Raw genomic sequence first — 72,089 nt, 5'->3', positions numbered from 1 at the left:
CGAGGAGGGCCTATAAATAGGCGGGGCGAGGAGGGGAGGCCATGGACGCGTGGCCATGGCTCGGGTGCCGCCGCTCGCGTCCGGCCACGCTCTGGTGAGGCCAGCGATCACAGGGAGGCGCGGGAACACGACGAGGGAGGAGCGGATGAGCAACAGTAGAGCACAGGGTGGGAGGGGCCGACGGGCACAGAGAGAAGCTGCCGAACGCCATTAAAGCCTTGTCGGCTAAAGCTCGCTCGTGGGCGCGCGACGACGAGCACCGACGGAGAAGCGGACGGAGGGGGAAGTGGCTCCAGGAGGACGACGATGACGCGGGGAACACGGTAGACAGGCCCGTGCTCGCTGAGACGCTAAGCAGAGAAGGGGCCCAAGCAAGAAGATGCTCTGGACGCGGCCGGTGTGTGCCAAAGCGGTGGTCACCGCGTGCACTGGTGAGGGAGTCCTGGACTAAGGGGTCCTCGGGCGTCCGGCCTGTTATCCATGGGCCGGACTGATGGGCTGTGAAGACATGAAGGCCGAAGACTGCACTGTGTCTGGATTGGACTCTACTTGGCGTGGAAGGCAAGCTTGGCGACTGAAGATTCCTTCTTATGTAACCGACTCCATGTAAACCCTAGATCCCCTCGGTGTCTATTTAAACCAAAGGGGATAGTCCGAAAAGGACACCACATATACTCATTACCATACCCATATAGGCTAGACTTCTAGGGTTTAGCCATTACGATCTCGTGGTAGATCAACTCTTCTAATACTCATATTCATCAAGATAAATCAAGCAGGAAGTAGGGTATTAACTCCATAGAGAGGGCCCGAACCTGGGTAAACATCTTGTCCCCCGTCTCCTGTTACCGTTGACCCTTGACGCATAGTTCGGGACCCCCTACCCGAGATCCGCCGGTTTTGACACCGACAACTGGTGCCCACAGTGACACAAGCTAAGCCAAACGATGTCTAGGGTGGAGTCCTTCCTGGGGAGGTTGCAACCGCGGTGGTAGTTTGGTTAAAAGGGCTCTGGTTAAATGGTAAGCAACATCTGAAGTTTACTGTAGTAAACTTAGTCATGTACTGTTGATCAATAGGGAAGTGATTGGAGCCAGAGAGTTTGTCTGGGTGGTTTAGCTTAGGAAGGACTATAATCCTGTTAATTTTGAGATGATTTGGACCAAGATACACCATAGTTGCTTCACAACTGCATGTCCAAAATCAAGATTTGGATGATGCACTCCCCTGGAGCATCAACTTGAGCTCAGATTTGGCAAGGCTTCGGGATATGGACATAGTAAGATGCTGTAAAACTTTCATACCAAATGGACTTGCCAACATGCTACTTGTTTCACAAACATCTCCTCTGTCCTGAAACTTGAGAAAATTCCTCAACGCAAATGGATAATTGAAATGAGCCAAAACTTTGTGGAGATGGATCATATGGATAGGAGAAGGTCTGGAAAACATTTCAGCCAAATTGGAGCAAGATAAAATATACTTGCTTCACAAACTGAAAGTTTTGATAGAAACCAAGAATTGCTCCTGTGCTCACATAGTTCAATGAAAGGAACTGAATTTGGGTAGAGGCTAATGATTGGAGATACTTGGGATGATGGAAAAGTTTCATCCCATTTGGAAACTCTATGAAGGTACTTCCTTCACAAAGTTGTGTTCTGGTCAGGAAGTTTGAAAAATTGCACAAGGAGCTAGGATGAATGGATTGAGCTCATATTTGGCATTCATGGATTATTTAACAATGTTAATAACCCTGCCAAATTGCCGCTCAATTGGAATTAGGAACAAAGCACTTCCTTTGCAAAATTTCAGAGAAGGCAGAAACTTGCATTGAATCATGTGCTCCATTTTTGATCTGTGGAACATGAGATAAGGATGGAACTAGTGATTATATAGCAAGGGCAAGCCCCACAATTTATGTGGGAATTTTCTCTGCTATAAAAATGCTAGTTCCTTTAGAAAGTGGCATAGATGCAATATTCGCATTAAATAAGAAAAGGCAATTTTCCTTATTTAATTATGGCCAATATACTTGCCAGAGCTTGGATTAGGCATAAGCATCAACTCCACCAATTCTCATGAATTTAGGAGATGGCTAGCTATGCCTTTGGATTTTATTCCTCAGAAAGGCAAGAAAAGGAATAAATCCCAATTCAAAAATATTGCATGAGACTTAGCAATATTTTTGCACATCCAAGGATCAGAAAGATATGAGGATCTCTGGGAACAATTTGGAGGATCAATAGATCAAGGAAAATGATGGCTCCTTTGTAAGCACAAATGACATATCCAAATTCCAAAAATTTGGAATTAGGGTCTGTGAGGGTTGGGATGATGCAGATGAGGGCTTGCCCATTGGCAAATACATGAGCAAGGTTTTTGAAAGGTTGAAAATGACAAGAAATGTCAGAGTCATCCAGCAAACCCAAGAGAAAATTTTGAAACATGAGTGCCAGGAAGGAATAACAACACAAAAATTGATAACCCAATTTTGGGGCTGTTACAACTCTTCCCCCCCTTAAAAAGAATCTCGTCCTCGAGATTTCTAGGGTTACAACACAAATGAAAGAATAACCACTCCGGGAGAAAACCTCGGGGTTAATTTTAACGCTTTGGTCAAATTCAAACGAGATAGGGACACCGATAATTGGTACACCCGAGAAGGGATATGGCAAACCTGGATATATCCACCGCTAGGGGCACTTGAGATCAGACTCCCGAAAAATAGTGGATGCACCCAATGAACAGTGGTTTCACCTGCTGACACGTGGGTCCAGAGCCCACTTGCAGCCTCCTTCTTCTACCTCCGGTTTGCTGCTTCTTCTCCGTCGCTGCTCCGCGTGCGGCGTAGCGTAGCGCACGTCTGGCTCCTAGGGCGATGAGGACCCTAGTGCCGTAGTGCACGACGTGCACGGTTATGGTGCAGTGAGCACTAATGTCGCGGGCCAGCACCTTGTCGGCACTGCTCGCGGATTCGCCTCCTGGACACCGGTGATCGAGTGACAATAGGTTCTCCTGGACCTCGCTCACCGTACACCAGGGTTGGGCTATAAAAGACGGCAGCGCGACTCTCCTCCAGCACACCAACACAATGCCGCTCTACTACCTCTTTGGTTTGGACGAGATCGAGCCGAGCTCCTTCGGTGAAGAAATGTTCTTGGCAGCGCTGCGGTTGTTCCTCGCAGCGCTGCTGGGAACGCTCATCGGCTCGTCGATCCTCCCTACTGATACTCATCAGGAATGACCGGGCTAGGGAGAACGCGCGGCTAGGTGCGGGTGCTCGATATGCGGGAGAAGATGGTGCACTGCATGGTCCTCTGCCACGCTTGATCCTTCGTTGCTTTGCGCCGGCGGAGTAATCGCGGGTGGCGGTGGAGCGGGGTGGCGACTCGCCTGCACCACGCAAGGCATAGAAGATGGTGGGGATGGGGTCCAGGTGCAGGCGAGGTGGCTACGCCAGCTCGGCATCACACCGGGATACGAGGAAAAATTTCATGGATTGCTCCACAAAAGAGGGTGTTAAGGTAGAATCGGAGTTAAAATTTGTATCGGGGTAGATGTACTGGATCGAGGGAAATAAAGTTGGTAGTGTTCCCCTAGAAATGAAATCAGGAGAAAGAATTAGAGACGACGAATTTCCAGGCGGAAATGCCTCTGTGAGGTTCTGGATTTGAAAATCCGGCACACGGGGTATGCATAGATAGAAAGGAACATGTGATTTTGCATTCCCCCGAGTACTGCCCGAAGGTACTCATGTGTGAACCGGGTATGCGTGTTATATGCAGTAATCTAAACTAACAAACAGATAGAGGAAATAATCATGCAATGAAAAACACAACAGACAAATCATTCTAAGGTGTTTTAATGCTAGTGGGTATATATATAATCCTGGTATATATATACCTATGCCAGCGTGCATTTTATTAAAGACTCGGGATGAGTCAATGTTGTTTTTAGTGTATGTGCTCTACTAATTAAAAATCTTGTTAGCACACATTGCCAACCTTGTCAAGCATTTCTGCTTGACCGAGAGACAGGCAAAAACAAACACAACAATCAAAAGCAAGAAAGCATACATAAAACACATCATATGAGTTACAACAGTGCAAGCATACAACAAAGCACGAACGCACTACGTGCTGAATGAAACTACTCACTCCGGGATACATGGTTCTATCCTCATATCGGGGATGAACCGACAGACTGACCTACTTGTAGAAACAACTGGTTGCGCGGCTGAGATCAAGCTGAGGGCTTGCTTTGCTGGGGTTCTCCGGGTGGACGAAGACTGAGCCAATCTCCATCTTCATCATCCGAGATCACTATGGGTTGAGGTTCGGCTACTGGGGGTGTGGCTAAAATTAATCCAAGCATATGCTGCTGGTGGATCCGGAAAAGAGTCTTGTTGAGGGTGATGATGTTTGGCCGAGGCCACAACACAGGCTGAGAGGGTAGCATTGGCTCAGATAGCGTTGTGTGAACCACTTGAGATGCGAATTTACGAGCCTCACGATAAGCTTCCTTGACAACTCGCACCGCATCATTGTCCAAGGTTCTGAACTTGACAAGCATCCTTGAAATCATCATCCCCTAGGCAGTGATATATTGCACTAGGCGAGCGATTGCGGGATCATCTCCTTGGATAGAGGGAGAAGGCTGAATTCCTGACACTGTCGCCAGGGGGAAGAAGCAAAACTCCCTCCGATCTTCCACTTGCGAGAACTTGGTTCGGAGGTATAGCATCGCCTCCACAGCAGCGGCCTAAATGGCCATATCAGTGGTAGGCATGGCTCTACCCTTAAAAACCAACGGTTGGCCATATTGTAGTGACCAGACCTCAAACGGTCCAATCTCTGTGCTCCGGTGTCATCCCTAGATCAGTAATGCTGACACCACACAGTACTTGAAGGGTTTATAATAGAGTAGCAATCACACACTTATTACATCGAGTGTCTCAAAAGAGAACTTATTACAATAAATATGGCTTAAGGCCATCTAATAACGATAACAGCGGAAGGATTGGAAGATAAGTGAGTCCATCAACTCCAATGATATCACTGAGTATAGAACCATGACCTAAAACACCTTAATCATCGTCTAAAAAGTATGCAATATTAACGTTGCAGCCCGAAAACGGGTCAGCACATGGAATATGTTGGCAAGGTAACACATAGAGAGTAATGGAATGAAATAGCTATACCATATGAATATTTGGCTGGTGGAAAGCTCTATGGTTACAGTTTTGCGAAAAGCCAATTTTTCCCTACTGCAAAGGAATAAATTTATTTAACTATCATGGTGGTTGTTAAACATTGAGAATGGTTGACAACATTCTCAATCCCAATTAAACATCATTAAACAAACCCGCCAAACTTAATTTTATAGTAACATGTTGAGATTCACATGATAATCCAAGTACTAGATACTCAAGATGTCCATAATCGGGGACACGGCTAACCATGATTAGTTTATACACTCTGTAGAGGTTTGCGCACTTTTCCCCACAAGACTTGATCTCCTCCGTTGGATATCTCGCACTACATGGTGATTGAGAAATGGATGATCGAGACATAGTCTTTCAGAAGCGCTAGCACCTTACGATCGGGTAGACCGTACCACCTACATCCCCTACATCTGCTAGTCTACCACTGTAAGAGTTCGCACGACTTAGTCAACTATGCTAGAGCCCATAATAGCTTGTGGCTGCACACGGAAGTTTCTAGCATGAATAATCTCATGATCCCTTTGAGCCTGGGTGGCGGTCCAAAAGAAAATAGGCAATCCTGGAATACCCAGGTAGCTCAATCCACCCAGATGTGTATTTAAGTTGCCACCTTAGATAAACCATTGATTTAAAGAAATCTCACATCTGTCATGGATATCACTCACCCAATCCACGTCTACTAGCATAGCATAGCAATAGTAAGCAAACGTAGAAGTAACTCCCAAAGGTTTGATAATAAACAGGTAATAGGTTCTACCTCAACTACTTCCCAAACCCACAATTTAATTAGATCCTAGTCATGCAATGTGTGAGGATTGATCTAATGCAATAAAACTGGGTAGTAGGAGGTATGATCAAAGTGTTACTTGCCTTGCTGATGATCCGGGAAACCTAGTGATTCGAAGTAACAAGCGGTGCACTCCGGGTACTCTATCGCAAACAAACAAACATACAATAAGTACTCAACTAATGCACAGGCAAAACTCAAATAAGAGACTTAACCAGAAAGTTCAACTTAAGAACTCCGGTTGGCGAAAAGAATCAAATCGAACGAAGCAACGAAAGACAAACGGCAAAAGAAAAAGGCTTCGATTACTATTCTGGATCTAGGGCAAATTTTACAGAAATAAAAACTTGTTTAAGTTGGTTAAACAGAAAGAGGGTTTCGAGACGAAACTCCACGCGCTTGAATTGCCTGATTCCGATAAACGAGCGAAAAGTTATACTAAAACGAAAATCGGATCAGAAATTGCGATCAGAAAAATCGCGGATTTAATCCGAGAAAAAGGAAACGACGAACAGTTTAACGAACGAACGTTCGTTAACTGGATCTAAACGACGAACACGCTCATTAAAACGAATGAACGAGTGAATGCTCGCTAAATAGCCTAAACCAAAAAACCGGTCTAATAAAAAAACGGAAACTAAAAAAAACCGACGGAAAAACCGAACGTTTTTTCTAAAAAAACGGCGGCGGGGTCAACCTCGGGGTGCGGTCGGTGGCGGTGGCGGCGCGGCCGGCGGGGCAGCGGCGCGGGCGGCGCGGTGGCGGCGGCGGCTGCGGCGGCTAGGGTTAGGGCGCGGGGCAGGCTTCGGCGGCTGATGGGCTTCGGCGGCTCGGGTAGGGCGGCTTATAAAGGCCCCCCGGGCGGAGTCCCGCTCGGGTACGGCCCGGAGTCGGTTCGTGTTTTTTTTTAATTAATTCCGTGCAGAAAAACAAATAAAAGAAATACTAAACGGACTCCAAAAATCCTGAAATAAATTTTCCCCGGCTTCTAAAATCAAGCCGCACAGGATGAACATTTATTTGGGGCCTAAATGCAATTTTGAAAACGCGTATTTTTCCTAAATTCAAATAAAATAGCAAATAAAACCAAATAAAATCTTATTTGATTTTTTTATTAAATCCTCGATATTTCTTTATTTTGGGAAAGTCATTTTATTCCCTCTCTCATATTTTTGTAATAGAAATTATTGAAGATAAAATAAATAAAATCAAATGATCCTATTTTCAAAATTCGAGACAACTCAAATATGAAAATAACGAAATCCCCAACTCTCTCCGAGGGTCCTTGAGTTGCGAAAAATTTCTAGGATCAACCAAAATGCAATAAATATGATATGCAATGATGATCTAGTGTATAACATTGCAAATTGAAAATTTGGGATGTTACAAACCTACCCCCCTTAAGATGAATCTCGCCCTCGAGATTCGGGTTGGCTAGAAAATAGGTGAGGTGGTCCTACAGCAAATCTTCCTCTCGTTCCCAAGTGGCTTCATCCTCTCTGTGGTGGCTCCATTGAACTTTGCAAAACTTGATAACCTTGCTGCGGGTGACTCGACTGGCATACTCTAGAATCTTAACTGGTTTCTCCTCATAGGTCAAATTGTTATCCAACTGAATTGCTTCCAATGGCACTGTGTCTCTCAAGGGTATGTCAGCCATCTCCGCGTGGCATTTCTTCAACTGAGAAACGTGGAACACATCATGAACTCCTGACAATCCTTCGGGAAATTCCAACTTTTAGGACACTTCTCCCATACGTTCCAATACTCGGTATGGTCCTACAAATCGTGGCGCTAACTTTCCCTTAACACCAAAGCGCTTTATTCCTCGAAGTGGTGATACTCAAAGATAAACTCGTTCTCCGACTTTCTAACTGTCTCCTTGCGTTTAGAATCTGCATAACTCTTCTGCCTGGATTGAACTACCTTTAGCCTATCACGAATTAATTTCACTTTCTGTTCAGATTCCTTTATCAGATCCGGTCCAAACAACCGGCGATCTCCAACTTCATCCCAGGACAATGGGGTCCTGCACATCCTTCCGTACAAGGCTTCGAAAGGGGCCATCTTCAAACTGGATTGATAGCTGTTGTTGTAAGAGCATTATGCATACGGCAAATTCTCGTCCCAACTAGATCCGTAATCTAGCGCACAAGCTCTTAGCATATCCTCCAAGATCTGGTTGACTCTCTCAGTTTGTCCATCTGTCTGTGGGTGGAAAGCTATGCTAAACTCTAGTCTGGTTCCCAAAGTCTCATGCAACTGATTCCAGAACTTTGAAGTAAACTGGGTTCCTCTATCTAATACAATGCTCCTTGGAACTCCATGCAGACATACAATCCTGGTCATGTATATCTTTGCCAACTTCGCACTGGTATAGGTAGTCTTCACTGGAATGAAATGAGCTACCTTTGTCAAATGATCGACTACAACCCATATCGAGTCGTAGCCTGAACGTGTTCTGGGAAATCCTGTAATAAAATCCATGCCTAGCTTATCCCACTTCCATTCGGGTATCGGCAATGGTTGTAGCAATCCTGCTGGCTTCTGATGCTCTGCCTTCACTCTCTGACATACATCACAAACTGCTACGTACTCCGCAATATCCTCCTTCATTCTGGTCCACCAGAAAATATCCTTCAAATCCAAATACATCTTGGTATTTCCTGGGTGAATCGAATATGGTGAATCATGGGCCTCTTGCAGAATTAGCTTTCTAATCTCCGGATCATTTGGTACATAGACACGGTCTTCAAACCATAAGGTATCATGCTCGTCCTCACGAAATCCCTTAGCTTTTCCCTTGCTAATTTTCTCCTTAATAGAAGCAATCTCCTTGTCAGTCCTTTGGGCTTCTCTGATTTTATCCATCAATGTAGGCTGAATCTCCAATGCTGCTACAAAGCCTCTCGGGACTATTTCTAAACATAACTCTCGAAGATTTTCGGCTAACTCCCTTGGTAATTCTCCCATCATTAGGGTGTTGACATGCCTCTTATAGCTTAATGCGTCAGCTACTACATTAGCCTTTCCGGGGTGATAATGCAATTTCATATCATAATCCTTGATGAGCTCCAACCATCTCCTTTGCCTGAGATTCAACTCCTTCTGTGTGAAAATATACTTCCAACTCTTATGATCCGTATACACCTCGCAATGGTTTCCAATCTGAAAATGTCTCCAAGTCTTCAGTGCATGCACTACGGCTGCTAACTCCAAACCATGCATAGCATAATTCAACTCATGAGGCTTAAGCTGTCGTGAGGCATATGAAACAACTCTCCCTTCTTGCATAAGCACTGCTCCAAGTCCTCGACGTGAAGCGTCGCAATACACCTCATAATCCTTGGTCTGGTCTGGCAAAATCAACACTAGTGAAGTAACCAAACGTTTCTTCAACTCCTGAAAACTAGCCTCACATTCCTCCGTCCATATGAACATGGTATCCTTCTTCAACAACTCCGTCATAGGCTTCGCAATCTTTGAGAAATTCTCAATAAACCTCCGGTAGTATCCTGCGAGTCCAAGGAAACTCCGGATCTCTCCCACGGTGGTTGGTGCTTCCCACTTGGTCACGTATCAACTTTAGTGGGATCTACTCCTATACCTTCTCCGGATATAACGTGTCCAAGAAATCCAACTTCCTTCAACCAAAACTCACATTTGCTAAACTTGGCATATAATTGGTGTTCTCTGAGCTTTCCAAGAACCAAACACAAATGTTCCTTATGCTCCTCTTCATTCTTTGAGTAAACCAGGATATCATCAATGAACACTATGACGAACTTATCCAAGAACTCCATAAACACCTTGTTCATCATGTTCATAAAATATGCAGGTGCGTTAGTCAGACCAAATGACATAACGGTATACTCATACAGCCCATACCTGGTGGTAAAAGCCGTCTTGGGTATATCCTATTCCCGAATCTTCAACTGGTGGTATCCTGATCGCAGATCGATCTTGGAAAATACCTTAGCTCCTTGCAATCGATCAAACGGATCATTGATCATCGGTAGTGGGTACTTGTTCTTGATTGTTACTTCATTCAATCCTCGATAATCGACAACCATCCTTAACGATCCATCCTTCTTCTTCACTAGAAGTACTGGCGATCCCCAAGGTGAAGAACTTGGGCGAATATATCCTTTATCTAGTAACTCCTTAATTTGCTTCTTAATTTCCACCAAATCCTTTGCAGGCATCCTATATGGTCTCTTTGATATTGGCCTTGTGCTTGGCAATAGCTCAATCAAAAACTCAATATCTCTATCCGGTGGCATGCCTGGCAACTCTTCTGGAAATACTTCGGGAAAATCCTTTACTACTGGTACTTCCTCCTGCACAACTCCTGTTAAGAAATTTACTTGAGTCCTCTTTGGCACATGTCGGGATACATACTTGATCCTTCTCCCTTCTGGGGTGGTAAGCAAAATTGACTTACTAGCACATTCAATATTGCCTTCATACTTTGATAACCAATCCATGCCTAATATCACATCCAATCCTTGGGATTCCAAGACTATTAGGTCTGAGGGGAAAATATAGTTATCAATCCTTAATGGTAACCGATCACACCATAAACTAGCCATATATTCTGCTCCAGGCGAGGTTACTAACATGGGTGACCTAAGGGCTTGGGTTGGCAGTTTATACTTATCCACAAATCCCCTGGATATGTATGAATGTGATGCACCAGTATCGAAAAGAATGAGTGCAGTAAATGACTTAACCAAAAACTCACCGATTACTGCATCCGGCTGTTCTTCAACCTCCTCCACACTAACGTGGTTCACCTGTCCCCTGTTGAAAGGGTTCAGATTCTTCCTAGAGCTTCCATTGCTATTTCCATTTTGTAATTCAGGACATTCATTGGCATAATGTCCGGTCTTCTGGCACTTAAAGCAAGTGACTTGGCTCAGGTCTTTCTTGGCTGGGGTTGATGGGTTGGTGCGGTTCTGGCCATTGCTTCCTCCATTACCATTACCATTCCTGGGGCCATTTTGATTGTGCGAGCTACCTCCTCCATGGGTATGCTGAAAATTTCCTCCCAGTCTAGGGGTAAATTGTGGCTTCTGCTGAGCTCCTAAATTGTACTTTCCTTGTGCATACTTCCTCTTGCGATTTTCAATTTGCTGCTGCTTCCCTTCAATCATAAGAGCATGATCTACCAACTCCTGGTAGTTGTTGAAGGTTGCTACCATCAACTGCATGCTCAACTCATCATTCAGTCCTTCCAGAAACTTCTCCTGCTTAGCTGCATCCGTGGCAACGTCATCTAGGGCATAACGTGCTAATTTACTAAAGTCCTCCACATACTAGCCAACTGTCCGTCCTCCTTGGCGCAAGTTGCGAAACTCTCGCTTCTTCAAGGCCGTAGCTCCTGCTGAAACATGGGCAGTTCAAAAAGCTAGCTGAAACTGGTCCCATGTGACAGCGTCGACGGGAAAAGTGGCTGTGAAATTCTCCCACCATGATGCTGCGGGTCCTTCAAGCTGATGTGCGGCAAACTTCACCTTCTCCGCATCTGTGCATCCTGTTGTGGTCAACTCTCTAGCTGTCTTGCGGATCCAATCATCTGTTACTATCGGCTCGATGCTACTGGAAAACACCGGCGGATTCAGCCTAAGAAACGGGCTAAGTGATCAACAGGTGGTGGTGGTGGTGGGTTGTTGTTGTTGTTCCCCTGATTCTGATTTTGGACTAGCAACTGCATCAATGTGTTCTGCTGCTGGATCAACTGAGTGAGCTCCGGTGGAAAGGTAAATCCGGGGTCACGTCTCGGAGGCATCTGAGGGTTTAGAAAAGATGAGATTTAAGAATAGAGGGGGTCTAAAGAGAAAACACTACCCATATGCACATGAGGCAAAAGCAAACAATTCACTTCATTCAATCAAACAAGGGCATACAATCGATCTAACTATCTCAAAAGTGCTCGGACTACTGTATTTACATGGTGGACTACTACTACTGATGAGGTGGTCTACTAGAAATATTCTTCGGTTGCAGACTCCATGATATCTGCTCTGGCTTCATCAACATAGTCATCATCGCTATCATTTGGATCCGAGTCGGTGTCGTCGATGATGATGTAGTCTTCCGGGCGAATCTCCTTGGGTTCTTCGTCTTCATCTACTGGTGTAGGACCTCCCATAAATATCCCGATCTTCATTGTTAGGTCAGCATTCTTATCCACTAATACTTCAATTTCTTCTTCATAATCTTCACGTGTAGCCTTGAGTTCTTCCTCTAGTTCCTTGATTCTTGTCCTTGCCTTGTTCAGGTCTATCATGTCGACGCACATCTGGTTCTCCTAACGTCGAATGTGCTGGTTTAATTCCTGGATAAAAGCTGCAATTGATCTATCCTTTCTGGTGCTGATCATCTCCCAGTGCTCATCTCGGCGTCCACAAATCTGGTAGATAGTATCCTTGAGATCATTGCGGTAGACTTCTCCAATGCGTCCCATGGCGATGTGAGCTGCCATGCTCTTTCCTAGACTCCAAGTTGGTGCATCAAAAGAAAACTCTATGGGCTCAGTGACTGGCATGAACGTCCTTCCTGGAACTTGAACTTGAATCATCCAGTGCTCTTCTTCAGGTAAAGTGACATTGTAGGTTCCGGTGAAGCTTGGTACTCCTATGTTTAGGTATCTAGTGACTTCCTTCAAGTGACGTCCAAAGGGTGTATCTTCATCCGGTTGCGTGAACTTGTTCCTTGCATCCGCCATCCTAAAGAGTAGAAAAGATGAGAGGTCAGAAGAGAAGAGAGTGAGTAGTGATCTAGGTCTTTAGCTTAGTGGTCGTGTCCTACAGTCAGCGTGTGCTCTGATACCATCTTGTAGTGACTAGACCACAAACGGTCCAATCTCTGTGCTCCGGTGTCATCCCTGGATCAGTAATGCTGACACCACACAGTACTTGAAGGGTTTATAATAGAGTAGCAATCACACACTTATTACATAGAGTGTCTCAAAAGAGAACTTATTACAATAAATATGGCTTAAGGCCATCTAATAACGATAACAGTGGAAGGCTTGGAAGATAAGTGAGTCCATCAACTCCAACAACATCACTGAGTATAGAACCACGACCTAAAACTCCTTAATCGTTGTCTGAAAAGTCTGCAACATTAACGTTGCAGCCCGAAAACGGGCCAGTACATGGAATATGCTGGCAAGGTAACACATAGAGAGTAATGGAATGAAACAGCTATACTATATGCATATTTGGCTGGTGGAAAGCTCTATGGTTACAGTTTTGCAAAAAGCCAATTTTTCCCTACTGCAAAGGAATAAATTTATTTAACTATCATGGTGGTTGTTAAACATTGAGAATGGTTGACAACATTCTCAATCCCAATTAAACATCATTAAACAAACCCGTCAAACTTAATTTTATAGTAACATGTTGAGATTCACATGATAATCCAAGTACTAGATACTCAAGATGTCCATAACCGGGGACACGGCTAACCATGATTAGTTTATACACTCTGTAGAGGTTTGCGCACTTTTCCCCACAAGACTCGATCTCCTCCGTTGGATATCTCGCACTACATGGTGTTTGAGAAACGGATGACCGAGACATAGTCTTTCAGAAGCGCTAGCACCTTACGATTGGGTAGACCGTACCACCTACATCCCCTACATCTGCTAGTCTACCACTGTAAGAGTTTGCACGACTTAGTCAACTATGCTAGAGCCCATAATAGCTTGTGGATGCACACGGAAGTTTCTAGCATGAATAATCTCATGATCCCTTTGAGCCTAGGTGGCGGTCCAAAAGAAAACAGGCAATCCTGGAATACCCAGGTACCTCAATCCACCCAGATGTGTATTTAAGTTGACACCTTAGATAAACCATTGATTTAAAGAAATCTCACATCTGTCATGGATATCACTCACCCAATCCACGTCTACTAGCATAGCATAACAATAGTAAGCAAATGTAGAAGTAACTCCCAGAGGTTTGATAATAAACAGGTAATAGGTTCTACCTCAACTACTTCCCAAACCCACAATTTAATTAGATCCTAATCATGCAATGTGTGAGGATTGATCTAATGCAATAAAACTGGGTAGTAGGAGGTATGATCAAAGTGTTACTTGCCTTGCTGATGATCCGGAAAACCTAGTGATTCGAAGTAACAAGCGGCGCACTCCGGGTACTCTATCGCAAACAAACAAACATACAATAAGTACTCAACTAATGCATAGGTAAAACTCAAATAAGATACTTAATCAGAAAGTTCAACTTAAGAACTCCGGTTGGCAAAAAGAATCAAATCAAACGAAGCAACGAAAGACAAACGGCAAAAGAAAAAGGCTTCGATTACTATTCTGGATCTAGGGCAATTTTTACAGAAACAAAAACTTGTTTAAGTTGGTTAAACGGAAAGAGGGTTTCGAGACGAAACTCCAAGTGCTTGAATTGCCTGATTCCGATAAACGAGCGAAAAGTTATACTAAAACGAAAATCAGATCAGAAATCGCGATCAGAAAAATCGCGGATTTAATCCGAGAAAAAGGAAACGACGAACAGTTTAACGAACGAACGTTCGTTAACTGGATCTAAACGACGAACACGCTCGTTAAAACGAACAAACGAGCGAACGCTCGCTAAATAGCCTAAACTGAAAAAACCGATCTAATAAAAAACGGAAACTAAAAAAAACCGACGAAAAACCGAACGGTTTTTCTTAAAAAAACGGCGGCGGCATCAACCTCGGGGTGCGGTCGGTGGTGGCGGTGGCGGCGGCGGGGCAGCGGCGCGGGCAGCGCGGCAGCGGCGGCAGCGGCTATGGTTAGGGCGCGGGGCGGGCTGCGGCGGCTAATGGGCTTCGGCGGCTCGGGTCGGGCGGCTTATAAAGGCCTCCCGGGTGGAGTCCCGCTCGGGTACGGCCCGGAGTCGGTTCGTGTTTTTTTTTAAATTAATTCCATGCAGAAAAACAAATAAAAGAAATACTAAACGGACTCTAAAAATCCCGAAATAAATTTTCCCCGGCTTCTAAAATCAAGCCGCACAGGATGAACATTTATTTGGGCCTAAATGCAATTTTGAAAAACGCGCATTTTTCTAAATTCAAATAAAATAGCAAATAAAACCAAATAAAATATTATTTGATTTTTTTATTAAATCCTCAATATTTCTTTATTTTGGGAAAGTCATTTTATTCCCTCTCTCATATTTTTGTAATAGAAATTATTGAAGATAAAATAAATAAAATCAAATGATCCTATTTTCAAAATTCGAGACAACTCAAATATGAAAATAACGAAATCCCCAACTCTCTCCGAGGGTCCTTGAGTTGCGAAAAATTTCTAGGATGAACCAAAATGCAATAAATATGATATGCAATGATGATCTAGTGTATAACATTCGAAATTGAAAATTTGGGATGTTACACATATGTTGTGGGACCTGGGCTGATGTGCACCCTTGCATCATAGCAATGGAGGTGAGGAATGGGTGTTGACTGGAACACCAGGTAGTCAGGGCTAGTATTACAGCCAAACGCTTGGGTGAGCATCTCAACATGAAGGGGTGGAAAGCCAGCATGGTTGACAGCGCTTGTGCGGCTGTGGAACTTGGTAGTTTAGAGGGTGCTTGCCATGGCTGGAGTGTTACTAGCTAGGCTTCTTTGCAGGACATGGCTGAATGAGGAGTGAGCGATACGACTAGCGGAAAGGGGGCTTTTATAGGAAGCTATGCGGGACATGCCCGCATGGGGTGGCCCCTTTCCCTTAATGGCGAAAGGCAAGCGGTGCGGCCGACCAGAAAGGATATGGTTGCTACTTGCTCCATGGATAACTAGGCGGGGACGGCGGGGTGAGGACGTGTCGATCCTGACTACGCCACCTGTGGATTAATAGTGGCCATGCCGGATGCCAGGGATGAGTCAACTCCCTTAGGGTTATTATGGTTTAATGGTAGCGGCGATCTAATACTAGGATAACCTATGCCAGCCTGGCTGCTCTGATACCATGTCTTGTGGCACCCCGATCCTCATGGAGCAGGGGGCCTTCGCACATCAGCCCAGGATAACACCTGACGCACGACAGGTCCATAATACAGCATTCCAGGTACAAGAATATTCATCAAATACATGTATACTAGATTACATTATTGATGAATACAATTATCTGGCATAGCCCTAAGGCTATTTAAATGGCAACGGAAATCTATATAAATGGCGGCGGAAGTCTTGGTTTAACAACATAAAAACTCTGGCTGGGCTCCACAACTCACAGGACTGGCAAGGTTATGGCCTAACACGACGGGTCAAGTGAACACTTTGAGTATGACCTACAAAACTGGCATGACACGCCAGGTCAGTACATTGAATGTACTTGCAAGACAACCAAATACATAGCATCCAAACAAGCAGAAGACAAAGCACGAACCAAGCGCATTCACAACTATCTCATATCAATTACTGAACATGACATGTTAAAGATAATTAAGCCTGAACAACATCATAGCATCTACTAACAAAATACTATCATGGCGTATCAAACATGCTCCAAATATGGCAATAGCAAATCATAGCATATCATCAATCATGGCATAATCAATGCAAGCATGGCATGTCATCATGAAACTATGCTAAAAATAAACTACCGATCATATTCAATGCAGACATAACATGTTAACTCTATGCAACCATCTTCTGTTCTGACATGGTTCTTTAAATGCAAATAACAGCATATTACTCATGCAATGCAACCAGACTTGTGCACTGAGTCCCTCAGACTCTCTTACAAACGGGTTGCCTCGCAACCAAACGGTGATCTTTCTGGCGATCACAACCAGTCAAACAATGATCTTTCCGGCGATCACAACCATGACCAACACTTGGTCTCAAACAATGATCTTTTCGGTGATCACCACCACGACCAACACTTGGTCTCCAACACTCACCGAGACCTCGTCTCGTGATCATATCAAAACAACACCGTGGCTTCTCACGACTATCTCATAGTCCAAGTCACCACATTCTTGTTATCACATTGATTTACTTAATTATTTCAGGTTTATCTTCCATTTCAACAAAGACCTGATAGTGTGACCTACGACGAATTGTGTTGCTATCGATAGACTTTATATACACTCTGCAGAGGTAGAGCACTGTACCCACACCACAGAACCCATGGCCTCGTCATCCCATTCGGGTGGACCAACGACATTCTGACGAAACCGACCTACTGCCATGACACTCTCCCGGCCACTCCGACTCACTCCCCACTAGGCTAGTCCTGGGTGGCCCTGTGTCTACCAAAGACACAACGACCACTGTCGTGGTCAAAACGTCCCTCACGGGGACCGTTACAAAAAATCTCAACAACGGGCACTCAAGGTTATGTTCGCCTACCTGATCAGGGTAGCACACGCCCATAACCTTCCCTCTTTGGTGGCACTGGCGAGAGGCATGACAATAGATCACATTAAGTCCTTCCCATAAAGGCAAAATGTGGCTGCACTGAAAAAGTTCAATTTTGTGGCACTATGACTCGATCCCATCGATGACGGAGGAGGTTTGTTATTATTAAGTCAATTTATTAGCTTCTCCATCATCATGAACTTGGATGCAACAATGAACATGCCTCATACAAATGCTTTGATAAAATCCCGAACTACTCGAGTGAACAACTACAACATAAAGAACATGACAATACCAAGTACTAGCATATCCAAGGTGCATTACAATCATCATAGCTATCATAGTAGCCACTAAGAATCCAAAGGCACATGATATCCAAAGTAATACTCCAAAGCATACTACCATCATGAACATAATCACAATAGCCACTAAGAATCCAAAGGCAACATGTCATCCACATAATCATCAAAATATAAATCCTAGAACTCCAAGCAATATCGATAATAACACTCTAAGTAGCATGGTAAAAGATATCATGAGAACATAAGCATGCATGATAATCCTAATAGAATAACTGCAGACGAAATCGATAAGGAAGAACTATAACTACACATACACGATGTGAAAACAAAGTCAACATGCAAGTTCGGGACTCATGATAAGAGGTTGGCTTGCCTGGGGTCGACAAATACTCCGAGAAGAAGTGCGGAACGACCGCGGAAAGATTTGCTGCAAACAGTTCTCTCTCGGAGGGGCTGTTTACGTGCAAGTGCAAAAAGGTCATTTTCAGAATGTCAAAACATCATGAAACTGTTACCAACAGAATGGGCTCGACGAAACGAAGACGTGGGCTTTGGAATCACCTCATTTGGAGTTGCGAGCAAAAAGTTATGAGTGTTTTTCTGCTAGGACCTATCTATAAAGAAATCATCACAAACAGACCCCTGAGTGAGAAAAACAGGAAGTGCCTTCTCCGAAAATACGTTTTCCAGAAAGGAAAACGCATTTCGGTCTGAAGAAGACCAGAGTACACTTTCGTGTGCGGGAGACGTATTCACGGGAATACGCCTCCATTTATCCACGTCAGCACATGCGTGGGGTCAACGCTGGGACGCTGATGGGTGTGGGTCATGGGTCCCACCGCCCAGCTGGCGGGGAGAGGCCATCGTCTTCATCTCCTACCCGAGCCCGCCCGCGGAGGAGGACCGGGTTCGGCGCCGGCGAGGCCTGCTAGCGACTCCGGCCACCTAAGGCGGCGCCCGACCCACCATTGGACTCAGGGGGCCGGGGAGATCCCGTCTAGCTACGAGGCAGCCGCGGGGGAGAGCTTGGCAGAGCAGGATGTCAGCCGTGGTGGACGGCGGCCTTGGGCAGAGGTGGAACTCAGGGATACGGCGCTCCGGTTACGAGGCGAAGGGTTGGGGAGGTGCTACGATGGTGTTGTGGTCTTCCGGTGGTGGCGGAAGAAGGAGAGGGGCTCGGCCTCGCTCGGATTCGAGCAGAGGCCGTCAGCGGGGCTTCGGCCATGGGAGGGGCAGGAGAGCTCCTAGAGCTCGAGGGGCTGGCTAGTTGGGTCTCTGGGAGTGAGGGAGGGCTTGTGGTGTGCTCGGAGGCCGCGGGGAGGGCCTATAAATAGGCGGGGCGAGGAGGGGAGGCCATGGACTCGTGGTCATGGCTCGGGTGCCGCCGCTCACGTCCGGTCACGCTCTGGCGAGGCCAACGATCACGGGGAGGCGCGGGAACGCGACGAGGGAGGAGCGGACGAGCAACATTAGAGCACAGGGTAGGAGGGGCCGACGGGCACAGAGGAGAAGCAGTTGAACGCCATGAAAGCCTTGTCGGCTACAGCTCGTTCGTGGGCGCGCGGCGACGAGCATCGACGGAGAAGCGGACGGAGGGGGAAGTGGCTCTAGGAGGATGGCGACGACACGTGGAACACGGTAGACAGGCCCGTGCTCGCTGAGACGCTGAGCAGAGAAGGGGCCCGAGCAAGAAGACGCTCTGGACGCGGCCGGTGCGTGCCAAAGCGGTGGTCACGGCGTGCACTAGTGCCCATAGTGACACAAGCTAAGCCAAACGATGTCTGGGGTGGAGTCCTTCCTGGGGAGGTTGCAACTGCGGTGGTAGTTTGGTTAAAAGGGCTCTGGTTAAATGGTAAGCAACCTCTGAGGTTTGCTGCAGTAAACTTAGTCGTGTACTGCCGATCAACAGGGAAGTGATTGGAGCCAGAGAGTTTGTCTGGGGGGTTTAGCTTCGGAAGGGCTATAATCCTATTAATTTTGAGATGATTTGGACCAAGATACACCATAGTTGCTTCACAACTGCATATTTAGTCCAGAATCAAGATTTGGATTATGCACTCCCCTGGAGCATCAACTTGAGCTCAGATTAGGCAAGGCTTAGGGATATGGAAATAGTAAGATGTTGTAAAACTTTCATACCAAATGGACTTGCCAACATGGTACTTGTTTCACAAACATCTCTGTCCTGAAACTTGAGAAAATTCCTCAAGGCAAATGGCTAATTGAAATGTGGCAAAACTTTTTGGAGATGGATCATATGGATAGGAGAAGGTCTGGAAAAAGGTTCAGCTAAAATGGAACAAGATAAAATATACTTGCTTCACAAACTGGAAGTTTTGACAGAAACCAAGAATTGCTCCTGTGCTCACATAGTTCAATGAAAGGAACTGAACTTGGGTAGAGGCTAATGATTGGAGATACTTGGGATGATGGAAAAGTTTCATCCCATTTGGAAACTCCATGAAGGTACTTCCTTCACAAAATTGTGTTCTAGTCAGGAACTTTGAAAAATTGCACAGGGAGCTAGGATGAATGGATTGAGCTCATATTTGGCATCCATGGATTATTTAACAATGTTAATAACCCTGCCAAATTGCAGCACAATTGGAATTAGGAACAAAGCACTTCCTTTGCAAAATTTCAGAGAAGGCGAAAACTTGCATTGGCTCATGTGCTCCATTTTTGATTTGTGGAACATGAGATAAGGATGGAACTAGTGATTATATAGCAAGGGCAAGCCCACAATTTATGTGGGAATTTTCTCTGCTATAAAAATGGTAGTTCCTTTATAAAGTGTCATAGATGCAATATTGGCATTGAATAGGAAAAGGCAATTTTTCTTATTTAATTATGGCCAATATACTTGCCAGAGCTTGGATTAGGCATAAGCATCAACTCCACCAATTCTCATGAATTTAGGAGATGGCTAGCTATGCCTTTGGATTTTATTCCTCAGAAAGGCAAGAAAAGGAATAAATCACAATTCAAAAATATTGCATGAGACTTAGCAATATTTTTGCACATCCAAGGATCAGAAAGATATGAGGACCTCTGGGAACAATTGGGAGGATCAACAGATCAAGGAAAATGATGGCTCCTTTGTAAGCACAAAGGACATATCCAAATTCCAATAATTTGGAATTAGGGTTTGTGAGGGTTGGGATGATGCAGATGAGGGCTTGCCCACTGACAAATACATGAGCAAGGTTTTTGAAAGGTTGAAAATGACAAGAAATATCAGAGTCATCCAGCAAACTCAGGAGAAAATTTTGAAACATGAGTGCCAGGAAGGAATAACAACACAAAAATTGATAACCCAATTTTGGGGCTATTACAGTTGCTAAACCCAAGTGGCCAAGATCTATCTCGTGGGCCAGCTACCATGCACATCACCTCCCGTGGTCCTTGGTGCCTTGTTCTCGCATGAGCAAATCGAGAGTGGATGAGTCAGGGCACGCGACCCGGTGCCTCGCCGCCGCAGGAGCCGCGCGCCAGCTATCTTTCTTTTGAATTATTGCATGAGAAGACTGGGCATGACATCTGTGCTCGAGTACGTCCCTGCAGCGTCGATAAACCCAACGGCTGAGCTCTGTCTGGCGGGCCGGCCCCGTTCACGTCACCTCCTGGGGTCGTTGGTGTTTGGCCTTCTCATGAAATGTCCTCGGGAGATTCACTCGGCACAGGCCACTTCAACATTTCGCAGGTCTCGTACAAGCACCCCGTGCGGAAAATTCAGGCGCAACCCACCTTGAGGTAGGGCCTCGTGAGTCCTGCGCTTGCTCACGAGTGCCCATATACACCTCCTCCAGTTTTGCCATGCTAGCCACGTGTACGAACGGGGTTGTACACGCCCCGGAGTCTCCCCCCCAAGGGAACTCCCACCCACGCACCAGCGGAAGACCCATGTTCCATGCTGGCGGACAACATTGTCGAGGAGCGACTATGCCCACGCACTAGTGGAAGCCCCATACTCCACGCTGGCGGACGACACTATCGAGGAGGGGCTATGCCCATGCTAAGGTGGAAGCACCATGCTCCGCGCTGGTGAATAAACAACTAAGGGCACCCTAGAGGCTGCAATAACCTCCGGAGGGCCTATAGGCTCGTTGTACAGTCCATGCGCAGCTTTTCCTATGGGAGGCCACACGAGGGGGCTGTGTACGGGGGCTACGCTCAGGCCACGCCTAACGCACGCCACCTCACTATGTCTCTCGCACTAGTCTTCTCGCTTCCCTCCCAGGCAAAAGATAGCAAGGAAAGGTATGGGGGGCTCCGGATTAACTCAGACACTGCTCACGTTTCCTTTATGAGGTTGTTCCTACATCAAGGGGGACCCCTGAGCATCGCCACTCAGGGGCCTCACTGGTCACGTAGCCCCTCACCCCTTGGCCTCATGCTGGTGATCGAGACGCCCCAACAGTGGCTGAGGTATGCGCAGGGCCAGGCCCTGCCGACGCTGAACACTAAGGCAAACATGAAGGAAAATGAGTTCGAAAAGGAAATCACGGAGTTCCAGCAAGTTATTACCAAACATAATGTTCCATAAATTTGAGCAGAAGTTCCCACGCCTCTGCGAGGCATGATAAATGTTGCAGGGTCAAACTAGGAAGAAGCGCCACCGTCGTCTTGGCCGGCATTGTCGCTCGCCTTGGGAAGCCCGTCGTTGATAATGCTGCCTCATCTTCGCCGCCCTCGGCCTGTGCTGCTGCGGCTTTGGGGTCGGGGACACAGAGTAACTTCCCCTGCAGGGCATTCACCTGCTCTTTGACGGCCTCAGCTGCAGCCATGCGGGAGTCAAGGGCCACTGGCTCGACAAGTGCGCCGAGGTCGAAGCCCGAGTCCCGGAGGTGGAGATGGCTGAAGATGCGCATCGCGGACGCCATGAAGAGCGCGCGCCACTCCCCTTCACCCAGGAGTCCACTCCAGCGGTGGCACCCTCAAGCGCCTTAGCAAGCTGGGGAAGAAGCCCGGCGAGGTCGTCCTCCGAAGTCGCCAACTGTTGTAAACGTTGCATGGAAAAACAAAAAAAAAATATACACACGCAATGATCTATCTATGGAGATGCATAGCAACGAGGGGGAGAGTGTGTCTACGTACCCTCGTAGACCGAAAGTGGAAGCGTTTGACAACGTGGTTGATGTAGTCCAACTTCTTCTAACTCTGACCGATCAAGAACCGAACATACGGCACCTCCGAGTTCTGCACACGTTCATCTCGGTGACGTCCTTCGTCTTGTTGATCCAGCAAGACGTCGAGGAAGTATATGACTTCCATCAGCATGACAGTGTGGTGACGGTGATAGTGAAGTGATCCGCGCAGGGCTTCGCCTAAGCACCGCAAGAATATCACCGGGGTGTAAACTATGGAGGGGGGACGCCACACACGCTTAACAATTGATGTTGTTTGTTCTAGGCGCCCCCTCCCACTACAAAAAAATACACTTCCATGATGATACGTGTTTGTCATAGTAGGTCGCGTTTTTTGTCATGCATGTACATCCATGACAAATTTATGACAGAATCAAGATAGTCATACCTGTGCTGTCGTAGAAGTGTCCCATGACATTACCAAAATTATCATCACGAAAGTGTCCACTTCCATGATGATAAATCACGCATCATAGAAGTGCTTTCGTCAAGGGTGACCGACATGTGGCATCCACCGTAACGGAACGTCGTTAAGCTATCGGGTCGGGTTTTGGATTCGATAACCCATTAACAGCCCCGACCAATGGGAAATTTCCACGTGTAAAATTCTTATTGGCCGGACGAAACACGTGTTAGCTCATCAGTGGGTCAGATAGGCGCCTATGATACGTCGACACGTGGCACGGCCCAACAGAGGCCCATTCCTGTGAAAAGGTCAGCCCATTTGACTTGGTCAAAAGGTGGTGGGCCGGCCCATGTAAAGCCTGTTAACGGCCTATTCACATATAGCCCATTTACAACCCGCTAACTCAAGGCCCATTACGCCCTATCCGAATTAGGCCCAGTAGCGTCATCTGGGCCACCCAATATGATTCCAGCCCGTTTTCACTTCTGGCCCATGTATGGCCCATGACGTCTTTCGGCCCATATGAGGCCCTATGTAACTCTTGGCCTATTAACGGTCCTTGGTGAAACTAGCCCGTAATGAACAGTGTATCACTTACCAATTAACGGCTCGTGGTGAAACTGGCCCGTAATGAACAGTATATCATTTTATACCCATTAACGACCCGTTATTCCGTTGGGCCGTTTCCAGCCCATGTTATCTTTCGGCCTTCTCAGAGCCCATTTACTCTTGGGCTCATTTCCAGCATTCGTTTACTTACTGCCCATTACTGTCATTTTCTGCTTGTGGGCCAAATTCATCCCGTGGTTACAGTCGGCCCGTTTGTGGTTTGTTAATACGTTGGGCCGTTTTCATAGCATCATCAAATACGGCCTATTAACGATGGCCCGTTATGGTCGGCCCATGAACGGACGATTCCAACTCTAGCCCATTTACGGCCATAATGCGGCCTGTTATTGGCCCATGTTTGACCATAGATCATAATGCTCGTATAAGGCCCATTGATGATACAGTTGGTAGAAGGCCCATTGTTTCTATGGCCCGTAGAAGGCCCACTATTTCTACGGCCCGTAGGAGGCCTAGTGTCACTACAGTAAATATTTGCCCATGGTTATTGTGGCCTAGTTTTAAAAAAATAGGTTATTGCAGCCACTAGCAAACCGCGGAAAAAGAACTGTAATGACTAGAAGCAAACAAATAAACAAGACAACAAGGAAATAAATAAGCAAGCAATTTACGCTAGGCTATCACGGCTATCACACATATTACATCCACTGGGCATCAAAGTTCGCCACCAGTGCAAATAAACACGCCGACAAAAGAATATACAAAATTGAGAGCACTTTAGAAGGCACTAGGCTTGGCTAGGTCAGGCCCCCCAAACAGCTGAAGAAGCTGACTAGACCTCAGTTGTGTCAACGATAGATGCATCAAAACTAGATTTAAGGCATGATGGTGCGCACGGCAGTCCTCTGACATCTTCATTGCATCTTTGACTTCAAGTCAAAGCTGAGCTGAAGTAAGCCTTTCCGCTTTAAGTTGAGACTGAAGAAGTCGAACTGATTGAGGCAGCGACTGCACAGAGGTTGTCTCACACCTGCTGGTGAGTAGCTTCAACTCACTGTCTTCATCAAGACAGGACCTTGGGGTCATCTCGCTGTCCTCAAGATGGTTTGGCTCACTATCTTCCCTAAAGTTCTGCCTGGCGTAAGAGATACGAGTCTGAAAGAGAAACAAGGAGACACGTAACAGGTTTCAGAATTATATAAGCAAATAAATGGATCTGTTCTGCATAAGGAACATGTTTTTACAACTACAATTTGAATCTGGTAGTTGTTGCAAACATCCAGTCAGATGTAAACAACAAAGCAAACAACAGTGGAGGACATGTTGCCTATCCAAATCTATACTAGAACAAAGTTTGAAGGCTTGAGAAGGATGAACTTACATTACATGTTAACACGGGCTGGACAAAGCCCTTCTCCATGTTGATGGAACAATAATTCAATAAATTCCCCAAAGAAAATTCTTTATAAGCGTTGCCATTATTCTACATTTTGCAAAGAGTAAATACAGATCAAATAATATTGGAAGAAACAGAGGATAATGAAGCTCAGGTGCAGACTGATGATACATAATCAAATACAATTAATTAAGTACAGCGTTACAAGGCGAAAGGGAGAGAGGTACTGACAAGAGCAATGCAGAGCCCATTATTGTTTTGAGAACGTATGATCCTTTGAGCAAGGAGATTCATCTGAAATTAGTTTTCATACAAGAGAGAAGGTAAGGCACAAGCAGAAATTTAGGAGTTCAAATTTTGAATTGATATCATAGACAGTACCTGACGCTGGGTTCCCAACAGTTCTAATAGGGGTTTGGCCACTGGAGTAGGGGTCAAGTGTGGTACAGTTGGGCCTGTGTTTTCTGTGGTTGCTGATCTATCTGATTTAACAGGTATCACTACCTTTTCCAAATACCTAGTTTGTACTCCTTGACGACCTGCACTCAACCTCTTCCTTTTGGACACCTATTACGAAAGAACAACATTTGACTGGAAAAACATAGTGTGACGACACATGGAATAGGTACAGAAAATGGATAGGTATGGCATATACTCATATATGATGCTTAAACTAAGCAGATGGTGTAACAAAGTAGAAGTAATGCAAGAGGTCAGAAGCAAAATATGTGCGACCAATACAACTTTGCAAAGTTAGAGCAAGCACCTTGATGGGTGAATAAGATAGGTCATCCTCCACCATGCCAAGTTTGTTAGGCAGTGGATCATTCCGCAATATTCCTCTCGTGCGCCCATTCTCATATTCATTTTGATAATGTTCAATATCTAACAGGCATGAAAACATAAAAACAAGTGAGATTTTCTTTGTAATGCAGAAGTGATTCTAATCCAATACTGCCTCCCTGTAAACCCCTTTGTGCTATCTCTGCAATTCTTTTAAAAGATGCCATGCATGCTGTAATTTGTTGTGTGCATCAATATAATGTGGCCTACTACTCAAAATATGAGAGCTCCAGAAGTGATGACACTTCTCAGATGATAGGTTCAACATATAGTAAAGAAGAACAAGTCGACCTGACCTGACAGATTCAAAATATACTAAGGGAGAACAACTCGACCTGACCAGTCGACCACAAGAGAAGAGTATCATCTTAAAGAAGAGCAGAAGAGCAAGCAGATTGAAGATATTACAAGTCTTTTAATACAATGTTGGTTGGCCACCCATGATGAACCAGAGCGCACAGAGAAATACTATTCTTTCCGGTCTCTCCATATGTGGCTCACATGCATTTCGAAACTAAAGTAGGAACATTTAGCTAACCAATTAAACATCTCTCAGTTTTACTAATATCAGCAATAATATCAGATACGAATTTGTATAACTAAGCTTGTTTAGCTCGATGGGTGGAGCAGTGCTGTTACGACACGAACCACGTAGGCAGATTGTGGTCATCATAAAATGGGGAAAACATAAGCATGATGAGTACAGTGTTGACCGTGGCAGTGGGATGGCAGATCTGAAGCTGCAAACCGCGCAAAGGGTAGTTAGCAACCGATGTTTGCTTTGAAATAACAACTAAGATTTGGTATGGACAAGAAAGTACAGTCAACAAGTGACAAAAAAATGCAATTATGTTGTCTCTCTATATGTCGCGACATGCATTTGGAAACTCAAGTGGGACCTTTAGCTAACCAATTAAATGTGTTGGTTAACTAATATCAGTATCATATCATAATCATATTTGAACAACTAAGCTTTCGAATTTTGAGTATTGTGTTGTTTAGCTTGAAGGGTGGATTAATGCTAGTACGACAGAAAGCACCTACGCAGATCATAGTAGAGTAGATAAAAGGGGAAAACCCTAAGCATCAAGAGAAAAATCAGGAAAGTGGAACTAGCTGGACCAGTGGGTGGCGCACATGCTTTTCGAAACGAATATAGGAACATTAGGTGACCAATTAAACGTTCTCTATTTTAGTGATATGAGCATCATATTAGATTCATATTTCAACACGTAAGCTTTGGGTTGAGGTCTTGAGGAGCAGTGCTAGCACGACACGAAACACCTACGATGATGGTAGTGAATATAATGGGGGAAACCATAAGCCTTACGAGTATAGTGCCCGTGCCATGGAGGATCTGAAGGTGCAAACCGGACAAAGCTACTTCGCAACCAATGTTTGCTTTCAACTAGCCACTATGATTTGGTACGGACAAGAAAAGTACAGTAAACAAATTACGATCTATTTTCCGGGTGAGATCAATAACTTAAGCACATATGGAAGAGTACCACCTCTCTTGCGACGTCGTGTAGGCCTATGCTAATACGTTGAGGGTGCTGCGGGTGTGATGGCTGTCGGCGGCGGGGAAGAAGACTTTAGACAACAGACGGCCGGGTCGGGGGATATATCCTGTTGTCGTGGACAAGGCGGTTGTAGGAGCGGCAACTGCAAGGTGGACGACGGCGCCGATGAAGCGAGGGGAGGCGATGAACGGATGTTGGTCCAGCGCCGTGGATGAGAGACGTCCATCTATTGTAGTGGACGACGGGGTAGGGGTAGCGGCTCCGGCAAGGTGGAGGATGGGGTGGCGGACGGAGGAGGCTGGCCGCAGTGCGGAGGTTGTCGTGCCGCCGACGGTATATGAATAGGGAAATGGAGGGAGGGGGGATCTCAAACTTTGGGACACGCTTCTCTGAAATGGGGGAAAGCTACGAACTTATCCCCCGTTTAAAATTTCGGACATCGCGTCGGTTGGGGATAGGACGGTAATCTCGCATCTCCCAAATATTTGCCGGTAACTATTTCGGGCGAGGAGAAGGTGTTTTGCCGCCCACGGTTGGCGCCCACGGTGTATGAACGGGGCTGACAGGTAGGGCGGTTGTGTCACGTCTGATGGAAGTTACACATCTGCCCCTATTTAAAATATTAGCCTACATCGATTTCGGGCGAGGAGAGGGTGTTTTGCCTCCCACGGTTGGCGCCCACGGTGTATGAACGGGGCTGATAGGTAGGGCGGTTGTGTCATGTCTGATGGAAGTTACACATCTGCCCCTATTTAAAATATAAGCCTACATCAATTTCGGACGAGGAGAGTTTGTTTTGCCGCCCACCGTGTATGAATGGGGAAATAGAGGAAGAGACACATGTCTTTCGGACGAGCTTGAATCAAATGTGTTTTGCCGCCCACGTTTGGCGCCCACCATGTCTGAATGAGCTCAGAGGCCTTCGTGTCACGTTTGATTGAAGTTACTAGTCTACCCCTATCAACAGCGGTGTAAATCCTGTCTTTAAGGATGTCAAGTGTTAGGGGTAGACAGTAATTTCCATCTCGCGAACACTTGCTTCGAGCAGCCCACAAATTATAGTGGGTGTTTATCCGCTTCATTCAAAACTTGGGAGAATTAGCATTCACGTTTGCCCTGGGACTTGGCAAACTAAATTCATATCCAATTTGTATTCGATTATGAATATCCATAGATAATTATACGTTTTGTTATTTATTTCTTCAAAACCACAACAAAGATTTATTCCACCTTTTTATATGATTATGATTTAGAAATGTCATGATCTTCAAATTCAGTAGGTTGGATACACTCTGAGTCAAACAGTTATTTCATCCAATACAATATGCTCACACGACAAACAGTTCACCTTTTGTCAATCATACAAGTTCTGAGGATTACCTTGCCTAAAAAATTCGGATCATTACAACACATGGACAACATAGGGGGTCTTGCAACATAATCCATTCAGAGACATGACACAACATGCAAGTACAACAATCTAATGAAAATTTCAACTGGTATCTAAAGAAGAACCGGGATTATCTTGGGCTTCAGATAGCAGAAACAGCAGGACCTCCTCCGTCTTCAAATGCAACATTCTTACTTCCTCCAATTCTTGGGTTGCTTGCATAATGCGTGCCGCTAATTCCGTAATTTCCAGCCTCAAGATAAATATTACCTCATTCATGGCAGCCACACCATCTCTTTATGCCTCTAGTAGAGCCTCAAGCACTATAATATCTGTGCTCAGACTGCTCTCCGGCGGTGTTGCCTCTAAACTGCTACCATCTGGTAACATGGATGGCGCACTGCTTCCACAAATAGATTTTGGGGTTGTACATTGTGTCCTAGTGTGAACGACATCCTGAAAGGTTTCCGCTAGACATCAGTAAGAGATAGTTATCGTATGATCCAGGCAGTAAGCTTACATGGTAAACGACGGACGAATTATTGCCGAGCATGGCAAACTATATTTAAATGGTTCGAAGCAGCATCAGCCGAAAAGAAATTAAAATGGTAAGTTGAAACTAGGGATGTAAGTGGCAAATAAACGAAATCCGCTAGTCCCATCTAGTTAGTTTTTGCTACCTCCCTAGTTCATTTTCCTCAAAAAAACAAAAACTCTTTTGAACTATCATACCACTAGTGGACTTTAATCGGGATTAAACCGAACCCAGTTGACATCCCTAGTTGAAAGGGAGTGTACAATCGCTATATTTAAGTTGCCAAGGCATCTAAGCAGTTGAAATAATCTGAGAAAGCACTTAATAGTGTGGCCTCATATAAACTACGAAGACAGTCTTGTGATGAAGTTGAGAGGAAAAGTTAAGGACTCAAATGAAATAAGCATGCATTTCTTTACGATAGTACAGCAGGCACTGCTGACATATTGGCTAACTCAGGTATAGCATAACAAAAAATAAGCATTTGAATCAAGCAATACAACAAAGCAGACAACTGAACTATTTGTAATTCGGTAGGATTACACATTGAGGGCACAAGCCAAGAAAGCATCCCACTCGCATTACATTTCACATGTACTAAAACACACTGGCTTACCATATGTTGCTATGAAGCCTAGCTGATGTTGCAATGTTCTTTGAAGATATTGTCAGCATCCCGTGGTTGCAAATCTAGTTGTTATAGTTTATTATGCACCATCTATTTAGGTAAAATTAATTTTAATCGCATGCACTGGTCCGAATTGATCATCAATGGTTCATCTAAACTAATGAAAGAAGGGTGTGTGCATTCACGACAATACTCCCTCCGATTCTTTTTTACTTTGCGTATATCTTTTTCTCAGTTTTCTCATATTAGTTTGCACGTTGCCGATTCCTAGCGCTAGTTTCCTTTTATGCCCCGCCCCATCCACCTCTGCCCTAATTAATTGGCAAATTAGTCTAGAAAAATTAAACCAGTGCCCTCCTTGGTATGCGGGTCAAGAGTTATGCGTAGAGTAAATAGAATCGGAGGGAGTATATCTGCTTCCCTCTATTTTTATGCTTGTTCGAGGTGCCAGCCCCAAAAGAACAAATATTTTGCTTGATGGGGTTGGCAGCTCCATAATTAATAGAAGCATCAAATTAGTCATGCAACTTGGGAAGATCAAGAACACACAAACAAGTAATGAACAGAGGCTCGGAGCAGTCATGTAATAGCTAGCATCAGAAAATGTAGGGTAAAACGAACAAAAAGCAGCGGAACCACATGCTAGTTTGCTGATGTGTAATTAAGCATAGGGAACATTAAGCAGTCTGATGGAACCAACAGGTGGCATCAGAACAAAACTAAAGCATATTAACTATATGTGCACTGGTATGTAATTTAGCACATGTAACATGCTCACTGCTAGAAGTATGGCCCTACAGGTGCAAGCAGAATAACGCATCTCATGAAAAACTGAATTATGCCCTGAAGAAATTCAAAGGTGCGGTGCTTATGCTAGGAAAGTGAACGTAGGCGCCGGCCGTTGGATAATAGTACCTGATTCTCGGCGGCGTATGGGTATCGTTGTCATACTTGATAGCTAAGGATCGTCAATGGTGCTCGTGTTGCGGTTGAGTTTGGGCCAGCTGTCGCCATCGCTGAAGCGGCTTGGGTGCTACAGTTGCGGCGCCTGTCAACATACAAGAAAGCTCATCTGTGGTAAGTGAACAGTTGCATGATAAAGAGAAAACCCGAAGGAGTACAAATCAAAATAACCTGATGAGGCTGCGGCATCAGTAAAGCAGGGCCGGTGGAGTTGAATATGGCGTCCGTGGAGCGGGTCCGGTGCAGTGGACGAAGGCTTCGGCGGGCGCGTTGTACAGTGCTTTCGGTGAGGCGGATCTGTTGCGGCGGACGAGGGCTTGTATGAAGGGCCAGCGAAGGGGCGGACGAGGGAGCCAGTGAAGGTCCTATGCTGTGGTGGACGAGGGCGCCGGTTAGGCAGATCCGGTGCGGTGGACCATGATGGCGGTCAAGGAGATCTGGAGTGGTGGACAAGCCAGTTGCTGAAGCGGCTCGGTGAAGTGGTGAGTTGGCAGTTGGGGGTTCCAAGGTGTGGAAGGTAGATCCGGCGGGGTGTGAGGTCCACCGCTGCGGTGGAGGACTAGATTCAGCGGCTTGCCGTGGTTGGGGGGGTCGGGGAGGGGAAGGGGAGGGGCTCTGGGCAAGAATGTTGTTCTTCCTGAAGCTCCTAGGTGGTCTTGATGATGAACTCCTGAGCGTCGGGCGCTCCTCGCCCGGTGCCCTCTTGAAGTCTTTCCCTCCTATCGATCTACGCCCTAGCTCACTAAGATCTCGCGGACGAACTCGACGAACTCGCAATACAGAAAGACACAAGATTTATACTGCTTCGGGCCACCGTTGTGGTGTAATACCCTACTCTAGTGTGGTGGTGCTGGATTGCCTCTTGGGCTGATGATAAACAATAAAAGGGGAAGAACAGCCTCCTGAGGTTGAGGTGTTCTTGTGCTTGGCTAACTTGTGTGGGTGAGAGTGGTCTGAATCCGTCCCCCGCTGTTCTCTCTCTCTCATGTCCTCTCCCTAGCTACGGTGGTGGCTAACTCTATTTATAGAGGCCCTGGTCCTCTTCCCAAATATTGAGTGCGAAGGGAGCCAACAATGGCGGGCAAATTTGAAGGGGGACAGCTAGTACAAGCCATCCTGACAAAAGGTGGTCTCCGCCTGCGAAAGGCTCTGGTGGTGACACCGTCTTGGGCTCCACGATGACCTCTGTCTTGCCGTCCTTCTAGTCTTGGTCTTGTTGCACCCAAATGGCAACCTTTGCCTGATGCCTCAGTACTCCTCGCCTGCGCTGGACTCCTTAGCACCAAAGAGGAAACAAGGATGATGCGCGCGTTGGCGCCCGCCTGGCGCCCGCCTGGTGTCGATCGTCATGGCTCACATCACGAGAGCATCATGAGGTTCGCCTCGCATTGATATCTCCGCTCCTCGTGAGCCTGCCTGACTAGGCCACTCCAGAGGAGGTCTTGCATCGTCCGCATCGCGAGGGTCTTGGATGCCGTGTTGATGAAGATGGGTCGTACGGCCTGCTAGCTTAGCCACGCCGCGGGCCGCAGGTAGGCAAGTCTGGGGACCCCCGTTCCCAGAATGCCAATAGAAGGGCTCGCTTGCGCCTCCCCTGGCAGAGGACCTACCTCCATGCAGCGCCTTGCTCCGTGCGGCGCGGGGGAGGCCCTGGCTCCAGGCCCCTCCCGCGCAGCCCTAGTGCACCACTCCCGTCGGGGGTGGAGCCACCGCCCTAGGGTGTCCGGCTGCTACTGCTATCTGGTTCACCTGCAGCCCATGGTTAGCGTAAACTTTCTCCCGAGATATTGCCTGTACTCCGTCGTCGGCATTGCTGAAGGGGTCGGCGAAGCCTCCTGGTGACACATGGAAGGCCCCGGTCTTGAGCTCTCCGCCTTCCCATCTTGGCTCGGGGAATGATTTGGGGCATTCTCCTGGCGTGTACTCCAGGTTCACCATGCGGGGGACGTAGGCGTCTTCGGTTGCCCCACCGAAGCCATCGCCTGGATGCCCCGCGCCTTGAGCCACGAGCCGGGGCGCCTGGCCCTGGTGGCCGTTGGGTGGCACTCCAGTGCATCCTCGGGGTGGACCATCAGTGCTTGTCCCTCCTGGCAGCGGCGGCGTCGAGGCAGGACGGGTGGCGCCGGGGTCTATGTTGGTGTTGTCGAGCCCCCCTGGCTCTCTAGGAGGGGCGCAAGCTCACCGGGGCCTCGCGCGCGCCTCTGCCAGGATCTGAGTCATGGGCAAGGAGCAGAAGGGCGGCACACCTCTACAGGTAGCGTCCAGCAGTTCGGTGACACGCTCCAGCAGCGCATCACGGCTGCTCTCCACTAGCCTACATCGCAGCAGCTCCCGCACCATGATGCGAGAGGCTCGCATGTTCGCCTGCTCTCGTCGGGAGTGTGGTGCTGTTGTCGTAGCGTAGCCTGAAGATCGCGTGGTGGTGCGCATGCGCCACGGCGCGAGGGCGGGGGGTGTCGGTCCGCGCCGCCCGCGTCCGGCGGTGTGCGGGCCGCCTGGAGTGCGGAGTTGAGGTGTTCTTGGGCGGACGGCGCTGCTCGGATGGGCCAAACAGCCCAATGGTCGGCGTGGGTCCTCGGATCGTCCGACATCGGAACCGCGGGGTGTCGATAGGTCGATCAACGGAGTTGGGGATTCGGTGCACCCCTACCTGGCGCACCAAATGTCAGATTACGGGTTCCGACATACCCTTAAGAGGTTCGAACTCTGGGGTGCGCATGAAGAACAATCTCTTCCGAGCTCGCTCGCTCAAGGATGTGACGGCCTAGCTCGACGGACCCAAAGAACAAGAACAAGAGAGTTTATAATGGTTCGGGCCACCTTGCGGTGTAATACCCTACTCCAGTGTGTGGTGGATTGCCTCGAGGGGCTAAGGATGAACTAGTACAATGGATGAATAGCCTTGGGAGGCGAGGTGTTCTTGGGCTCAATGAGATGGTGGTTGAGAGGGTAATCTTAGTGACCCGTCCCGCCGCTACGGTGGTGACTTGGTCCTATTTATAGTGGCCTTGGTCCTCTTCCCAAATGTTTAGGCGGGAAGGGATCCCACAACGGCCAAGTTTGAAGGGGGACAACTAGTACAAGTTGTCCTAACAAAAGGTGGTCTTCGCCTGCCAAAGGCTCTGGTGGTGATGCTACTGTGGGCTCCGCGATGACCTCCGTCCTGCCGTCCTGGTGGTCTTGGTCTTGTTGCACCGATATGGAAACCTTTGTCTGATGCCTCGGGACCCCACACCTATGCTTGCCTCCTTAGCACCAAAGAGGAAACCGGTACACTGCGCCCCCTAGCGCCCGCCTGGCCTTGGTTGTCATGGCTTACGTCACGCGAACCTCGCGAGGTGCCCCTTGCATAGATATCTCCGCTCCTCAGGAGCCAGCCTAGTGAGGCTGCCCCCAGGGAGGTCTTGGCGTCGTCCGCCTTGCGAGGCTCGGTCCCTCACGAGGGTCTTGAGTTGTTGCTGCTGTAGATGGGCCGTACCAGGCCGTTGGTGGAGCCACGCTCGCGGGCCGTAGGCAGGCAAGTCTGGGCACCCCCGGTCCTAGAACGCCGACAATATTGTACACACTCAGCTGCGATGATGTTGGTGAGACCAGCATTAACAGCAAATTGTGTGAACTCTTGACGGATTCCGGCTCCATCCATGAAGGGGTTATGCGGCCGTTCGCACGCCCGCACCTCCCCCTTCTCCGAGTTTGAAGGTCATTGTCCGATGACTCCCCAGTGACTCCCTTGGCACTTCTCTTGGAGGCATACTTCCTAAAGAAACTCATATTATTCCTATAGATAAAATTCTGAAAATTTTAGTCCACAAAAATTTGTCATCAAAACTTCACAAGATTGATAGCAACTACCCATAAGGTGGCATAGAGGTTGTATTGAGCATTCAAACTACTTGGAACTCTAAGAATTCAACATGCAAGCTCATCTACAGCAGCACCAAGAGTAGCTAATTATTCAAAATATAATCCACTAAAGCAAAAACTAATTGGAGCAATGGAGGAGTCACATACCAAATAGCAATCTCCCAAAATAGTTTTAGAAATGAAGCTTCGAGCAAAGAGATCAAAATCCGCGTGTTTGAGAGCAAGAACATGAGAGAGAGAGAGAGAGCAATGGTGATTTTTTTCTGGAGGTAGGTGATGACATGGGCTAAAGAGATAAGTGAGGGGGGCACGTGGGGACCACAACCCACCATGGCGCGCCTGGGGCTACTGGCGCACCCAGGTGGGTTGTGCTCACCAGGTGCACCCCCTGATGTTATTTGTACTGAAAATTCAGAAATATTCATAAAAAAATCATATTAAATTTTTGGGGCATTCTGAGAACTTTTATTTTTGGGTCATTTATTTTTTTCATGGAAAATTCAGAATACAGACAAAACATGGCATTTCATTTTATTTAACTAAGAAAAACAGAAAATAAAAGTTTGGAGCATAAGGTTGTGCTTACTAAATCAACTTCATACCTCTCAAAAATGATCCAGTAGTAAGGTTGATCAAGTCTTATTAACAACCACCCTCGATTAGCATCAAACAGAAGAATGTTCATAAAACACTAGTTTTCTCAAGGGGATATGCATGTCCCCAACAATAAGCATTTCATATTTCTTTTTGGCAGTAGGTAGAGGTAGTCGAAAAGTTCCAAGAGTGAGTGTCGGAGATTTTTTTAATAACATTAATACCATTCACTTGGAATTGTTTCTTTGGAAAGTGCATCGTATGTTCATTACCATTGATATGAAAAGTGACCTTACTTTTATTGCAATCAGTAACAGTGCCTGCAGTATTCAAGAAGGGTCTACCAAGGACAGTCGAAATGTTGTCGTCCTCAGGCATCTCAAGTATAACAAAGTCAGTTAAGATAGTAGCATTTGCAACAACAACGGGCACATCCTCAAAAATACCGATAGGTATGGCGGTTGATTTGTCAGCCATTTGCAAAGACATTTCAGTAGGTGTTAGTTTATTCAAATCAAGTCTTTTATATAAGGATAAAGGCATAACACTGACTCCAGCTCCTAAATCACACAAAGCGGTTTTAACATAATTTCTTTTGATGGAGCAAGGTATAGTTAGTATTCCTAGATCTCCAAGTTTTTTAGGTACTCCATCCTTAAAAGAATAATTAGCGAGCATGGTGGAGCTTTCAACTTCAGGTATTTTTCTCTTATTAGTGATGATGTCTTTCATATATTTTGCACAAGGGGCCATCTTTAGAATATCAGTCAAGCGAGTGCGCAAAAAGACTGGCCTAAGCATTTCAGCAAAGCGTTCAAATTCTTCACCATCCTTTTTCTTAGTTGATTTAGGTGGAAAGGGCATGGGTTTTTGAACCCATGCTTCCCTTTCTCTTCCATGTTTTCTAGCAACAAAGTCTCTTTTATCATATCTTTTCTTTTTAGATTGTGGGTTATCAAGATCAACAACTAGTTCTATTTCAACATCATTATTTGGTTGTTTATCATTGTCTGGTTGAGTGTTTTCATGAACATCATCACTAGGTAAATGTTCATTACTAGATTGAGTTTCAGCATCAGAAATAGAAACATCATTACTATGAGGAGGTTTTTCTACTTCAGGTTCACTAGAGGCATGCAAAGTCCTGTCACTGTTCTTTTTCTTCTTCTTTCTAGAAGGACTATGTGCATCAGTGTTACTTATCTGAGAGTCTTATTCAATTATTTTAGGGTGACCTTCAGGATAAAGTGGCTGCTGAGTCATTCTACCTCCTCTAGTCATTACTCTAACAACATTATCATTGATAGTATTGTTCATTTCATCAAGCAATTCTCTTTGAGAATTAGCAACTTGTTCTAACTGAGTGTGAGGCATGTTTTCCTATGCCTCTAACATCATTAGAGATTCTAAATAACAAGTCACTCAAGCGAGCAATTGTATATGAGTTGTATTTCAATTGTTTCATAACATTTTCATTGAAGTGATCTTGCTTCCTAATGTAATTATCAAAGTCATAAAGGCATTGACTAGGATGCATATTATAAGGATTGTCCCTTTCATCAAATTTCATTAAAGAGTTTATCTCTACCACCTTGGGTGGTGGTGTATCAAGTCCATGTATCTCTTCAATAGGAGGTAAAATTTTAACATCCTCTGCTTTAATACATTTTTCCTTCATAGATTTCTTTGCCTCTTGCATATCTTCCGGACAGAGATATAAGATACCCCTCTTCTTAAGAGTGGGCTTATGTGATGGTTCAAGAAGAGTCCAATCATCATAATTTTTCAATATATTATTCCCTTAGCTTGTTCAACAGTTCATTCCATCAAAACACAACCAGCACAACTATCTAGGAAGTCCCTAGAAGCATAGGTTAGTCCATTTATAGAAGATATCAAGTATTTCATTTTTCTTAAGAGGATGATTAGGAAAAGCATTAATCAATTGGAGAAGCCTCCCCTAGCTTGTGGGAGACTCTCTTCTTTAATTTGCACAAAGTTAAATATTTCCTGTAAGGCAGCTTATTTCTTATGTGCAGGAAAATAATTTTCACAGAAGTAATAAATCATATCCTGCGGACTATGCACACAACCAGGAGTAAGAGTATTATACCAAATCTTAGCATCACCCATGAATGAGAATGGAAATAATTTGAGAATATAATAGTAGCGAATCTTCTCATCATGAGAAAATAGGGTGGTTATATCATTTACTTTAGTAAGGTGTGCCACAACAGTTTCATTTTCATAGCCACGGAAAGGATCATATTCAACCAAAGTAATTAACCCTGGGTCGACAGAGAATTCATAAGCCTTATTGTCAACAAAGATAGGTGAAGTAGCAAACTTAGGATCACATTTCATTCTAGCATTCAAAGATTTCTCTTTCGGTTTGCATAATAATTTCTTAAGATCATCTCTATCATTGCAAGCAAGAAAATCTCTAGCGGTCTCCTCATCCATAACATAACCTTCAGGTATCTTAGGCATTTCTTATCTAGGAGGTTGTCGGATTTCGGGTTCCGGCAAAACCCTTGAGGTTCGAACACTGGGGTGCGCACGAAGATCTCTCCTCCCTATAGCTCACACCCTCACCGCGAACTCAAGGCTCAGCGCGTTGAACTCACAGAGCAAAGGGACACAAGATTTATACTGGTTCGGGCCACTGATGTGGTGTAATATCCTACTCCGGTGTGGTGTGGTGGGTTGCCTCTTGGGATGAGGATGAAAAATTACAAGGGAAGAACAGCCTCCTGAGGAGAGGTGCTCTTGTGCTTGGTGAGTTTGGTGGCCTTGGTAGAATGGATCCGGTCCAAGATGCTCTCCCTCCATTCGGAGGTGTCTAGTCCTATATATAGAGGCCCGAGTCCTCTTCCCAAATATTAGGTAGGAAAAGATCCCACAACGGCCAATTTGAAGGGGGACAACTAGTACAAGCTATACTGACAAATGATGGTCTTCGCTTGCCAAAGGCTCTGGTGGTGACACCGTCCTGGGCTCAACGGTGACCTCCGTCCTACCATCCTGCTGGTCTTGGTCTCATTGCACCGATATGGAAACCTTTGCCTGATGCCTCAGGACTCCTCGCCTACGTGTGCCCCTTTAGCACCAAAGAGGAAATGAGGACACTACGCGCACTGGCACCCACCTGGTGCCTGCTTGGCCTTAGTCGTCATGGCTTGCATCACAGGAACCTCACGAGGTGCCCCTTGCCTTGATCTCTCCGCCCCTCGCGAGCTAGCCTGGTGAGGCCGCCCTCGAGGAGGTCTTGTGTCATCCGCCTCGCGAGGCTCAGCCCCTTGTGAGGGTCTTGAGTGTTCGCTGGTGAAGATGGGTCGTATGGGGCCGCTGACGGAGCCACGCCATGGGCCGCAGGCAGGCAAGTCTGGGGACCCTCGTTCCCAGGACACCGACAGTAGCCCCCGGGCCCAAGGCGTGCTTGGACTTGGCTTCGAGGCGAAGCCAAGGGGCAAGTGCGGAGCGCCGCGGACCCCAACAGCCTGCAGCCTCAGTTGACATGTGGCAATTGATGGGACGTGGGCATCTTCGCTTCCCCATGCCGCCTCGGCAACTGCCTGACTGGACGAGTCCCTGCTGCATGCAGAAAAAGGTCATTATTACCTTAGATTGTGGAGGCCAGGTTGTCCTCCTCTTGGCTATAAATGGGAAGGGGGAGCGGAGCCCCCGCCACCCATTTCTTCCTTCGCTCCTCCTGCTTCTTCTCCTTCCTTGCTTCATCGCTAGCAGCGACACTCATGGCGCCGATATGGAGGTTCTCGGCCGCAGAGAAAGGAAAAACCCCCCTCGACGAGCCCGGGCCACTTCCACCTAAGAAGAGGCTGGACCACCGTCATGACATGGTCGTGAGGCCGGAGGTGTCGAGGCCTTGGTTCGAGCGGCCACCTCCCGGGTATCCGCTACCTCTGTATGCCCGAGCCGAGGGCTCCAGAGGTCGCCGTGCCGTGGTGACGCACACTGTCGCCCCAGGAGCCCATGCCACGGACTCCTCGCGTGAACTCGTGATGTGGACGGTGATGCCTCCGCGCACTTGGATTCGCTTCCCGCAGTTCTTCTCCGCCAAGATGCCGCCGAGGGGCCCCCTCAAGCTTTGGCTGCAGCACGCCGACTACGACGCCCCGGCGACTGGAGCGGAGGTCGAAGCCGTCTCCTCAGGCAAGATCTTCATGACCCGTGGCTGGGGCGAGGTTGCTCGAGTCTACCGTGCGGAAGGCACCCTCGCCATCTACTTTGAGTACGACAGCGCCTCCACGATGTTCTTCAAGGTCTTCGATGAGGAAGGCTGTCGCTTGGAGTGCTGCCCTAAAGGGGGTCGTCAGGACGGTGCAGCGGTCAACGTCGAGCCTGCCGCTGGCTTCGCCAGCAGCTCCTCCAGCGGTAGCGGTGACTCCTGGTGGTCCAGTGATTCTCCCGAGCCTGACGTGACTCCGGAGATGAGCGATGACAACTACGTGCCCCCAAGCTCTCGCCACGCCTGGAGCAAGGTCGCAGCATCCGGCAGCCGCCGTCGCGGATCTGGATGGGGTTGGCGCCGGCCTCCCGTGGCCCACTATTGATGATGGCGTCAGCCGCGCTGGCGCATGTAGATAGAGCCCCTAGAAACTTCCTTCTTTTGCTCCCTGCGAGGAATCAAGATGGACCCCGTAGGGGCGTGTAATGGGTCTGTAATGTTTTTGTTGATATTATCCTCATTATGAAAGTTTGCGAATGCATATGCTGCTTCGGCTCGGTCTCCCCTTTCCAATCCCGCGGCAGCTTGGTGCTCTATGCCGACAGGTCCCGATCCCCAGGCAGGCTGCATTCATCGCTGGTATGCCAGGTCGCGATGTTGTGGTCAAGGCCAGGAGGTGAGCGTCCTGAGGTCCAGTAAGAGCTCCTGAGACACAATGCTCAAGAGGTCCCCCTTAGCGCGCAAGCAGCTACCTAAGGATGGGAAAGGGAGGCGACGTTGCCGCAGCAGGGCTGTGAGAGGTGAGAATCTTATGCCATAGCGCTCGGCCGACCCGGGTGCGAAACTTATCTTGGTAGTCCCGAGTTGGTTCCTTGTGCTGCGCCAGACTCGTGCGCCGACGGCCGTAGTGTAGCCAGTTTAGGCCCGTGCGATCCTTCCCCTCTTATCCACGCTCTTCTATGTGCTCTACGTCCTCAGGTCCCGACCCTCGAGCGAGCTCAGCCGCCGCTGGTATGCTAGGTCGTGAAGCCGTGGTCAAGGCCAGGGGGTGAGGGCTGGTGAACTAGTAAGAGCTCCTGAGTCGCGATGCTCAGGAGTCCCCCTTTTAACGCGCAAGCAAATTGCATGGGAGAAGAGGGAGCCCGCGGTACCGCCTGCTATTGTCCTCAAGGGGTTCCTACAGGTTAGCGCAAGGAGGGACACAAATTGCCACTACAATTGCTGGTCTGCCACTTGTCGTTTCGCATGAAGGTGAAGGCACCGAGGGTCTGGTGAGGTGACGTGCGCAGGCATGCCGCGAGCCAGAGCTCGACTGCTCAGATTTGTCAGCATTGCAGGGACGGACCCGAGCACAAGCGTCGTGCCGGCATGAGTGGCTCCCGTGGTGGGTGGCAATCAAGCAGGTGATGACTATAAATAACTCATGCATGGGAACCGGATAGCTTAGATAGATGCGAGAACGATACATGCTGTTGGGACGGACCCGAGCAGCCTGGGGATGATGCAACCCGAGGGGCGCCCCCAGTAAAGTAAGCTAAAGACGTAAAAAGGATACATGCCATAGGGACAGGCCCACGCGACCTGGGAATAATGCAGCCCGGGGGGCGCTCCCAGCTGAATGAACTTGGAAAATGTTACATGGTTTTGTTGTCGAAGGAGCGTTAGGGTTGAAGGCGCACGCTGAAGAAGTTGCTCCTCACGAGCCGCCGAGACCCTGAGCCTGGGGAGGCCCTGGGGGCTTAGGTGGCTCCCTAAGGACCGTCTCCATCTCTACAAGGACCGCATGATGCCTGGCCTCCTGGGTTGCCAGGATGCTCCATCGGTTGCGCTGGAAGGCGGCTGCCACACTCGGCAGACCAAATGGCATGCGAACATAGCTGTGAGGTGGGCCCTTGCACCGGCCAGCGCGCGAAGGCCAGAAGCGCTCCTGAGATGCGGCCCTGTTGAGCCCTGGGATATCGATGCAGACGTGTAGCTTGCCACCCTCGCCTGGATGGGGAGCTGCACCAGGTGGCGGCGGTCGCCGCGTATTGCCCTCGCTTCCTGAAGCTCCTGGGTGGTCTTGACGATGAACTCCTGAGCATCGGGCGCTCCTCGCCCGGTGCCCTCCTGACGGAAACGTGCCGCGAAGCACACCTCCACATGGTACCCGAGCGCATCCCTCGTGATGTTATCCAGGTCTGAGGTCCTCCAGAAGAGAGCCCCCGAGCCCTGCCCGAGGAGGGCACCGGGTGTGCCTTCCTATGCGAGGGAGGAGGCACCCCATTTGCAGGCGCCAATCCTGAGGTGGCACCACTAGAGGCGCCGCTCCCCTGAGGCCCTGTGCGGTGTAGTTGCCTCTTCTTCTTGGGGTGGTCTCAGGAGGGTACGCGCCCTTGCTGTCAGGGTCTTCGATTGCTGTGTCTTGGAAGGCGAACTTGAGGGAGCACACCGCGTCTCTTTCTTCGCAGGGGACTATGATGATTCCGCCTCTTCCCGGCATCTTGAGGACGTTGTAGCCATGGTGGGTCACTGCCATGAACTTGGCCAGGGCCGGATACCTGAGGATGGAATTGTATGGCAGACGGATGTGAGAAACATCGAAGTCGACGAGCTCGGTGTGGTACTTGTCACGCTGACCGAAGGTGACAGGGAGACGAACTTGCCCTGGGGCGGTGGAGCCATCGGTCACTCCTGAGAAAGGCTTGGTGGGATGAAGCTGATCGTGTGGCACTTGGAGGTTGTCGAACGTCTCGACGGACAGGACACTGAGCCCCGCGCCGCCGTCGATGAGGGTCTTGGTGACTTGGACATTACTGATGACAGGTGAACAGAGCATCGGGAGGACGCCAGCGGTTGCAACGCACTTGAGCTGGTCCGTCGAGCTGAAGGTGATGGCGCACTTGGACCACCTGAGCGAGCGCGTGGCCTCGAGCCATGGGAGGGCGGCATTCACCTCGCGAGAGAACTTCTTGAAGATGCGTTGGGAAGCTGGAGCCTGAGCACCACCCAAGATGCAGGCGATGGCATGCGGTTCCTGGAAGCCCCCAGCCCCCTCATCCTGATGGAGGTCGTCGTTCCTTCTTGGTGGTGGCGGCAGCGGAGGGAGGCCGGGATTGCCCTGAGGATGGTCCTCACGAGGCTTGCCGCGCCAGGCGCCCTCACGAGGCTGCTCTTGCCAGTGGTCCTCACAAGGCCGGTCGTGCCACTACTGGCGGGGGCCGCGGTCGTCCCAGCGTCCTCCACCTTGTCCTCCTCCTCGGTCGTATCCCCGGTCGTTGCGCTCGGGGCGTCGACTGAAGCGTCCATCTCAGATGGCCTTGAGCTCTTGACAATCATTGGTGTTGTGGTTGTGTACGTTGTGGAAGGCGCAGAATGGACGGCTGCCCTTGGACGATTCAGGGTGGTCTCGGCCGCAGTTCGTGTCTGGCTCTGCCGCAAGTACGACCACTCCCTTGCGCTTCACGTCCTTGACCTTGGCCTTCTTCTCCTCTGGGTCGGCAGTAGGGAGCTCGAGGAGGGAGAGACGCCCTTCCTCAGCTCTTACGCACTTGGTCACTATGTTGAATAGCTCTAGAGTCGTGCACAGCTCCTCGTGGATGGCGAGCTCCTCCTTCATCTTGACATCGCGGACGCCATCGGAAAATGCTGAGATGATGGCTTCATCCGTCACCTTGGGGATCTTGAGGCGGACGCTGTTGAAGCGTTGGATGTACTTCTGCAGGGTCTCTCCCAGATGTTGCTTGATGCGGCGCAGGTCACCCGCGGCCGGAGGACGGTCGCGAGTACCCTGGAAGTTGGCGATGAAGTGGTTGCGCATCTCATCCCAGGAGGAGATCGATCCCGCGGGCAGGTTCAGGAGCCATGAGCGGGCGCCATCCTTGAGAGCCATGGGAAACAAGTTCGCCATGACATTTTCGTCGCCGTTGGCCGCCCCGATGCTCAGCTCGTAGAGCTGCAGGAACTCCGTGGGGTCGGGGGTTCCGTCGTAGCACGGAGGCAGATCCGGCTTGAACTTGCCAGGCCAAACGACGATGCATAGCTCAGGAGTGAAGGCGCGGTAGCCTGCGGTGGCCACTGGGGCCCTCGGCAGGGGCGGAGCCTGCCCTTGATGTCCACGCACCTCCGCCGCAGGCGGTACGCAGTCTTGTAATGGAGCCGGGAGTGCTAGAGCGTTTTCTTGTGGCCGGGGAACCTCTTGGCAGCTTCCTTCTTCGTGCGCGGGCACACGGCATGGCGGCTCACGCTGCAGGACTTCGTGTCTTGGGGCGAGGACACCATCTTGACGCGGAGGGGTCGGTGGCGCTCCATGAGCTACGCGTCTCGGCGCAAGGGCACCATCTTGATGCGGAGGCTGCGAAGGCTGCGGAGGCGGCGGAGGCGCTCCTTGAGCTACAACGCCTGCGGCTGGAGGTGGGCAAGGCAGCGAGAGGGATGGTGCATGAGAGCCCCCAGCGGCGCTGACGAGCTCGGCGATGCGGTCTAACCAGTCCTCGTAGAGGTCGTCGACCGGGCGGTAGCGCAGGAGCTCGCGTGCCATGAGCAGTGCAGCCTGCGCTTCCATGGGTGTGCGGCGAGCATGAGACGATGAGCCGGCCGGAGTCAGCGATGAGGTGGCGGTGCGTCTGTCCCGCCGCATGGAGGGGTGCAGTGAGGACGCTTGCTGCTTGTTTGCTGCCGGGCTGGTAGCGGCGTTGGCAATAGGAGATGGAGAACAACGGGGAGGCCCACCAACAGGGGCTGTCTGAGCGACACGGGTGGCGAGGGCGGCCTGGCGCTCGGCGCGGGCTCGACGCGCGTCATACATGGATGCGGTGGAGCTGTGGAACACAAATCAGCGGAAGGAAAGCTTCAGCGCACCCCTATCTGGCGCGCCAAATGTCGGATTTCGGGTTCCGGCAAAACCCTTGAGGTTCGAACACTAGGGTGGGCACAAAGATCTCTCCTCCCTCTAGATCACGCCCTCACCGTGTTCTCAAGGCTCAACTCGTCGAACTCGCAGAGCAAAGGGACACAAGATTTATACTGGTTCAGGCCACCGATGTTGTGTGATACGCTACTCCAGTGTGGTGTGGTGGATTGCCTCTTGGGCTGAGGATGAACAGCTTCAAGGGAAGAACATCCTCCTGAGGAGAGGTTCTCTTGTGCTTGGTGAGTCTGGTGGCCATGGTGGAATGGATCCAGTCCAAGATCCTCTCCCTCCCTACGGAGGTGGCTAGTCCTATAAATAGAGGCCCGGGTCCTCTTCCCAAATATTAGGCGGGAAGGGATCCCACAACGGCCAATTTGAAGGAGGACAACGAGTACAAGCTATCTTGACCAAAGATGGTCTTCGCCTGCCTAAGGCTCTGGTGGTGACGCCCTCCTGGGCTCCACGGTGACCTCCATCCTGCCGTCCTGCTGGTCTTGGTCTCGTTGCACCGATATGGAAACCTTTGCTGATGCCTCGGGACTCCTCGCCTGCGCGTGCCCCTTTAGCACCAAAGCGGAAACGAGGACACTCGCGCTGGCACCCGCCTGGTGCCCGTCTGGCGTTGGTCGTCATGGCCTGCGTCACAGGAACCTCGCGAGGTACCTCTTGCCTTGATCTCTCCGCCCCTCGCGAGCTAGCCTGGTGAGGCCGCCCCTGAGGAGGTCTGGCGTCGTCCGCCTCGCAAGGCTCGGCCCCTCGCGAGGGTCTTGAGTGTTTGCTGGTGAAGATGGGTCGTACAGGGCCGCTGACGAAGCCACGTCGTGGGTCGCAGGCAGACAAGTCTGGGGACCTCCGTTCCCAGGATGCCGACAGAGGTTTATGTCTAATAGGTGTTTCAACATTTTCAGTTTCAAGTACTTCATCAGTTTCAATAATTTCATTGGTTTCAACATGCTCCATATCTTTAGCTCTAGCAAGTTGTTCATCAAGAAATTCACCTAGTGGCACATTATCATCAAGCAAGGTACTAGCATCATCATAAGCATTATCCATAGTAGAAGTAGCATCATCAATAACTTGCGACATATCAGGATTAATAGCATGTGCTGGTGTTGCAAGTCTACTCAAAATAGAAGGTGAATCAAGTGCAGAGCTAGATGGCAGTTCCGTACGTCCCCTCATCTTAGAGGGGAAAATCTTAGTCTTTGTATCCTTCAGATTCTTCATAGTGATAAATAGATAATAATCCCAAGTGACTCAACAAATATAGCTATGCTCCCCGGCAATGGCACCAGAAAAAGGTCCTTGATAACCCACAAGTATAGGAGATCGCAACAGTTTTCGAGGGTAGAGTACTCAACCCAAATTTATAGATTCGACACAAGGGGAGTCAAAGAATATTTGCAAGTATTAGCAGCTGAGTTGTCAATTCAACCACACCAGGAGATTAAATATCTACAACAAAGTGATTAGTGGCATAGTTGTATGATAGTATTGATAGCAGTTGCAACAGTAATGGTAAGAGTAACAATGATAGCAATGATTTTGTAGCAAGTGCAACAGCAGCAACAACAGTAGTAACTTAGCAAGAACAATATGTGGAAAATTTGTAGGCATTGGATCCATAGATTCGTTGGACTATTCCTCATATAACAATCATAACCTGGGGCGATACAAAACTAGCTCCAGTTCCTAAATATAATGTAGGCATGTATTCCATAAATAGTCATACGTGCTTATGGAAAGAACTTGCATGACATCTTTTGTCCTACCCTCCCGTGGCAGCAGGGTCCATAAGGAAACTAAGGGATACTAAGGAGTCCTTTTAATAGAGAACTGGAACAGATCATTCACACATAGTGAATACATGACTCCTCAAACTACGGTCATCACCGAAAAGTATCCTGATTACTGTCACACCAGGGTTTACAAATCATAACACATAATAGGTGAATATGACTTGCAAGATCGGATCTAGAACATAGATATAATGGTGATAACATAAACAGTCCAGATCTGAAATCATGGCTCCTGGGCCCAAAGTGACAAGTATTAAGCATGGCAAAGTCATAACAACATCAATCTCAGAACAAAATGGATACTAGGGATCAAGCCCTAACAAAACTAACTTCATTACATGATGAATCTCATCCAACTCCTCACCGACTAGCGAGCCTACGAAGGAATTACTCACTCCCAGCGGGGGGCACCATGGAATTGGTGATGGAGAAGGGTTGGTGATGACAAAGATCGAATATTCCCCTCTCCGGAGCCCCAAACGGGATCCAGATCTGGCCTCCCGATGAAGAACGGGAGGTGGTGGCAGCTCCGTCTCGTGAAACGCGATAATTCTTTCTCCCTTATTTTTCTCCAAAAATAGGATTTTATAGAGTCGGAGTCAGGGTTTGCGGGGCCAACAGGTGGGCACAACCCATCTGGGCGCACCTATAGGGGTGCGCACCCTGGTGGGTTGTGCTCACCCAGCCCCCGGTAGTTCTTTGCTCCAGTCATTTTCATAAAAATTCTCCAAAAAGTTTTGTTCCATTCTGAGAACTTTTATTTCTGCACAAAGACAACACCATGGTAGCTCTGCTAAAAACAGCGCCAGTTGGGGTTAGTTTCACTCAAATCATGCAAATTTGAGTAGAAAACAAGAGCAAAAGCGTTAGGAAAAGTAGATACTCCAGAGACGTATCACCCACCTACAGATTTGTGTTCAGAATATGATCCTAATGACTATTCTGAGCTTGAGGAGTCAAAGGCAACTGGCCTATCCTGTTCACCCATCAAGGTGCATGTTCTAATTTGGCAAGGCTTTATTGGTTGCACGTATCTTGCGTAAGGTGTCTTGCATTTCTTATACTTTGTTGCACCGCCATATGCTTAGTTTACTCATCATATATGTGAAGATGCCATGCCCATCCATTATCAATACATATTCCATCTGTCATCATACCATGTTTTCCCATTCAAATGTTGTTCTTGTGTATCATACATCCGAAAGGAAGAGGGTGATTATAGAACCTGAAGGAGTACAAGCAAAGTCCTCGAAAAAGGTGGTGGTACCAGAGAAATCAGATAGCACCCCACTTATATTGGCAATAGAACCAGTGACAAAACCTAGGCCCGACTCCAGCAGATTATACTCATACTTCACTGGCCACACCACTAGCCCCACCACACAGGACCCACACTCCAGCAAAATGTATGCCGATTTCAGGTGCCATATAGCACCAGCCATACCACATAAAAATCCAAGACCAGCAAAAAGTACACCAAATCCATAGGCCGAAAACCTATCCAAACTGTAGAGAAGCCCGATCCCTGTATATTGGAACCCCATTCCAGTTATTCCTAGTTTAAAAGACAACGCTTTCAATGTTGTTAGGAACCACATGTGTATCTCCATGTCCCACTTACGTGTGTATCATAGTGATTATTGTCTTGTTTTTTGCTGATTGAACACATCAATGATTTGCATTACTTTCTTCTAAGTTGGCGAGGGTCAATCTGGATAGTCATTATAAGCAAAGCTTGTTTGCGCTTTTCAAGGATGTGTTGCAGCAGTATCGGTGTTACCCAAGGAAAACACACTTTGATAGCAAGTCTATAAATGAATTTTTAGTGATGTCACATGTGCTAAATTTACAAGACATTGAATGGAAAAACCTTGTTATGTGTTGGTCTCATTCCCAGGATGAGGTACTGTCCATGATATCAAATGACAATTTGAACTTCAACATTTCTGAATGTGCCTTACCGATCTCTTTTGTAGGAAAATAGCTTGAAGAAGAATACTGGTTTGAAATGGACGACAGTATGTCGCAACTATGCTACTCACTTCTTTGCTCTTGTTAGTACCTGTTGTCCTATATAATTGTACTTACATTCATACTTGGTTAATTTGTGACATCAGTTTGCATGATATCTCGCTTATCCAGTGTTCACTCCAAATTATCAGATCTATATTAAGGCTTACATTAATGTAGAAAAAAACCAATGCTTATGAAGAAGTTTGGCTCTGCATTGTTCTTACAAGTACTTGTTGTCCTTTATCACTCTACTTATATTGACAACTAGTTGTTCATGTACCATCACTCTGCAGCATATTTTCCCTTGCCCTCAATTTTCTACACATCAGATCTATATGTACTCTTACTATAAGGTTGGATAAAACCAATGCTACTGAAGAAGTTTAGCTCTGCATTGCTTTTGTCAGTACCTTTTGCCTGTATTGTTGTACTTACATTTATAACTAGTTGATTATGTAGCATCACTATGCATCTTATCTTAGATATTCTCTATTTTTCACTATATTATCACACTTAAGAAAATGTAGAATAAAGGCAATGCTTATGAACAAGATTTTGTGGTGAACTTCTTGAATGCCCCCCCCCCATCATGGACAAGGGCTTTATAGGTCCGGTCTTCACTACTAACGTAAGTTTGTCCTTCTCAATCCCTCAAACTTTGTTGTGAATATTTGGATAGGCATGACTGCAATTGCTATTTATTTTTTGGCATTTGTATCAAATTTCATGTTTGAAGTTTATTATGAAGTTCATAAACATAAATTTGCCCTTCTCAATTTCAGTTTTTAGTTATAAAACCAAGTTCCTTATTCATACCATGTAAATTAAACTAAAAAGAGCAAGTGATCTTATTTTGCACTACATGTATGCTTGTGTTCTTGATCTATATTCCAGTTGTGTGGTGAAACTACCCACTCCAACGCAATGTCATATCCTGCTATGTCTTAACTATGAACAATGCCATATTATGTTATTGTTATTTAAATCATGTTTGTTTATTTCCCAATCTGAAGTGGGATAAATTGGCAGTATACTGGCCATCAATCTTATACATTCTTTAGCATTGCATGTATACTTGTGTTCTTGGTCTGTAATCCAGTGGTATGGTGAAGTTGGCCACTCCTTCACAATATCATTTCTTGCCATGTCTTAACTATGATTAATGCCATATTATGATAATGTTATTTTGAATTGTGTATCTTTGTTTGTCAATAAAAAATGGGATGAATTGTCAGCACTGATGCTTATATGTGCAAAACATGTCATCCATCTGCTTATATCTCTTTCCAGAGTGATACCTCTGATGCTAGGAAGAACTGCCACAATGATAGTGAGATAAACGCATTGCTTGTCCCTCTAACATATATTGCAGGGAAGAAGGCAACACATCTTGGAGATAGTTATACAACCCTAAAGCCGTGTCTTGATGTAGCATTGAAGTTAGTTGCTAATAGCAGTGACACAAGTTCGATGAAGTCGCCACCTAAATCTGTTAGACTTCCTCAATCTCAACTTCAAGAAGAAAGAGATGGTTCAACCGAACCCCTACTGGAACTCCAATATCTATCTTAGATCAACGAGAAGTCCAATGCGTCCATTGATGCTATGCAGCTAGAGTTGGAGGATATAAGCGTCAAACAAGCGCAGTCTCATCAGCTTGCTCAGTTGCTTGCGCTGCAGCTCACGGGTGAGGATAACCTTTCTTGAACTATGTTAATTGTTGTCGGTTCTATATATTATTTTGTCGGCATGTTTATTTGCACTCGTGGCAATCTTTTGATGCCTAGTGTATGTAATCTACTGTTTGGTTGTCCTTTATTATCACTGGTGGCAAACTTTGATGCCTAGTGGATGTAATATGCCGTAATTTCTTTATTGTATAGTCCAGGTTTATTTTTAGTCATGATGTTGTAATTTATTTACTCCATATGCTTTTGTCACTCTTTGAAAAGGTTGAAAGCTTTAATGGAGGCCAATGTGCGAAAATGTTGGTATATATAAAAAAATTACGGTACTCAAGCAAGCCCGCAACTCAGTATATATGGGCCTAAATATGGGCCCACAATCATTACAGGCCATTGGCGGGCTTAAACCTAAACTGGCCCACTAGTAGTTATGGGCCTTTAACAGGCCGGGTAAACCACGGGCCTTTGTTGGGACAGAAAATACCATGGGCTTTTAACAGGCTGGAAAGTAAATTGGGCCTGAATTGTGACGAACATTCATGGGCCGATAGAAGGCTGAAATATACCTCGGCCCATGATTGGCCCAATTACATGACGGGTCATTAACAGGCCAAAATTTATCTCGGGCGTAGGTTGGCCCAATCACATTATGGGATGTAAGCAGGATGGATGCAAAGCGGGGCATAATTAGGCGCAACTATATCATGGGCCATTAACATGCCGATAGTCAGGTTGGGCTAAAATTTATCCACGAATACTACGGGCCGTTAAGAGGCCGAAAGTCACTTTAGACTAGAAATAGGCCTAGATGCAGCATGGGTCATTAAATGTCCAAAAGTGAAATCGGGCTGACAAGGGCCCATATGCACCAAGGGCTGCTAACGGGCCGAAACAAATATCGGGCCAAAGTGTTAAATGGGTCTTTAACAGGTCAAAATGGCAACCGAGCATTCAATGGGATCAAAAGCACAATGGCTTGCTAACGGGCCAGATCTGATATGGGACGTAAATTGGCCCAAAACATGATAGGCTATTAATGGCTTTGATCTAATATGGGCCATAATTTGGCCCAAAACATGGAAGGCTGTTAACAGGTCGAATCTGATATGGGCCTTTATTTGGCCCAAAACATGGTAGGCCATTAACAGGTCGACCCATTAGTATCTGACAAAATCTTGTGGGCCTTTGGCTGGGCCAGCCGTTTTAACCTAAATGGGCCACTGGTGGGTCGTTGCACATGTCAACGTTTCATTGGTGACTCCTGTCCATTGGACGGTTGACAACTGTTGCAACACCGAGCTGACATGTGGTACCTTTGGTGAATAAGAATTTTACACATGAAAAATCCCCATTGGTCTCGGCTGTTAAGAGTTTATCGGATCCAAATCCGCACCTGATAGCTTAACGACGACCCGTTACGGTGGATGCCAGTGTCGGTTACCGTTGACGAAAACACTTCCATGACGCGCCATTATCGTCATGAAAGTGGGCATTTCCGTGATGATAATTTGAGTATTGTCATGGAACACTTCTACGAGAGCACATGTATGACTATCTTGATTCTGTCGTAAAATCGTCACGGATGTACATGCATGACAGAAAACGTGACCTGCTCCGATAAACATGTAATCATGGAAGTGGATTTTTGTAGTGCCACCTGACATGAGCCAAATATTCTGTCACGAGGCATGACACGATGCACGCATCTATATGGCTCAATGTTATGTTCCCAGATGAGGAAAGCTATGGGCATTACTCATTTATAGATAGTTAAGGACAAATTCCTTCAAATAATTCACTTAACTCCCTATAATTGGTCCCTACGTCAACTCTTCAAATACCTCACTTGACTTCCATTTTATGTTTAACATAGTTTGTTTAACTTCCTTGCTGCAGTTGGTCTCTGCGCCAATTGGCGCTACGTGTCATCTAGCCCATATAATTCATCATCCATATAAAACTAAATCTATCTAGCTACATCCATCTCATATCATCGATCCATTTATCTATCCATATAATCAAAGTCTATCCTCATAATCTATCCATACGATCAAAAAACTTATCATAATCTATATATGCATCGATCCATATATCTATCCATATGATCAAAAACATTATCCTAATCTATCCACATGATCTATCCATATCACATACATATAGATATAGATATAGATATAGATATAGATATAGATATATATCTATATCATATATGTAGATATACATATATATATATATCCATATGATCAAAAACATTATCCTAATCAATCCATATGATCAAAAATATTATCCTAATCTATCATATGATCAAAAGATATATCATAATCTATCCATATAATCATAGTCTATCCCCATAATCTATCCATATGATCGAAAAACTTACCATAATCTATATTTACATCGATCCATATTATTCATATAATTCATCACACACACACACACACACACACACACACACACACACACACACACACACACACATATATATATATATATATATTGTATATCAATCATCAATCTGATAGTATCCACATGCACATATCATATCAGTATTAAAAAACATAATATATATATATATATATATATATATATATATATATATCTGAATTTGCACCCATGCATATATAAAAATACCATAATCTATAAATTAGCATCGATCCTGACCCTAAAAATCTATACCTACTAATAAAGGAGGTGATATTCTTATTCCGTCATGCTATTTCGCAGAAAACCACCTGATATTTCTAATAATCAACTCGTAGTCTGGTTTTAAGTCAGAATTTTTTGCTTTTGCACAAAACCCCCTAATATTTTTCAATCAATACACATACTAGTTTTAATTTAGATATTTCAATTTTGCAGGAAACCCCATGACATTTGAGTTAATCATCCTGCAATACATATCAAATGATTTTTTGAAATATCCATATCTTTTAAACTCTAACTCCGAATTTAACACGTATATAGGGAATTTGATTCAAAAAAGTGTAGAATCTGAATATGATGCTATTTTTACCTATTAATCATTTTAAAATATTTAGGTTGCAACCTTAATCAATAGTGCATGATATATCTTTCTTTCATATCGGTGCCGATCCGGATTGGAAATGAACACCTCAGCAAACCAGGATTGAAGACGAAAGAAACCATGCATGCACACCTTGACAAAACCTCGTGAGAAAAAAGTAGATTTCTCATCTTATGTCAAAGAGAGAGATGCCTGAGGATGGACAACATTCAAACGCCTTGTGATTACGTGAGCACTAAGGCCAACGTTGGCGAGGATGAGATGAAGGATAAGTGGAAACAGAAATGAGATGCCATGTGTTCCAAAAAAGAATGTGGACCTATTGGGGTTTTCAGTCATGGTTATTGGGTTAGGGGAGTGTCGTAGTTTTTTCTCCCGTTGTAATACACAGGCTCTTTTGCTAGTAATATTAACATATCTAGTGTATAGATCCATGCATATCATGCATATATAACGATTATTACCATATATATAGCTAGCTATTTTCATCAACATGCATATTATTCATCGAAAAATATATAAAAATGAAAGAAAAAACTAGTGGACCTTACTCACCTCGGTGGGATGTGGGAGGTCGACCGGTGTACGGGATGGTGGCAATGGCCGATGCGTCGAATTGGCGGAGCCCGCGACAGCGTCATCCTAGGTGATGAAGGAGAGATGGTAGCAGCTACTCCCTCGGCCCGTGGGATGAAGGATAGTCGGCAGCGGTCAGCTGGTGGCAAGCTTGGGTCGCGGTGACATGCTCTGGTTGAGGAGGAGGATGGCGACGGTGGCCCGGCATGGTTGTACGGCGTCGCCAGCATGCGCTTCACATAAAAGGCAGGGGAAGGGGCAGACGGGCAGGATATAATCCAAAAATAAGCCGAGTACTCGGCCTATATAGGAGGCGACGCATTATGTGTTTTAGAAAGAGAAAAGTGAAAATAAAAGCCAGGTGTCGTTGGAGCGTACTCGGCTTATATCGATCACCATTACAGTAGGCATTAAGCATATTGATGGCGGCCACATGCAGTCCATTTGCGAACAGCAAAATGTAAGTCATGTTGTTTTTGTTGAACATGTCGAGGTGGATATGTACACCGAGGGTTTTTCCATAATAGTCGTCTTATCTTGCTACAAGCCGAGATAACTTTTTTTGTAGGTTTCGGTACTCGACTTACATGTGGATACACCAAGAGCCCATAAAATTACACTCCGCTTACGTCTGGACACTAGGCAGCTTGTGATTTTCCTGTTGAGATACATAGCGCCAGCCATGAACGCAACAAATTCAGTGTCTTAATCATTGTGTTAGCAAGTGTGTAGCAACTGATGTTGATCCGTGATGAGGAATATGATGAGATGATAAAGTTGAGTTGGCGCAAGGGGAAGGGCCCGAGCATTGGCACGGAAGTTGGCGCAACATCACCGGTCTGGATATTCCGAATCAAGATGTTTCACTTGGGGCATCCTCATCAAAGGATCGAATCCATCTCATGTAAATTAATAAATAGATTTACTAATAATAATTGTTTATGTTAGGTTTGACATTATATATGTTATATGTAGTGCATTCCCATAAAATATGAAGTCAAAAAGTATGATTAATAGTACTAATCAAAAAAACCCACAGGGTGACCCACCGACATAAACTTGTGCCTATGCCATAGATTGGTTGGGTCACCAAAGGTAATGCCCATGGGCAAAGCCGCCAACCCATACCATACCTATTCGGATCTAATTGCCATGGGTGCAAAAACCTATTGGTGGGATTGCCATCTTTAATCATCTCATACTCAGAAAGTCTGTTGTAGGGTGGAACCCTACGTGGAGATCTTTTCACACTTGGAGGGGAAAATAGGATGAACGCAAGAAGGCAAAGAGGAAATTCACTCAAACAAAACCCAATCACACATCCACTAGAATAGCATAGTTGAGATCCACAAGAATACAAGAACAATCCAAGGAAACAAGCACAAAGGTCAGGATCTTCCCACTCCGAAGGAGGTGAGGTCTTGATGATAATGTTCTCCACGAGGAGGTCTTGATATCCACTTGGGATATTCTCCTAGGACGTCTTGATCTCCAAGAGGAGTGGTAGAAGGAGCAAAGCTCTACCAATGTCTCACATATACTTTGCTAACCTTGAATAATGTCCTAGGCATGGAATATATAGCTAGAGGGAGGTAGAGGATGACTTGGGAGGCAAGACAGGAGACCCTCAGCCGCAACCTGGGAGGGCCATGCGCATGGGGTAAGTGAGGCCCGTGTGCACGGGGGTCCCGTGGGCATGGTACACGCCCATGCGCGCGGGGTCCTACAGCGGCGAGGCTCAGGCGCACAGGGGTGCTCGTCTTCACATCCAGTAGCTTTCTGGGAGGCCCGTGGGCACGGGGTTTGGGAAGGCCATGTGCACGGGGTTGCCTGGGACTTGTTGTTTTCGACGTCACGAGCTTCTCCTTCTTCCTTGTGGCCTTGGTGTCCTTTTCCATGGCCTCCGGGATGCTCGCTAGCTGCTTTGTGGCGGTCGTCCTCATACCTAACGACAGATAGCACATTTTGGTGAGGTGGCATATATGTTCCATTCGTATCCATGTCAATATCGAAGAGGAGTGAGTTCACCTTGGTTTCGATGGCATGTGCATGAGCTCTTGTCATAGGTCCATGTGGTGCTTGATGTGTTGGTGTGGAGTCCATGGGGATGATCGAAGGAAGCTCCGCATCATCTCCCCCCTTGGGAGAGATCCATCCTCGAATCGTGATCTTCAGCACCATGGTATGGGTCCAAGTCCTTGGCGTTGAAGATGTCCCTTAGGTTGTACTTGTCACGTGGCATGTAGATCTTGTAGGCATTGTCATTGTAACGGACAAGCACATTGAAGGGTCCATTGGCTTGCGGTAGTAGCTTGGACTTGTACTCGTTGGGGAAGCGGTCCTTGCGGAGGTGTAGCTATACTAGCTCTCTCGGTTTGAACACCATGTGGGTCTTGTTAATGTCGAGCTTGGTGGCGAGACGGTGTACTTGAGTCATGGTTATTGGGTTAGGGGAATGTCATAGTTTTTTCTCCCGTTGCAATACACTGGCTCTTTTGCTAGTTATTATTAACATATCTAGTGTATAGATCCATGCATATCATGCATATATAACGATTATTACCGTATATAGCAAGCTATTTTCATCAACATGCATATTATTCATCCAAAAATATAGAAAAATGAAAGAAAAAACCAGTGGAGCTTACTGACCTCGGTGGGATGTGGCAGGTCGACCGACATACGGGATGGTGGCGATGGCCGACACATTGAATTGGCGGAGCCCGCGACGGCGACATCATGTGTGATGAAGGAGAGATGGTGGTGACGGCTCCCCCCTCGGCCCGTGGGATGAAGGATAGTCGATGGCGGCGAGCTGGTGGCAAGCTTCGGTCGCGGCGACATGCTTCGGTTCAGGAGGAGGATAGCGACAGTGGCGCGACATGGTTGTACGGTGTCGCTAGCACACTCTTCATATAAATGGCAAGGGAAGGGGTAGGTGGGCAGGATACAATCCAAAAAGAAGCCAAGTACTCGACCTATATAGGAGGCGACGCATTATGTGTTTTAGAAAGAGTAAAGGGAAAATACAAGTCGTGTGTCATTGGAGCGTACTCGGCTTATATTGATCACCATTACAGTTGACATTAAGCATGTCGATGGCGACCACATGCAGTCCATTTGCCAACAGCCAAATGTAAGCCATGTAGTTGTTGTTCAATATGTCAAGGTGGATACATACATCGAGGGTTTTTCCATAATAGTCGGCTTATCTTAGTACAAGACGAGATAAAAAAAATTAGATTTTGGTACTCGACTTACATGTGGATACACAAAGAGCGTGTAAAATTACACTCTGCTTACGTCCGGACACTAGGTAGCTTGTGATTTTCCTATTGAGATACATAGCTCCAGCCATGACCGCAACAAATTCAGTGTCTTTATCCTTGTGCTAGCAAGTGTGTAGCAACTGATGTTGATCCGTGATGACGAGGATGAGGATATGATAAAGTTGAGTGAGGGAGAGGCCGGTGTGGGCACTGCCGTCATTACCATCATGCATGGGAAGGGCCTGAGCATTGGGGCGGAAGTTGGCGCAAGATCACCGGTCTGGATATTCTAATCAATATGTTTCACTTGCGTCATCCTCATCCGAGCATCGAATCCATCTCATGTAAATTAATAAATAGATTTACTAATAATAATTGTGTATGTTAGGTGTGACATTATATATGTTATATATAGTGCATATACATAAAATATGAACTGAAAAGGTATGATTAACAGTACTAATCAGAAAACCCAGACGGTGACCCACCGACATAAATTTGTGCCTATATCATAGATTGGTTGGGTCACCACTGACCCATGTGTGAAACCGCCAACCCATACCATACCTATTTGGATCTAATTGCCATGGGTGCCAAAACCTATTGGTGGGAATGCCATCTTTAATCATCTCGTACTCAGAATGTCTGTTGTAGGATGGAACCCTAAGGGGAGATCATTCACACTTGGAGGGGGAAATAGGTTGAACGCAAGAACACAAAGAGAAAATTCACTCAAACAAAACCCGATCACACATCCACTAGAATAGCATAGTTGAGATCCACAAGAATACAAGAACAATCGAAGGAAACAAGCACAAAGGTCAGGTTCTTCCTACTCCTAAGAAGGTGAGGTCTTGGTGATAGTCTTCTCAAAGAGTAGGTCTTGATATCCACTTGGGATCTTCTCCTAGGAGGTTTTGATCTCCAAGAGGAGTGGTAGCAGGAGCAAAGCTCTATCAATGTCTCACATATACTTTGCTAACCCTTAATAATGTCCTAGGCACGGAATATATAGCTAGAGGGAGGTAGGGGACAACTTGGAAGGCAAGACAGGAGACCTTCAGCCGCAACCTAGGAGGGTAATGCGCACGGGGTAAGTAAGGCCCGTGCGCACGGGGGTCCCGTGGGCATGGTACACGGCCATGCGCGCGGGGTGCTACAGCGGTGAGGCCCGGGCGCACGGGGTCCGGAGGACAGGCGCACGGGGGTGCTCGTTTTAACATCCAGTAGCTTTCTGGGAGGCCCGTGGGCATGGGGTCGGAGAAGGCCATTTGCACGGGGTTGCGTGGAACATGTTGCTTTCGACTTGACGAGCTTCTCCTTCTTCCTTGTGGCCTTGGGGTCCTTTTCCATGGACCCCGGGATGCTCCCTAGCTGCTTTGTGGTTGTCGTCCTCATACCTAATGACACATAGCACATTTTGGTGAGGTCGCATCTATGTTCCATTCGTATCCATGTCAATCTCGAAGAGGAGTGAGTTCACCTTGGTTTCGATGGCACGTGCGTGAGCTCTTGTCATAGGTCCACGTGGTGCTTGATGTGTTGGCGTAGAGTCCATGGGTATGATCGAAGGATGCTCCGCATCATCTCCCCCCTTGGGAGAGATCCATCCTCGGATCGTGATCTTCATCACCATGTTATGGGACCAAGTCCTTGACGTTGAAGAAGTCGCTTACGTTGTACTTGTCATGTGGGATGCCGATCTTGTAGGCGTTGTCATTGTAACGGACTAGCACATTGAAGGGTCCATTATCTCGTGGTAGTAGCTTGACTTGTACTCGTTGGGGAAGCGGTCCTTGCGGAGGTGTAGCCATATTAGATCGCCCGGTTTGAACACCATGGGGGTCTTATTGATGTTGATCTTGGTGACGAGACGGTGTACTTGAGTCATGGTTATTGGGTTAGGTGAGTGTCATAGGTTTTCTCACATTGCAATACACGGGCTCTTTTGCTAGTTATTATTAACATATCTAGTGTATATATCCATTAATATCATGGATATATAACGATTATTACCATATATAGCAAGCTATTTTCATCGACATGCATATTATTCATCCAAAAATATAGAAAAATGAAAGAAAAAACCAGTGGAACTTACTCACCTCGGTGGGATGTGGAAGGTCGACCGGCGTACGGGATGGTGGTGATGGCCGAAGTGTCGAATTGGCAGAGCCTACGACGGCGTCATCCTGTGTGATGAAGGAGAGATGGTGGCGACGGCTGCTCCCTCGGCCCATGGGATGAAGGATAGTCCATGGCGGCGAGCTGGTGGCAAGCTTGGGTCGCGGCGACATGCTTCAGTTCAGGAGGAGGATAGCAACGGTGGCACGACATGGTTGCATGGTGTCACTAGCACGCGCTTCACATAAAAGGCGAGGGAAGGGGTCGGTGGGTAGGATACAATCCAAACAGAAGTCGAGTACTCGACCTATATAGGAGGCGACGCATTATGTGTTTTACAAAGAGAAAAGGGAAAATCCAAGTCGTGTGTCTTTGGAGCGTACTCGGCTTATATTGATCACCATTATAGTTGACAGTAAGCATGTCGATGGCGACCAGGTGCAGTCCATTTGCCAACAGCCAAATGTAAGCCATGTAGTTTTTGTTCAATATGTCAAGGTGGATAATTACATCGAGGGTTTTCCATAATAGTCGGCTTATCTTGGTACAAGCCGAGATAAAAAAATTAGGTTTTGGTACTCGACTTACATGTGGATACACTAAGAGCCCATAATATTACACTCTGTTTACGTTTGGACACTAGGTAGCTTGTGATTTTTCTGTTGATATACATAGCTCCAGCCATGACCGAAACAAATTCGGTGTCTTTATCCTTGTGCTAGCAAGTGTGTAGCAACTGATGTTGATCCGTGATGAGGAGGATGAGGATATGATAAAGTTGAGTGAGGGAGAGGCCGGTGTTGGCACTGCCATCATTACCATCATGCATGGGAAGGGCCTGAGCATTGGGGCGGAAGTTGGCGCAAGATCACCGGTCTGGATATTCTGAATCAAGATGTTTCACTTGCAGCATCCTCATCCGAGCATCAAATCCATCTCATGTAAATTAATAAATAGATTTACTAATTATAATTGTGTATTTTAGGTGTGACATTATATATGTTATATGTAGTGCATTCACCTAAAATATGAACTGAAAAGGTATGATTAACAGTGCTAATCAGAAAACCCACAGGGTGCCCCACCGTTATAAACTTGTGCCTATGCCATAGATTGGTTGGGTCACCACAGACCTATGTGCGAAGCCACCAACCCATACCATACCTATTCAGATCTAATTTCCATGGGTGCCAAAACCTATTGGTGGGATTGCCATCTTTAATCATCTCGTACTCAGAAATTCTGTTGTAGGGTGGAACCCTACGTGGAGATTATTCTCACTTGGAGGGGGCAAATAGGATGAATGCAAGAACACAAAGAGGAAATTCACTCAAATAAAACCCAATCACACATCCACTAGAATAGCATAGTTGAGATCCACAAGAATTCAAGAACAATCCAAGGAAACAAGCACAAAGGTCAGGTTCTTCCCACTCCTAAGAAGGTGAGGTCTTGGTGATAGTCTTCTCCAAGATTAGGTCTTGATATCCACTTGGGATCTTCTCCTAGGAGGTCTTGATCTCCAAGAGGAGTGGTAGAAGGAGCAAAGCTCTATCAATGTCTCACATATACTTTGCTAACCCTAAATAATGCCCTAGGCACGGAATATATAGCTAGAGGGAGGTAGGGGACGACTTGGGAGGCAAGACAGGAGACCTTCGGCCGTAACCTGGGAGGGCAATGCGCATGGGGTAAGTAAGGCCCATGTGCACGGGGGCCCCGTGGGCACGGTACACACCTATGTGCGCGGGGTGCTGCAACGGCGAGGCCCGGGCGCACGGGGTTAGGAGGCCGGACACACGGGGGTGCTCGTCTTCACTTCCAGTAGCTTTCTGGGAGGCCTATGGGAACGGGGTCGGGGAAGGCCATCTGCACGGGGTTGCCTGGGACTTGTTGTTTTCGACTTGACGAGCTTCTCCTTCTTCCTTGTGGCCTTAGGGTCCTTTTCCATGGCCCCAGGATACTCCCTAGATGCTTTGTGGCTGTCGTCCCCGTACCTAACGACACATAGCACATTTTGGTGAGGTGGCATCTATGTTCCATTCGTATCCATGTCAATCTCAAAGAGGAGTGAGTTCACCTTGGTTTCGATGGCACGTGCGTGAGATCTTGTCATAGGTCCACGTGGTGCTTGATGTCTTGGTGTAGAGTCCATGGGGATCATCGAAGGATGCTCCGCATCATCTCCCCCTTGGGAGAGATCCATCCTCAGATCATGATCTTCCTCGCCATGGTATGGGACCAAGTCCTTAATATTGAAGATGTTGCTTATGTTGTACTTGTCACGTGGGATGTCGATCTTGTAGGTGTTGTCATTGTAGTGGATGAGCACATTGAAGGGTCCATTGGCTCATGGTAGTAGCTTGGACTTGTACTCGTTGGGGAAGAGATTGTCGGATTTGGGGTTCCGTGGACCCTTGAGAGGTTCGAACACTGGGGTGCATGCGAAGAACTCATCCTCCCCAGTCTGCCCACGCACCGATTCCACAGCCTAGCTCGAGGAACCCAGCGGAGAAGAGACACGGTAGTTTACCAGGTTCGGGCCACCTTGCAGTGTAAAACCCTACTCGTGCTTTGTGGTGGATTGGCCTTGAGGGGCTGAGGTTGAACTAGTACAAAGGTGGAACAGCCTCAGTAGGGGAAGTGTTGTTGTGCTTGATGAGCTGGTGGGTGTAAGGATGATCTGAATGATCCGTCCTCTTCTATGGTGGTGGCTAGGTCCTATTTATAGTGGCCTCGGTCCTCTTCCCAAATGTAAGGTGGGAAGGGATCCCACAACAACCAAATTCTAAGGGGAACAATTAGTATAAGCTATCCTGACAAAGGTAGTATTCGCCTGCAAAAGCCTCTGGTGGTAATGCCGCGGTTGGCTCCGCGATGACCTCCGTCCTGCCGTCCTGGCAGTCTTGGTCTTGTTGCATCGAAATGGAAACCTTTGCTTGATTCCTCGGGACTCCGCCCCTGCGCTTGCCTCCTTAGCACAAAAGAGGAAACTGGTACACTGCGCCCGCGGGCGCCCGCCTGGCCTTGGTCGTCATGGCTCACGTCATATGAACCTCGCGAGGTGCACCTTGCATTGATATCTCCGCTCCTCGGGAGCCAGCCTGGTGAGGCTGCCCCCCAGGGAGGTCTTGGTGTCGTCCGCCTCGTGAGGCTTGGCCCCTCGCAAGGGTCTTTAGTTGTTGTTGTTCTTGTTGAAGCTGGACCGTACCAGGCCGTCGATAAAGCCACGTCATGGGCCGCGGGCAGGCAAGTCTGGGTACCCCCGTTCCTAGTACGCTGAGAACGGTCCTTGAGGAGGTGTAGCCATACTAGATCGCCCGGTTTGAACACCATGGGGGTCTTGTTTATGTTGGACTTGGTGGCGAGACGTTGTACTTGAGTCATGGTTATTGGGTTAGGGGAGTGTCCACAGTTTTTTCTCCCATTGCAATACACGGGCTCTTTTCTAGTTATTATTAACATATCTAGTGTATAGATCCATGCATATCATGCATATATAACGATTATTACCATACATAGCAAGCTATTTTCATCGACATGCATATTATTCATCCAAAAATATAGCAAAATGAAAGAAAAAACCAGTGGAGCTTACTCACCTCGGTGGGATGTGGCAGGTCGACCGGCATACGGGATGGTGGCAATGGCCGATGCATCGAATTGGCGGAGCCCACGACGGCGTCATCCTATGTGATGAAGGAGAGATGGTGGCGACGAATGCTCCCTCGGCCCGTGCGATGAAGGATAGTTGACGGCGGCGAGCTAGTGGCAAGCTTGGGTCGCGGTGACATGCTTCGGTTCAGGAGGAGGATAGCGACAGTGGAGAGACATGGTTGTATGTTGTCTCTAGCACGCACTTCACATAAAAGGCAAGGGAAGGGGTAGGTGGCAGGATACAATCCAAAAAGAAGTCGAGTACTCGGCCTATATAGGAGGTGACGCATTATGTGTTTTAGAAAGAGAAAGGGGAAAATACAAGTCAGGTGTCATTGGAGCGTACTCGGCTTATATCGATCACCATTACAGTTGACATTAAGCATGTCGATGGTGACCACGTGCAGTCCATTTGCCAACAGCCAAATCTAAGCCATGTAGTTGTTGTTCAATATGTCAAGGTGGATACATACATCGAGGGTTTTTCCTTAATAGTCGGCTTATCTTGGTACAAGCCGAGATAATTGTTTTGTAGGTTTTGGTACTCGACTATATGTGGATACACTAAGAGCCCATAAAATTACACTCTGGTTACGTCCGGACAATAGGTAGCTTGTGATTTTCCTATTGAGATACATAGCTCCAGCCATGACCACAACAAATTCGGTGTCTTTATCCTTGTGTTAGCAAGTGTGTAGCAACTGGTGTTGATCCATGATGAGGAGGATGAGGATATGATAAACTTGAGTGAGGGAGAGGTCGGTGTTAGCGTTGCCGTCATTACGATCATGCATGTGAAGGGCCCGAGCATTGGGGCGGAAGTTGGAGCAAGATCACCGGTCTGGATATTCTGAATCAAGATGTTTCACTTCCGGCATCCTCATCCGATCATCGAATCCATCTCATGTAAATTAATTAATAGATTTACTAATAATAGTTGTGTATGTTAGGTCTGACATTATATATGTTATATGTAGTGCATTCACATAAAATATGAATTGAAAAGGTATGATTAACAGTACTAATCACAAAACCCACATTGTGACCCATCAACATAAACTCGTGCCTATGTCATACATTGGTTGGGTCACCACAGACCCATGTACGAAGCTGCCAATCCATACCATACCTATTCGGATCAAATTGCCATGGGTGCCAAAACCTATTGGTGGGATTGCCATCTTTAATCATCTCGTACTCGGAAAGTCTGTTGTAGGGTGGAACCCTACGTGGAGATCATTTCACACTTGGAGGGGAGAAATAGAATGAATGCAAGAACACAAAGAGGAAATTCACTCAAACAAAACCCAATCACACATCCACTAGAATAGCATAGTTGAGATCCACAAGAATACAAGAACAATCGAAGGAAACAAGCACAAAGGTCAGGTTCTTCCCACTCCTAAGGAGGTGGGGTCTTGATGATAGTCTTCTCCGAGAGTTGGTCTTGATATCCAGTTGGGATCTTCTCCTAGGAGGTTTTGATCTCCAAGAGGAGTGGTATAAAGAGCAAAGCTCTATGAATGTCTCACATATACTTTGCTAACCCTAACTAATGTCCTAGGCACGGAATATATAGCTAGAGGGAGGTAGGGGACTACTTTGGAGGCAAGACAAGAAACCCTCGGCTGCAACCTAGGAGGGCCATGCGCATGGGGTAAGTGAGGCCCGTATGCACGGGGGTCCCGTTGGCACGGTACACGCCCGTGTGCGTGGGGTGCTACAGCGGCGAGGCCCTAGCACATGGGGTTCGGAGGCCGGGTGCACGGGGGTGCGTGTCTTCACTTCTAGTAGCTTTCTGGGAGGCCCGTGGGCATAGGGTCAGGGGAGGCCGTGCGCACGTGGTTGCCTGGGAGTTGTTGTTTTTGACTTGATGACCTTCTCCTTCTTCCTTGGGGTCCTCTCCATGGCCTCCGGGATGCTCCCTAGATGCTTTGTGGCATTCGTCCTCATACCTAACGACACATACCATGTTTTGGTGAGGTAGCATCCAAGTTCCATTTGTATCCATGTCAATCTCGAAGAGGAGTGAGTTCACCTTAGTTTCGATGGCACATGCGCGAGCTCTTGTCATAGGTCCATGTGGTGCTTTTGTGTTTGTGCAGAGTCCATGGGGATGATAGAAGGATGCTTCGCATCATCTCCCGCCTTGGCAGAGACCCATCCTTGGATCATGGGGCCAAGTCCTTGACGTTGAAGATTTACGTTGTACTTGTTAAGCGGGATGTCTTGTAGGCGTTGTCATTGTAACGGGCAAGCACTATGAAGGGTCCATCGTCTCGCGGTAGTAGCTTGGACTTGTGATCATTGGGGAAGTGGTCCTTGCGGAGATGTAGACATACTAGATCGCCTAGTTTGAACACCATGGGGGTCTTGTTGATGTTGAGCTTGTTGGTGAAACGGTGTACTTGACATTCGATCGTGGACCTTGTATCTTCATGCATCTTGTTGAGGTAAGTTGCTCTTGCACTTGCATCCATGTTCGCACGTTCTTGGAGTGGTAGAGGAAGGATGTCCAAGGGCGACAACGGGTTGAAGCCGTAGATGGCCTCAAAGGGGGACTTGCCGGTAGTAGAGTGTCTTGCACAATTGTAGGCGTACTCAATGATGGGTAAGCACTCCTCCCACTCCTTGATGTTCTTCTTGATCAATACGCATAGGAGAGTAGATAGCGTCTGGTTGGTGACTTCCGTTTGGCCATTGGTTTGAGGATGATAGGCCATCGAGAATAGTAGCTTGATGTCGAGCTTGGCGCATAGTGTCTTCCAAAAGTAGCTTAGGAACTTGACGGGCATAGTGTCTCTTTTGGTGGCTAAGATCACTAGATTTTTCTTGTCGCTCATCATGGAGGCACTCACTTTGGGCTTGTGCCGCTCACTCTCTTTGTGGTGGTTCACTCTCTCACCGTTCTCTCCATGATGGGTGGATGCTTTCTTGTTGGTGATCACTTGACTTGGTGACATAGGTCGTATCATGTATTCATTGCCCTTCATCTTGAAGCTATAGTGGTTTGTATGCCTGTTGTGGATGACACTGTGGTCAAATTGCCAAGGTCTTCCTAAGAGGAGATGGCACATGGACATAGGAACCACATCACACTCCAAGGTGTCTTCTTATGCGCCGATCTTCAAGGAAACTTGCACTGTGTGCTCCACTTGAATGGTGTCGAAGTCGCTAAGCCATTGGACCTTGTAGGGGTGAGGATGCTTCATCTTGATCAATTGTAGCTTGGAACATAGCTCTTCACTTGCCAAATTGTGGCAAATCCCTCCGTCGACGATGACCTTCACGGAACGTCCATTGATGCCCGCTTTGGTGTGGAAGATGTGGCAACATTGGTCTTCATCTTGTTTGTGTTGAAGCGTCAAGACCTTGCAGACCACAAGACTGGTGCTTGAATTGTTGTCGCAAAAGACTTGGTTGTCTTCATCTTCATTCACTCGTCGGTGCATGGACACGTGCTCAAGTGCTTCCATTTCTTCCTCACTCATGGAGTCATAGGAACTGTCGTCGTTGGCGATCATGGTGCATCGAGTGGGACACTCAAATGTCTTGTGTCCTCAGCCTTGACATGTGAAGCATTTGATGGAACTCATCTTGACGGTCTCATCCATTGGAGTAGTCGATGATGAAGCTCTCGGCTTGAAGTTGCTTGTAGTAGGAGGATGACTGGAAGATGTCAAAGTTTTCTTGTAACTTGACTTGTCATTGTTGCTTTGTGTAGCTTTCGTCGAGGTAGGAGGCGTCGTAGTTGTTGAAGCTTGATTGTGTGAACCATAGGACTTGGAAGAGTACTTGGTGTATTTGTAGTCGCCTTGCACTTGTCGCTCGGCCTTGGACGCTTGGTGAACTAGCTCGAGGAGGTTGGAGTACGGTTGGAAGTCCACAATTTTCTTGATAGGATGGTTGAGTCCATTCAAGAAGTGAGCCATGGTTTGCTCGTCATCTTCCTTGAAATTCGCCGGTATCATGGCAATCTCCATTTCTTGGTAGTATTCTTCCACCATCTTCGTGCCTTGCTTGAGAAGTTGCAACTTCTTGAAGAGATTTCAGGTGTAGTGTGTAGGCATGAAGCAAGCTCTCATGACATCCTTCATTTGTGTCCAAGTCGTGATGGGTGGTTCGCCTTTCTCCCTTCGTGTCTCAATCACTTGTTCCCACCAAATGAGGACGTAGTCTCGAAACTCGAGGGAGGCTATGGCGATTTTCTTCTCCTCTTCGTAATTGTGAATACGGAATATATTGTCGAACTTCAATGCCCATGAGAGATACTCCTTGGGAGCAATTGGCATGGACGTACCAGCGTCGGCGTGGAGCACTGGCCTTATTTTCTCATGTATGTAACCTTCCCCCGGCGCCGGGTGATCGTTGCTTCCGGACAACTTGGGCATGGTGAACTTGATCTTGTCGTAGTGTTGTTCTTCATCATATTGACGATGGTGATGTCGCACTTCACATGGAGGAGGGTCTTTAATTTCACGATCCTCTTGATGGACTTGCTGATTAGGTCACAACATTTGTGCTTGGTTCCTTCTTTCTTGTTGCTCTTCATGGTGAGCGGCTTCATCTTTTTGTTCTTGGCGGAGTGCTTCTTCTTGTTCACGCACTTGACGGTTGCATTCTCCGACGGATCTAGTGGCCTCACAGAGTGTGTGTTGTTCTTAAAGGGCATGTTCATTAGGACGTCTTTGTTCTTGCTGAATCGTATCGCAGTGTTGAGGTGCTTGACGGGGTGATTGCTGAGGGTGCGCTCGGTCCATTCCATCTTGTTCTTGGCAACAAAGTCGATCACATTCTCGAACACAGTCTTGCAAACCATTGACATGGCAATCTTGAGGGTCGTTGCGCCAATGAGAATGAGCTCGAGGAGGACCTGCATCAGAAGAAGAGTCCAAAGATCGTTGACTTGAGTGGCACCATCTTGACGAAGAGGTGGTGGAGGACGCACGACTCATGATCATGTTGAAAAATTCTTCCATTTGTGTGGTGAGCTTGGCATCGAGGTATTCCCGGTTTATTTCTTCCGATTGGCGTAGGTCGGTGGTGATTTGCTCAATGTGGTCGCCCAAAGCTTCGCTTTCTTGATGTAGAGATCGTTGGATGCTGAAAAGGTGAATTTTGGTGACGTAGTCGTTCGCTTCATCTTTATTCTCAAAGAGTGGGTTGGCCGAATTGATTGCCCTATCCATCATAACCAAGAGGTGGTGAGCAGGAAAATGAGAGAACAATACCAAACTTACCTTTTCCAAAGGTTGAGGATGTATCGAGTATCACTCAACGGAGTGCTATAGTAGGAGAATTGGTACCGGGTTTTGTTTTCTCACACCTACAAGTAAAGGCTTATAGAGTAGCTTGGTTAGGAAGAGTGGCACAAAATTCAAGCAAGTGTTAGCCAAGATATTGATAATGTTGAAGAGATGCACAAATTGCAAGTAAGATAAATAGATCAAACCCAATGTATCACTAGGAACAACACATGGAAGATAAGTTGGATCCGCACAACCAAGGAATCAGCTCAAAATGTGAAACCACGGAAAATGATCTTGTTGTACAGATACTAGAGAGACGCTAGCTCGATTGCTCAATGGTCTAGATACGCTTGTGCACCAACCTATGAGAGAAACGTGGTGTCTACAATCCCAAGTATGTGTTCGAAATATGCCCTAGAGGTAATAATAAAGTGGTTATTATTATATTTCCTTAATCATGATAAAGGTTTATTATTCATGATACAGTTGTATTGATCGGAAACACAAATACATGTGTGAATACATAAACAAATACCTAGTCCTTAGTAAGCCTCTACTAGACTAGCTCGTTGATAAAAGATGGTTAAGGTTTCCTGACCATAGACATGAGTTGTCGTTTGATAATTGGATCATGTCATTAGGAGCATGATGTGATGGACAAGACCCATCCGTTAGCATAGCATATGACCGTTCAGTTTATTGCTACTGCTTTCTTAATGTCAAATACATATTCCTTCGACCATGAGATCATGCAACTCCCGGACTCCGGAGGAATGCCTTGTGTGTATCAAACGTCACTTCATACCTAGGTGATCATAAAGGTTCTCTACAGGTATCTTTGAAGGTGTCTGTTGAGTTGGCATGGATCGAGATTGGGATTAGTCATTTCGTATGATGGAAAGGTATCTCTGGGCCCTCTTGACAATACAACATCACAAGAAGCTTGCAAGCAAAGTTACTAAGGAGTTAGTTACAAGATGATGTATTACAGAATGAGTAAAGAGACTTGTCGGTAACGAGATTGAACGAGGTATTGAGATACTGACGATCGAATCTCGTGCAAGTAACATACCGACGGACAAAGGGAACTACGTATGTAGTGATAAAGGTTCGACAATAAAGATCTTCATAGAATATGTAGGAACCAATATGGGCATCCAGGTCCCGCTATTGGTTATTGACCGGAGAAGCGTCTCGATCATGTCTACATCATTCTCGAACCCGTAGGGTCCGCACGCTTAATGTTCGTTGACGATATAGTACTATATATGAGTTATGTATGTTGGTGACCGAATATTGTTCGGAGTCCCGGATGAGATCACGGACATGACGAGGAGATCCATAATGGTCTGGAGGTAAATATTAATATATAGAATGATAGTATTCGATCTCCGGAAGGGTTCCCGACTACACCGGATAATTATCGGATCACTGAAAAGGGTTCCGGAAAGCCATGGCGAGTTGTTGGGCCTAACAGGCCAAAAGGAGGGGAACACACCATCCCACACGGGGGCTGGTACACCCCACCTCCTGGCCGCCGGCCTTAGGAAGGAAGGACGAGGGGCTGGTCCCCCTCCTACCTTTCTCCATGCAAGGAAGAAGGAAGCAGAGGAGCCCTAGGGGCCGCCGGCCCCCCTTTCCTTCCCCCATGCGCCAAGTATGGAAGGGGTGCGCCTTGGCAGGTGCCCTAGGGAAGCCGCCAGACCCCCTTGGGGCGTGCCCTAGGCTGCCTCCCCTCCCCCTCCACCTATATATATGAGAGGAGGGGAGGGGGCACCACAAACCACGATTCACCAAGCTGTGTGCTGGCGCCCCCTCTCCCTCTAGTTCATCCTCCACTCTAAATCCGTTGTGCTTGGAGAAGGCCTATGGAAATAGTTTCACCACCACTGTCACCACGCCATCGTGCTACCGGAACTCATCTACTACTTCGAGCTGAACGTGTGCTGAATGCGGAGGTGTTGTAGGTTCGGTGCTTGATCAGAACGGATCGTGAAGGTGTACGACTACATCAACCGCGTTGATAAACACTTCTTCTTAGCGATCTACAAGGGTATGTAGATGCTCACCCCCTCTCGTAGATATGCATCTCCATGGATAGATTTTGTGTGTGCATAGAATTTTTTTGTTTTCCATGGAACGTTTCCCAACAGTATGCTTATGTATGTATGGACAAAGATGAACGAACTATGCAAAATGGATCAAAGCTATTGCTTACTAGATCTTTGTTTCTCTTTTCTTTTGCTTAAAAGCTTTTATTAACAATGCCACAATGCTTGATATGCGAGTCGGTATATGAAATAACAAAGTATGGTATGCACGAGAGAGACTTATGGCACGATGATGATAGCAAGAAGATTGCACGCTAAATGTAGCTATGCAGGATAAGTGTATCACTAAAGGTGAACAAAGAGCGTCGCCCGGCAATTCTCAACTCGCTAGTCTCGATGGGTAACTAACGCAAAAAGGCTCGAGGCTATCAATGTAATGGCAAGGAATGAGTACAAGAGTCATCGAGGTTATCGTCTGTGGTTTGTCGAGTCTAAGCAACGATGAACGATGATGAAATGGTCGTTGTCGATGTCGCGTTCGGGACGATGATGAGTAGCAGTGTGGTTGATGTACAATTGTCCCTAAGTAGCCAAAACACCTTAGGACACAGTGAACCGGGACCCAAAATCTCAAACACCAAATGTGAGGTAGTGCAGAAAGCAAATGGCGGTGGTTGGATGGAAAAGGCTACAAAATGGGTGGTATCCGAACCTCTCTGGGTGGTCCATGCGCACGGGGTAAGTTGTGCCCGTGTGGACGGGGTCCCACAGATACAGGGTCCCAATGGCCCATGCGCACGGGGTGCTCTGCCTGCGCAAGAACACACCCAAATCCATGGAAACTCAAAATTGGACCAAATTCAATGTTGGGGATGGTTGTGAGGGTTTAATTCGGTAGCAAACAAAAAATTCGTGGATCAAAACAATAAAATCTCACAAGAACCAACAAATTGCAAGAAAAAATTTGGGCCTCTTTTTGTGGGGATTTTCGAATTGGGACAAAAAGCAAGAAAATTACGCTAGAATATGGGGGGTAGGGACTCCAAGATGTGAATCAACCTTGCTCGTGATACCAATATGTTGTAGGGTGGAACCCTAAGTGGAGATATTTTTACACTTGGAGGGGGTAAAGAGGGTGAACACAAGAACACAAAGAGGAAATTCACTCAAACAAAACTCAATCACACATCCACTAGAATAGCATCATTGAGATCCATGTCGGTGTCAAAACCGGCGGATCTCGGGTAGGGGGTCCCGAACTGTGCGTCTAAGGCGGATGGTAACAGGAGGTAGGGGACACGATGTTTACCCAGGTTCGGGCCCTCTTGATGGAGGTAATACCCTACGTCCTGCTTGATTGTTCTTGATAATATGAGTAGTACAAGAGTTAATCTACCACAAGATCGAAGAGGCTAAACACTAAAAGCTAGCCTATGGTATGATTGTTGTTCGTCCTACGGACTAAACCCTCCGGTTTATATAGACACCGGAGGGGGGCTGGGTTACACAGAGTCGGTTACAAGGAAGGAGATCTATATATCTGTATTGCCAAGCTTGCCTTCCACGTCAAGGAGAGTCCCATCCAGACATGGGACGAAGTCTTCAATCTTGTGTCTTCATAGTCCAACAGTCCGGCCAAAGGATATAATCCGGCTGTCCGGATACCCCCTAATCCAGGACTCCCTCAGTAGCCCCTGAACTAGGCTTCAATGACGATGAGTCCGGCGTGCAGATTGTCTTCGGCATTGCAAGGCGGGTTCCTCCTCCGAATACTTCATAGAAGATTTTGAACACGAGGACCGTGTCCGGCTCTGCAAAACAAGTCCCACATACCACCATAGAGAGAATAATATTTCCTAAATCTAATCTGCTGACGTACCCCGTAGTATGACATCACACCACAGCCAGGTCTTTATTCGATTCATTTTTCATAACTAATCTCAGCGTGTTTCGCGAGGCGGTTTCCTTGGCATGTCTTGTCGAAGCAGAGATCGTGTCCCCTTTATTACG

This window comes from Triticum aestivum, chromosome 3A (assembly GCF_018294505.1).
Source record: "Triticum aestivum cultivar Chinese Spring chromosome 3A, IWGSC CS RefSeq v2.1, whole genome shotgun sequence".
In the NCBI taxonomy this organism is placed as follows: Eukaryota; Viridiplantae; Streptophyta; class Magnoliopsida; order Poales; family Poaceae; genus Triticum; species Triticum aestivum.
Note: the sequence above shows the minus strand (reverse complement) of the source record.